The sequence below is a fragment of the Bombina bombina genome, chromosome 9 (genome assembly GCF_027579735.1).
Source record: "Bombina bombina isolate aBomBom1 chromosome 9, aBomBom1.pri, whole genome shotgun sequence".
NCBI classification, from domain to species: Eukaryota; Metazoa; Chordata; class Amphibia; order Anura; family Bombinatoridae; genus Bombina; species Bombina bombina.
In genome coordinates this window covers 126,009,481-126,081,569 of record NC_069507.1, presented here as the reverse complement: position 1 = coordinate 126,081,569, position 72,089 = coordinate 126,009,481, and the positions used below count along the sequence as shown (strand labels likewise).

Genomic DNA, 72,089 nt, shown 5'->3' with positions numbered 1-72,089 from the left:
TAAGGGATTTATAGACTGATTCTTGTTGTCTGCAATGTTTAGACATTAATTTAATTATCTCCCCCCTGATGTAACATTTGTATGTTTCCCAATTATTGGTGTGGCTAGTGTCTTGTGGGACGTTTATGTCGAAGAACAGAGAAGTTTTCTCTATCATCGACTGGAGCATTATGGGGTCAGTGAAGACGATATTGTTTAATTTCCAAGTGTTCCTTACGCCAGTTTTCTGGGGCCAGGCAAACGAGCTTATCACCATAGCGTGATCTGACCAGGGTGTTTGGGAGATCTTGGCGTCTATCAACAGCCGCAAGGCTGTCTGATCTCCTAGTATATAATCCAGTCTAGTGTATATTTTTTGCGGGTGTGAGAAAAATGTATAATCTCTTGTTGAGCCGTGTGACAGACGCCAAACATCAAAGGTTGGTATGGTTTGTAGTGCCTGCCAATTTGCTTTGATCATCTTAGTTGGCATGTAAGATTTCCCTGAGGATACATCTACTGATGGGTCTATAGGAAAATTCAGATCCCCTGCTATTACTATGGGCCCTTTTGCTATATCTAGTACCATGTTCATCACTTTCCTGAAAAAGACCGGTCTGGGGCGATTCGGGGCATAAAGGTTAAGGGGTGTCAGGGGTCTGCCATAGCATGTACCTACAAGCAACAGGAATCTACCCTCTTCGTCTCGTCTACTTTGTAATAATTCAAAGGGGAGGCCTTTTTTGAATAGTATACAGACCCCATTTTTCTTAGTGGTATTGGAGCTGGTGTAGTATTTATCATAATGGCGTGATGGGAGTTTTGGTTCATGTCTTTTCCTAAAGTGGGTTTCCTGTAGGAATACAATGTCAAGGTCTTTTTTATAAAAGTCATATAATGCGATAGATCTCTTTTGCGCTGATAAGAACCCCTTTACGTTTTGTGTTGCTATTTTGAGATTATTAGGTGCTTGGGTTACCGGCATATTGGGCTACTGGCGTGTAGGAGGTGTAATTGATGGTTAGCTATCTAGAAGAAAGTTGCTAAATTAGTGACTCTGTATTGGATATTAGATTAGGGGGAAGATGGAGGGTTTTAGAAAGTTTGAAAGGGGAGATGGTCGAAGGAGTGAGAGTACAAAGGGATTATCTCTTATCAAGAGAGGGGTATAAAACAGTAATAGGCAAAAAGGTGAGAGGTGGGGGACACTTAGTGGTCTGATAAGGCTGTAAAGGAAATGTTTGCTTCATAACGAGATTGAATTATGAACAGTGTGGCATGAAGTCAAATATATGTAAGGTACACATCAGGTTATTAACTATGAATAGATGTGTACTAGTTTGTTATGGAAGTAATTTAAATCTGGTGTAATTACAGGCGGAAAAATCAAAACGTTTGAACTTGTTGTAAGACAATCAATACTTAGATAATGTTAATGAAACACATTGGTAAATAACCTTATGTATCAATATAATCATATTACAGTGGGGTAAACAAATAAACTTACCACCAGGTTCAATCCCAAACTTACCAGCGAAGTGGATACTTAAACAGATGATCTGGAATTAGGCTAAACATATTAACTTTTCAAACATTAAACATTATAATGGGTTAGTAACTAAACAAGGAACAACAATTTAACCAACTAATGCTAATTGTACTGCGAGACATGGGTCTTCTCCTAGTTCACAAAGGATGGATAAGTACTGTTCGTAACCTCTCTTTGGAGTTTCTGTTCCATCCTTTCTAGTTATATGTCTCTGACTACTTTTGTTTAAACCAAACTGATGGTGGCAGTCTATAAGGGTTATAAACTTAGGTGGATCCTTTAGGAAGATTGTCAGTCCTCAAAATTACCTGAAGAAAGAGAGTCTCAAAGTTCTACTAAGAAGACATCTACGAAAGTTAAGTATAGTTACCAAAATCTTCTCTTAGAGTCATCCGGTTTATGGGGTAAGTCAGTCAGAGTTTCCACTGGAGCAATGGATGGTCTATGTCTCCCCAGTATGAATGAAGAACTTTTCAAGTTTTGAAAGCTGGAGGTCTGTTAATAGAAGATTTCTTAGATGGTGGAGTTTTGGTTACCTCACTCCATGCTCTGTGTTTGGTGGTTGGGGAGCGTCTCTTTTCTAGTGTTTCATCTTGATCCTTGTCATTTGCTGTATGCGTTGGAAATGGGATATCCAGTTTGATACAGAAAGAGTTAACATCTGAAACTTGAGAGCAGTCGTGTTTTTTCCCATTTTTTACCACTTGGACTTGTACTGGGAAGCCCCATCTGTAAGGAATATTTAAGGATCTAAGGTGCTGTGTCAAAATGGTAAATTCCCTTCTTTTTTGCAGGGTCATTATAGATAAGTCGTCAAAAAACTTTATTGTAGCTCCTTGGTATTGGAAGTTTTGTTGTTTGCGTGCTTGTTGTAGGATGAGTTCTTTCTCCTGATATTTTGTAAAGCAAATGACAACATCCCTGGGGGGGCTGGTGTCAGGTGGTCTTGGTTTTAATGAACGGTGGGCTCTTTCCATTTGTATCGATGGTAAATCAGGGTATTCTTGCTCCAATAGAGATTTGAATAAGCCGTCCAAATAATTTCTTAGATGTGGGCCCAAGACCGCTTCAGGTATCCCTTTAATCCTTATATTACTTCGACGAGTCCTATTTTCAATTTCGTCTAGTTTAATTTCTAGTTCAGAAATCTGTTTTTGTTGGGAGCGCATTTTATTAGACATACTATGCAGTTCTGCTGACATGTCATCTCTGTCTCCTTCTAGAGTGTCTACTCTGTTTCCTAGATCTGTAATCTCTTTTTTAAGATCTGCACACTCTTCCTTTATACATGACTTCACCTGATTTATAAGGGTTTCCATTGCTTTATATGTAATTGGGCCTTCATTACCAGAGTCTCCCATTTTGTCAACGGTCTGGGACATAGTGCAACTGACTTCTTGCAATTTATCTGTAATTATATCTGGTGTTTCTTCAGTGTTTCTTTGTTTGTCAATAGGTTTGAAAAAGGTATTAACGTTATTGGTATTGGTTTTGTTGTTTTTGTCCTGTTTACCTAATCTTCTTGTTGCCATCTCAGAGTGGGCAAAGAGTAAAGTTGTATGATGTGTTGATATAGTGTTAGACCAAAAGCAGCAGTTTCCTTCTATATAACTGAGTTAGTTAATCCCTTAGAGTGTGGTAGTAGATTGAATTTAGTATAGTACATTGAAGAGATTATATAAATCGTTATTGTGCTGCATTGGCTGTTTTAGGTTGCTATTTCCTTAGGCCCACGTGGTGATATATATATGAAAGAAATTCTTATCTGGATTTGTGCAAAGCCGTTATTTTATGGCATGTTATAACAGTCTATGGCAATTATAAGTAATCTTGTCATGGATTGCACCCGGATGGTAGCCCATTAACAACAAACTCTTTTACACAGCTTTCCCTTATTAGATAGGTAGGCCGATCTTAATTACTCTGGATCCTCTTTGTATATAGCCTTCCCGGTATGTAAACTGCCCTGTATGCCATTGTGTTTTAGTGACGAAAGGCTGATGTTTACCTTATTGAGCCAGGTATTCTAACGTTGTCTGCTGTTGGCGGTAATGTTCTGTGTGGAGTGTCTCTTCAAAGCTGCAGGTGCTGGCGTGACACGGACTGCAGAGAACTTGGGCTTTCTCCGTGTAGGCCGCAGATCGCGCGGCTGTGCCGCTGAGGATTCAGGACATCGGAAGGTATCGATGTGCTGCGTGAGTGGCACTTAGTCTGCTGCCACCTTTATTTGGTCAAAAAGCAGGTCTAGGCTTGTGGAAAATGTGCCTTACTCCTCACCACTTAAAGGAGCTCACTTAGGTGCGGCCATCTTAGACGGCGTTCCGGCTCCGCCCCAAGTTTTTTTGTTTTTTTAAATTTACACTATTGTTACACCAGATATGAGTGGTGGCACTGAGCAAGTAGGCACAGTATATGCTGTGAGCCTGACACACAGGCTGGCAGTAACAGGCTGGCCTGGCAACTGAAATTAGATTACACTAGCAGACTGATGTAAAAGTTTTTTTTTTTTTTAAATTTACACTACTGTTACACCAGATATGACTGGTGGCACTGAGCAAGTAGGCACAGTATATGCTGTGAGCCTGACACACAGGCTGGCAGTGGCAGGCTGGCCTGGCAACTGAAATTAGATTACACTAGCAGACTCATGTAAAAGTTTTTTTTTTTAAATTTACACTAATGTTTTTTTTTTAGTATAAAATTTTTATGGAGATTGATCATTTTTGAACACCACGCAGGGTGTGCAACAAAAAAAAAGGAAAAAATAACAACAACATCTCATACAATTTTAGATGTAGACTTAGAATACAATATCTTTAGCACATTAAGGCGAACAATAAGCGTAAATAATAGTTCAGAGTAGCCTATGACAAAAAAAATAAAATCCGATTTAACAAAAATATATTAATCTCAGTATCTCTATAGTCCATTACCTGGGCTTTTTATTTCTTTTATATTCTAAAAGAGGCTACGTTATATTGTGTGAATATTCAAATGACTGGTCGAATGAGATCCCAGCCGACCAGAACAAAACCAAGATTGATTCAACACGAAACAAAACTGGGCCAGGCAGGGTAAAATACAACAAAAAATAAGATGAAAAGAAAGAAAAAGAAAAAAAAGGAAAGAGAGAAAAAAATAAATAATAATTTACACTAATGTTACACCAGATATGACTGTTGGTGGCACTGAGCAAGTAGGCACAGTATATGCTGTGAGCCTGACACACAGGCTGGCAGTGGCAGGCAGGCAACTGCCATTAGATTACACTAGCAGACTGATGTAAAAGTTTTTTTTTTTAATTTACACTACTGTTACACCAGCCAGATATGAGTGGTGGCACTGAGCAAGTAGGCACAGTATATGCTGTGAGCCTGACACACAGGCTGGCAGTGGCAGGCTGGCCTGGCAACTGAAATTAGATTACACTAGCAGACTGATGTAAAAGTTTTTTTTAAAATTTACACTACTGTTACACCAGATATGACTGGTGGTGGCACTGAGCAAGTAGGCACAGTATATGCTGTGAGCCTGACACACAGGCTGGCAGTGGCAGGCTGGCCTGGCAACTGAAATTAGATTACACTAGCAGACTGATGTAAAAGTTGTTGTTTTTTTAAATTTACACTAATGTTACACCAGATATGAGTGGTGGCACTGAGCAAGTAGGCACAGTATATGCTGTGAGCCTGACACACAGGCTGGCAGTGGCAGGCGGGCAACTGCTATTAGATTACACTAGCAAACTGATGTAAAAGTTTTTTTTTGTAAATTTACACTACTGTTACACCAGATATGAGTGGTGGCACTGAGCAAGTAGGCACAGTATATGCTGTGAGCCAGACACACAGGCTGGCAGTGGCAGGCAGGCAACTGCTATTAGATTACACTAGCAGACTGATGTAAAAGTTTATTTTTTTAAAATTTACACTACTGTTACACCAGCCAGATATGAGTGGTGGCACTGAGCAAGTAGGCACAGTATATGCTGTGAGCCTGACACACAGGCTGGCAGTGGCAGGCTGGCCTGGCAACTGAAATTAGATTACACTAGCAGACTGATGTAAAAGTTTTTTTTTTAAATTTACACTACTGTTACACCAGATATGACTGGTGGTGGCACTGAGCAAGTAGGCACAGTATATGCTGTGAGCCTGACACACAGGCTGGCAGTGGCAGGCTGGCCTGGCAACTGAAATTAGATTACACTAGCAGACTGATGTAAAAGGTTTTTTTCAAAATTTACACTACTGTTACACCAGATATGACTGGTGGTGGCACTGAGCAAGTAGGCACAGTATATGCTGTGAGCCTGACACACAGGCTGGCAGTGGCAGGCTAGCCTGGCAACTGAAATTAGATTACACTAGCAGACTGATGTAAAAGTTTTTTTTTTTTTTTTAAATTTACACTATTGTTACACCAGATATGAGTGGTGGCACTGAGCAAGTAGGCACAGTATATGCTGTGAGCCTGACACACAGGCTGGCAGTGGCAGGCGGGCAACTGCTATTAGATTACACTATCAAACTGATGTAAAAGTTTTTTTTTGTAAATTTACACTACTGTTACACCAGATATGAGTGGTGGCACTGAGCAAGTAGGAACAGTATATGCTGTGAGCCTGACACACAGGCTGGCAGTGGCAAATTTACACTAATGTTACACCAGATATGAGTGGTGGCACTGAGCAAGTAGGCACAGTATATGCTGTGAGCCTGACACACAGGCTGGCAGTGGCAGGCGGGCAACTGCTATTAGATTACACTATCAAACTGATGTAAAAGTTTTTTTTTGTAAATTTACACTACTGTTACACCAGATATGAGTGGTGGCACTGAGCAAGTAGGCACAGTATATGCTGTGAGCCTGACACACAGGCTGGCAGTGGCAAATTTACACTAATGTTACACCAGATATGAGTGGTGGCACTGAGCAAGTAGGCACAGTATATGCTGTGAGCCTGACACACAGGCTGGCAGTGGCAGGCTGGCCTGGCAACTGAAATTAGATTACACTAGCAGACTGATGTAAAAGGTTTTTTTCAAAATTTACACTACTGTTACACCAGATATGACTGGTGGTGGCACTGAGCAAGTAGGCACAGTATATGCTGTGAGCCTGACACACAGGCTGGCAGTGGCAGGCTAGCCTGGCAACTGAAATTAGATTACACTAGCAGACTGATGTAAAAGTTTTTTTTTTTTTTTTAAATTTACACTATTGTTACACCAGATATGAGTGGTGGCACTGAGCAAGTAGGCACAGTATATGCTGTGAGCCTGACACACAGGCTGGCAGTGGCAGGCGGGCAACTGCTATTAGATTACACTATCAAACTGATGTAAAAGTTTTTTTTTGTAAATTTACACTACTGTTACACCAGATATGAGTGGTGGCACTGAGCAAGTAGGAACAGTATATGCTGTGAGCCTGACACACAGGCTGGCAGTGGCAAATTTACACTAATGTTACACCAGATATGAGTGGTGGCACTGAGCAAGTAGGCACAGTATATGCTGTGAGCCTGACACACAGGCTGGCAGTGGCAGGCGGGCAACTGCTATTAGATTACACTATCAAACTGATGTAAAATTTTTTTTTTGTAAATTTACACTACTGTTACACCAGATATGAGTGGTGGCACTGAGCAAGTAGGCACAGTATATGCTGTGAGCCTGACACACAGGCTGGCTGTGGCAGGCTGGCCTGGCAACTGAAATTAGATTACACTAGCAGACTGATGTAAAAGTTTTTTTTTTTTCAAATTTACACTATTGTTACACCAGATATGACTGGTGGTGGCACTGAGCAAGTAGGCACAGTATATGCTGTGAGCCTGACACACAGGCTGGCAGTGGCAGGCTGGCCTGGCAACTGAAATTAGATTACACTAGCAGACTGATGTAAAAGGTTTTTTTCAAAATTTACACTACTGTTCCACCAGATATGACTGGTGGTGGCACTGAGCAAGTAGGCACAGTATATGCTGTGAGCCTGACACACAGGCTGGCAGTGGCAGGCTAGCCTGGCAACTGAAATTAGATTACACTAGCAGACTGATGTAAAAGTGTTTTTTTTTTTAAATTTACACTATTGTTACACCAGATATGAGTGGTGGCACTGAGCAAGTAGGCACAGTATATGCTGTGAGCCTGACACACAGGCTGGCAATGGCAGGCGGGCAACTGCTATTAGATTACACTATCAAACTGATGTAAAAGTTTTTTTTTGTAAATTTACACTACTGTTACACCAGATATGAGTGGTGGCACTGAGCAAGTAGGCACAGTATATGCTGTGAGCCTGACACACAGGCTGGCAGTGGCAAATTTACACTAATGTTACACCAGATATGAGTGGTGGCACTGAGCAAGTAGGCACAGTATATGCTGTGAGCCTGACACACAGGCTGGCAGTGGCAGGCGGGCAACTGCTATTAGATTACACTATCAAACTGATGTAAAAGTTTTTTTTTGTAAATTTACACTACTGTTACACCAGATATGAGTGGTGGCACTGAGCAAGTAGGCACAGTATATGCTGTGAGCCTGACACACAGGCTGGCTGTGGCAGGCTGGCCTGGCAACTGAAATTAGATTACACTAGCAGACTGATGTAAAAGTTGTTTTTTTTTTTAAATTTACACTATTGTTACACCAGATATGACTGGTGGTGGCACTGAGCAAGTAGGCACAGTATATGCTGTGAGCCTGACACACAGGCTGGCAGTGGCAGGCTGGCCTGGCAACTGAAATTAGATTACACTAGCAGACTGATGTAAAAAATTTTTTTTTTAAATTTACACTACTGTTACACCAGATATGACTGGTGGCACTGAGCAAGTAGGCACAGTATATGCGGTGAGCCTGACACACAGGCTGGCAGTGGCAGGCTGGCCTGGCAACTGAAATTAGATTACACTAGCAAACTGATGTAAAAGTTTTTTTTTAAATTTACCCTAATGTTACACCAGATATGACTGGTGGTGGCACTGAGCAAGTAGGCACAGCATATGCTGTGAGCCTGACACACAGGCTGGCAGTGGCAGGCAGGCAACTGCTATTAGATTACACTAGCAGACTGATGTAAAAGTTTTTTTTTTATATATATTTACACTACTGTTACACCAGCCAGATATGAGTGGTGGCACTGAGCAAATAGGCACAGTATATGCCGTGAGCCTGACACACAGGCTGGCAGTGGCAGGCTGGCTTGGCAACTGAAATTAGATTACACTAGCAGACTGATGTAAAAGTTTTTTTTTAAAATTTACACTAATGTTACACCAGATATGACTGGTGGTGGCATTGAGAAAGAAGGCACAGTATATGCTGTGAGCCTGACACACAGGCTGGCAGTGGCAGGCGGGCAACTGCTATTAAATTACACTATCAAACTGATGTAAAAGTTTTTTTTTGTACATTTACACTACTGTTACACCAGATATGACTGGTGGCACTGAGCAAATAGGCAGAGTATATGCTGTGAGCCTGACACACAGGCTGGCAGTGGCAGGCTGGCCTGGCAACTGAAATTAGATTACACTAGCAGACTGATAAAAAAATTACACTAATGTTACACCAGATATGACTGGTGGTGGCACTGAGCAAGTAGGCACAGTATATGCTGTGAGCCTGACACACAGGCTGGTAGTGGCAGGCTGGCCTGGCAACTGAAATTAGATTACACTAGCAGACTGATGTAAAAGTTTTTTTTAAAAAAATTGACACTAATGTTACACCAGATATGAGTGGTGGCACTGAGCAAGTTGGCACAGTATATGCTGTGAGCCTGACACACAGGCTGGCAGTGGCAGGCTGGCCTGGCAACTGAAATTAGATTACACTAGCAGACTAATGTAAAAGTTTTTTTTTTAAATTTACACTAATGTTATACCAGATATACGTGGTGGCACTGAGCAAGTAGGCACAGTATATGCTGTGAGCCTGACACACAGGCTGGCAGTGGCAGGCAGGCAACTGCTATTAGATTACACTAGCAGACTGATGTAAAAGGTTTTTTTTTATATATATTTACACTACTGTTACACCAGCCAGATATGAGTGGTGGCACTGAGCAAATAGGCACAGTATATGCTGTGAGCCTGACACACAGGCTGGCAGTGGCAGGCTGGCTTGGCAACTGAAATTAGATTACACTAGCAGACTGATGTAAAAGTTTTTTTTTTAAATTTACACTAATGTTACACCAGATATGACTGGTGGTGGCATTGAGAAAGAAGGCACAGTATATGCTGTGAGCCTGACACACAGGCTGGCAGTGGCAGGCAGGCAACTGCTATTAGATTACACTAGCAGACTGATGTAAAAGTTTTTTTTTTTTATATATATTTACACTACTGTTACACCAGCCAGATATGAGTGGTGGCACTGAGCAAATAGGCACAGTATATGCTGTGAGCCTGACACACAGGCTGGCAGTGGCAGGCTGGCTTGGCAACTGAAATTAGATTACACTAGCAGACTGATGTAAAAGGTTTTTTTTTAAATTTACACTAATGTTACACCAGATATGACTGGTGGTGGCATTGAGAAAGAAGGCACAGTATATGCTGTGAGCCTGACACACAGGCTGGCAGTGGCAGGCAGGCAACTGCTATTAGATTACAAAGAAAAACAAAACAAAAAAAAATTACTGATGTAGCCCTAAAAAAGGGCTTTTTGGGGTGCTGTCCTTACAGCAGAAATCAGATGAGTCCTTCAGGACTGTAGTGGACACTGAATACACTAGACTAGCTATCGATTTCCCTATTAAATTAGCAGCAGCTACACTGTCCCTCCTCTCACTAGCAATGCAGCTTCCGAATGAATCTAAAATGGCTGCTGTCAATGAGGTGTAAGGGTCTGGGAGGGAGGGTCTGCTGCTGATTGGCTGGAATGTGCCTGGCAACTGAAATTAGATTACACTAGCAGACTGATGTAAAAGGTTTTTTTCAAAATTTACACTACTGTTACACCAGATATGACTGGTGGTGGCACTGAGCAAGTAGGCACAGTATATGCTGTGAGCCTGACACACAGGCTGGCAGTGGCAGGCTAGCCTGGCAACTCAAATTAGATTACACTAGCAGACTGATGTAAAAGTTTTTTGTTTTTTTTAAATTTACACTATTGTTACACCAGATATGAGTGGTGGCACTGAGCAAGTAGGCACAGTATATGCTGTGAGCCTGACACACAGGCTGGCAGTGGCAGGCTGGCCTGGCAACTGAAATTAGATTACACTAGCAGACTGATGTAAAAGTTTTTTTTTTTTAAATTTACACTAATGTTACACCAGATATGAGTGGTGGCACTGAGCAAATAGGCACAGTATATGCTGTGAGCCTGACACACAGGCTGGCAGTGGCAGGCGGGCAACTGCTATTAAATTACACTATCAAACTGATGTAAAAGGTTTTTTTTGTACATTTACACTACTGTTACACCAGATATGAGTGATGGCACTGAGCAAGTAGGCACAGTATATTCTGTGAGCCTGACACACAGGCTGGCAGTGGCAGGCTGGCCTGGCAACTGAAATTAGATTACACTAGCAGACTGATGTAAAAGTTTTTTTTTTTAAATTTACACTACTGTTACACCAGATATGACTGGTGGCACTGAGCAAATAGGCAGAGTATATGCTGTGAGCCTGACACACAGGCTGGCAGTGGCAGGCTGGCCTGGCAACTGAAATTAGATTACACTAGCAGACTGATAAAAAAATGACACTAATGTTACACCAGATATGACTGGTGGTGGCACTGAGCAAGTAGGCACAGTATATGCTGTGAGCCTGACACACAGGCTGGTAGTGGCAGGCTGGCCTGGCAACTGAAATTAGATTACACTAGCAGACTGATGTAAAAGTTTTTTTTAAAAAAAATTGACACTAATGTTACACCAGATATGAGTGGTGGCACTGAGCAAGTTGGCACAGTATATGCTGTGAGCCTGACACACAGGCTGGCAGTGGCAGGCTGGCCTGGCAACTGAAATTAGATTACACTAGCAGACTAATGTAAAAGTTTTTTTTTAAATTTACACTAATGTTATACCAGATATACGTGGTGGCACTGAGCAAGTAGGCACAGTATATGCTGTGAGCCTGACACACAGGCTGGCAGTGGCAGGCAGGCAACTGCTATTAGATTACACTAGCAGACTGATGTAAAAGTTTTTTTTTTTTAAATTTACACTACTGTTACACCAGCCAGATATGAGTGGTGGCACTGAGCAAGTAGGCACAGTATATGCTGTGAGCCTGACACACAGGCTGGCAGTGGCAGGCTGGCCTGGCAACTGAAATTAGATTACACTAGCAGACTGATGTAAAAGTTTTTTTTTTTTAATTTACACTACTGTTACACCAGATATGACTGGTGGTGACACTGAGCAAGTAGGCACAGTATATGCTGTGAGCCTGACACACAGGCTGGCAGTGGCAGGCAGGCAACTGCTATTAGATTACACTAGCAGACTGATGTAAAAGTTTTTTTTTATATATATTTACACTACTGTTACACCAGCCAGATATGAGTGGTGGCACTGAGCAAATAGGCACAGTATATGCTGTGAGCCTGACACACAGGCTGGCAGTGGCAGGCTGGCTTGGCAACTGAAATTAGATTACACTAGCAGACTGATGTAAAAGTTTTTTTTTTAAATTTACACTAATGTTACACCAGATATGACTGGTGGTGGCATTGAGAAAGAAGGCACAGTATATGCTGTGAGCCTGACACACAGGCTGGCAGTGGCAGGCAGGCAACTGCTATTAGATTACACTAGCAGACTGATGTAAAAGTTTTTTTTTTTATATATATTTACACTACTGTTACACCAGCCAGATATGAGTGGTGGCACTGAGCAAATAGGCACAGTATATGCTGTGAGCCTGACACACAGGCTGGCAGTGGCAGGCTGGCTTGGCAACTGAAATTAGATTACACTAGCAGACTGATGTAAAAGGTTTTTTTTTAAATTTACACTAAGGTTACACCAGATATGACTGGTGGTGGCATTGAGAAAGAAGGCACAGTATATGCTGTGAGCCTGACACACAGGCTGGCAGTGGCAGGCAGGCAACTGCTATTAGATTACAAAGAAAAACAAAACAAAAAAAAATTACTGATGTAGCCCTAAAAAAGGGCTTTTTGGGGTGCTGTCCTTACAGCAGAGATCAGATGAGTCCTTCAGGACTGTAGTGGACACTGAATACACTAGACTAGCTATCGATTTCCCTATTAAATTAGCAGCAGCTACACTGTCCCTCCTCTCACTAGCAATGCAGCTTCCGAATGAATCTAAAATGGCTGCTGTCAATGAGGTGTAAGGGTCTGGGAGGGAGGGTCTGCTGCTGATTGGCTGGAATGTGCCTGGCAACTGAAATTAGATTACACTAGCAGACTGATGTAAAAGGTTTTTTTCAAAATTTACACTACTGTTACACCAGATATGACTGGTGGTGGCACTGAGCAAGTAGGCACAGTATATGCTGTGAGCCTGACACACAGGCTGGCAGTGGCAGGCTAGCCTGGCAACTGAAATTAGATTACACTAGCAGACTGATGTAAAAGTTTTTTGTTTTTTTTAAATTTACACTATTGTTACACCAGATATGAGTGGTGGCACTGAGCAAGTAGGCACAGTATATGCTGTGAGCCTGACACACAGGCTGGCAGTGGCAGGCTGGCCTGGCAACTGAAATTAGATTACACTAGCAGACTGATGTAAAAGTTGTTGTTTTTTAAATTTACACTAATGTTACACCAGATATGAGTGGTGGCACTGAGCAAATAGGCACAGTATATGCTGTGAGCCTGACACACAGGCTGGCAGTGGCAGGCGGGCAACTGCTATTAAATTACACTATCAAACTGATGTAAAAGTTTTTTTTTTTACATTTACACTACTGTTACACCAGATATGAGTGATGGCACTGAGCAAGTAGGCACAGTATATTCTGTGAGCCTGACACACAGGCTGGCAGTGGCAGGCTGGCCTGGCAACTGAAATTAGATTACACTAGCAGACTGATGTAAAAGTTTTTTTTTTTAAATTTACACTACTGTTACACCAGATATGACTGGTGGCACTGAGCAAATAGGCAGAGTATATGCTGTGAGCCTGACACACAGGCTGGCAGTGGCAGGCTGGCCTGGCAACTGAAATTAGATTACACTAGCAGACTGATAAAAAAATTACACTAATGTTACACCAGATATGACTGGTGGTGGCACTGAGCAAGTAGGCACAGTATATGCTGTGAGCCTGACACACAGGCTGGTAGTGGCAGGCTGGCCTGGCAACTGAAATTAGATTACACTAGCAGACTGATGTAAAAGTTTTTTTTAAAAAAATTGACACTAATGTTACACCAGATATGAGTGGTGGCACTGAGCAAGTTGGCACAGTATATGCTGTGAGCCTGACACACAGGCTGGCAGTGGCAGGCTGGCCTGGCAACTGAAATTAGATTACACTAGCAGACTAATGTAAAAGTTTTTTTTTTAAATTTACACTAATGTTATACCAGATATACGTGGTGGCACTGAGCAAGTAGGCACAGTATATGCTGTGAGCCTGACACACAGGCTGGCAGTGGCAGGCAGGCAACTGCTATTAGATTACACTAGCAGACTGATGTAAAAGTTTTTTTTTAATATATATTTACACTACTGTTACACCAGCCAGATATGAGTGGTGGCACTGAGCAAATAGGCACAGTATATGCTGTGAGCCTGACACACAGGCTGGCAGTGGCAGGCTGGCTTGGCAACTGAAATTAGATTACACTAGCAGACTGATGTAAAAGTTTTTTTTTTAAATTTACACTAATGTTACACCAGATATGACTGGTGGTGGCATTGAGAAAGAAGGCACAGTATATGCTGTGAGCCTGACACACAGGCTGGCAGTGGCAGGCAGGCAACTGCTATTAGATTACACTAGCAGACTGATGTAAAAGTTTTTTTTTTTATATATATTTACACTACTGTTACACCAGCCAGATATGAGTGGTGGCACTGAGCAAATAGGCACAGTATATGCTGTGAGCCTGACACACAGGCTGGCAGTGGCAGGCTGGCTTGGCAACTGAAATTAGATTACACTAGCAGACTGATGTAAAAGGTTTTTTTTTAAATTTACACTAATGTTACACCAGATATGACTGGTGGTGGCATTGAGAAAGAAGGCACAGTATATGCTGTGAGCCTGACACACAGGCTGGCAGTGGCAGGCAGGCAACTGCTATTAGATTACAAAGAAAAACAAAACAAAAAAAAATTACTGATGTAGCCCTAAAAAAGGGCTTTTTGGGGTGCTGTCCTTACAGCAGAGATCAGATGAGTCCTTCAGGACTGTAGTGGACACTGAATACACTAGACTAGCTATCGATTTCCCTATTAAATTAGCAGCAGCTACACTGTCCCTCCTCTCACTAGCAATGCAGCTTCCGAATGAATCTAAAATGGCTGCTGTCAATGAGGTGTAAGGGTCTGGGAGGGAGGGTCTGCTGCTGATTGGCTGGAATGTGCCTGGCAACTGAAATTAGATTACACTAGCAGACTGATGTAAAAGGTTTTTTTCAAAATTTACACTACTGTTACACCAGATATGACTGGTGGTGGCACTGAGCAAGTAGGCACAGTATATGCTGTGAGCCTGACACAAAGGCTGGCAGTGGCAGGCTAGCCTGGCAACTCAAATTAGATTACACTAGCAGACTGATGTAAAAGTTTTTTGTTTTTTTTAAATTTACACTATTGTTACACCAGATATGAGTGGTGGCACTGAGCAAGTAGGCACAGTATATGCTGTGAGCCTGACACACAGGCTGGCAGTGGCAGGCTGGCCTGGCAACTGAAATTAGATTACACTAGCAGACTGATGTAAAAGTTTTTTTTTTTTAAATTTACACTAATGTTACACCAGATATGAGTGGTGGCACTGAGCAAATAGGCACAGTATATGCTGTGAGCCTGACACACAGGCTGGCAGTGGCAGGCGGGCAACTGCTATTAAATTACACTATCAAACTGATGTAAAAGTTTTTTTTTGTACATTTACACTACTGTTACACCAGATATGAGTGATGGCACTGAGCAAGTAGGCACAGTATATTCTGTGAGCCTGACACACAGGCTGGCAGTGGCAGGCTGGCCTGGCAACTGAAATTAGATTACACTAGCAGACTGATGTAAAAGTTTTTTTTTTTAAATTTACACTACTGTTACACCAGATATGACTGGTGGCACTGAGCAAATAGGCAGAGTATATGCTGTGAACCTGACACACAGGCTGGCAGTGGCAGGCTGGCCTGGCAACTGAAATTAGATTACACTAGCAGACTGATAAAAAAATTACACTAATGTTACACCAGATATGACTGGTGGTGGCACTGAGCAAGTAGGCACAGTATATGCTGTGAGCCTGACACACAGGCTGGTAGTGGCAGGCTGGCCTGGCAACTGAAATTAGATTACACTAGCAGACTGATGTAAAAGTTTTTTTTTAAAAAATTGACACTAATGTTACACCAGATATGAGTGGTGGCACTGAGCAAGTTGGCACAGTATATGCTGTGAGCCTGACACACAGGCTGGCAGTGGCAGGCTGGCCTGGCAACTGAAATTAGATTACACTAGCAGACTAATGTAAAAGTTTTTTTTTTAAATTTACACTAATGTTATACCAGATATACGTGGTGGCACTGAGCAAGTAGGCACAGTATATGCTGTGAGCCTGACACACAGGCTGGCAGTGGCAGGCAGGCAACTGCTATTAGATTACACTAGCAGACTGATGTAAAAGTTTTTTTTTTTTAAATTTACACTACTGTTACACCAGCCAGATATGAGTGGTGGCACTGAGCAAGTAGGCACAGTATATGCTGTGAGCCTGACACACAGGCTGGCAGTGGCAGGCTGGCCTGGCAACTGAAATTAGATTACACTAGCAGACTGATGTAAAAGTTTTTTTTTTTTTAATTTACACTACTGTTACACCAGATATGACTGGTGGTGACACTGAGCAAGTAGGCACAGTATATGCTGTGAGCCTGACACACAGGCTGGCAGTGGCAGGCAGGCAACTGCTATTAGATTACACTAGCAGACTGATGTAAAAGTTTTTTTTTATATATATATATTTACACTACTGTTACACCAGCCAGATATGAGTGGTGGCACTGAGCAAATAGGCACAGTATATGCTGTGAGCCTGACACACAGGCTGGCAGTGGCAGGCTGGCTTGGCAACTGAAATTAGATTACACTAGCAGACTGATGTAAAAGTTTTTTTTTTAAATTTACACTAATGTTACACCAGATATGACTGGTGGTGGAATTGAGAAAGAAGGCACAGTATATGCTGTGAGCCTGACACACAGGCTGGCAGTGGCAGGCAGGCAACTGCTATTAGATTACAAAGAAAAACAAAACAAAAAAAAATTACTGATGTAGCCCTAAAAAAGGGCTTTTTGGGGTGCTGTCCTTACAGCAGAGATCAGATGAGTCCTTCAGGACTGTAGTGGACACTGAATACACTAGACTAGCTATCGATTTCCCTATTAAATTAGCAGCAGCTACACTGTCCCTCCTCTCACTAGCAATGCAGCTTCCGAATGAATCTAAAATGGCTGCTGTCAATGAGGTGTAAGGGTCTGGGAGGGAGGGTCTGCTGCTGATTGGCTGGAATGTGCCTGGCAACTGAAATTAGATTACACTAGCAGACTGATGTAAAAGGTTTTTTTCAAAATTTACACTACTGTTACACCAGATATGACTGGTGGTGGCACTGAGCAAGTAGGCACAGTATATGCTGTGAGCCTGACACACAGGCTGGCAGTGGCAGGCTAGCCTGGCAACTGAAATTAGATTACACTAGCAGACTGATGTAAAAGTTTTTTGTTTTTTTTAAATTTACACTATTGTTACACCAGATATGAGTGGTGGCACTGAGCAAGTAGGCACAGTATATGCTGTGAGCCTGACACACAGGCTGGCAGTGGCAGGCTGGCCTGGCAACTGAAATTAGATTACACTAGCAGACTGATGTAAAAGTTGTTGTTTTTTAAATTTACACTAATGTTACACCAGATATGAGTGGTGGCACTGAGCAAATAGGCACAGTATATGCTGTGAGCCTGACACACAGGCTGGCAGTGGCAGGCGGGCAACTGCTATTAAATTACACTATCAAACTGATGTAAAAGTTTTTTTTTTTACATTTACACTACTGTTACACCAGATATGAGTGATGGCACTGAGCAAGTAGGCACAGTATATTCTGTGAGCCTGACACACAGGCTGGCAGTGGCAGGCTGGCCTGGCAACTGAAATTAGATTACACTAGCAGACTGATGTAAAAGTTTTTTTTTTTAAATTTACACTACTGTTACACCAGATATGACTGGTGGCACTGAGCAAATAGGCAGAGTATATGCTGTGAGCCTGACACACAGGCTGGCAGTGGCAGGCTGGCCTGGCAACTGAAATTAGATTACACTAGCAGACTGATAAAAAAATTACACTAATGTTACACCAGATATGACTGGTGGTGGCACTGAGCAAGTAGGCACAGTATATGCTGTGAGCCTGACACACAGGCTGGTAGTGGCAGGCTGGCCTGGCAACTGAAATTAGATTACACTAGCAGACTGATGTAAAAGTTTTTTTAAAAAAAATTGACACTAATGTTACACCAGATATGAGTGGTGGCACTGAGCAAGTTGGCACAGTATATGCTGTGAGCCTGACACACAGGCTGGCAGTGGCAGGCTGGCCTGGCAACTGAAATTAGATTACACTAGCAGACTAATGTAAAAGTTTTTTTTTTAAATTTACACTAATGTTATACCAGATATACGTGGTGGCACTGAGCAAGTAGGCACAGTATATGCTGTGAGCCTGACACACAGGCTGGCAGTGGCAGGCAGGCAACTGCTATTAGATTACACTAGCAGACTGATGTAAAAGTTTTTTTTTTATATATATTTACACTACTGTTACACCAGCCAGATATGAGTGGTGGCACTGAGCAAATAGGCACAGTATATGCTGTGAGCCTGACACACAGGCTGGCAGTGGCAGGCTGGCTTGGCAACTGAAATTAGATTACACTAGCAGACTGATGTAAAAAAAAAATTTTTAAATTTACACTAATGTTACACCAGATATGACTGGTGGTGGCATTGAGAAAGAAGGCACAGTATATGCTGTGAGCCTGACACACAGGCTGGCAGTGGCAGGCAGGCAACTGCTATTAGATTACACTAGCAGACTGATGTAAAAGTTTTTTTTTTTATATATATTTACACTACTGTTACACCAGCCAGATATGAGTGGTGGCACTGAGCAAATAGGCACAGTATATGCTGTGAGCCTGACACACAGGCTGGCAGTGGCAGGCTGGCTTGGCAACTGAAATTAGATTACACTAGCAGACTGATGTAAAAGGTTTTTTTTTAAATTTACACTAATGTTACACCAGATATGACTGGTGGTGGCATTGAGAAAGAAGGCACAGTATATGCTGTGAGCCTGACACACAGGCTGGCAGTGGCAGGCAGGCAACTGCTATTAGATTACAAAGAAAAACAAAACAAAAAAAAATTACTGATGTAGCCCTAAAAAAGGGCTTTTTGGGGTGCTGTCCTTACAGCAGAGATCAGATGAGTCCTTCAGGACTGTAGTGGACACTGAATACACTAGACTAGCTATCGATTTCCCTATTAAATTAGCAGCAGCTACACTGTCCCTCCTCTCACTAGCAATGCAGCTTCCGAATGAATCTAAAATGGCTGCTGTCAATGAGGTGTAAGGGTCTGGGAGGGAGGGTCTGCTGCTGATTGGCTGGAATGTGCCTGGCAACTGAAATTAGATTACACTAGCAGACTGATGTAAAAGGTTTTTTTCAAAATTTACACTACTGTTACACCAGATATGACTGGTGGTGGCACTGAGCAAGTAGGCACAGTATATGCTGTGAGCCTGACACACAGGCTGGCAGTGGCAGGCTAGCCTGGCAACTGAAATTAGATTACACTAGCAGACTGATGTAAAAGTTTTTTGTTTTTTTTAAATTTACACTATTGTTACACCAGATATGAGTGGTGGCACTGAGCAAGTAGGCACAGTATATGCTGTGAGCCTGACACACAGGCTGGCAGTGGCAGGCTGGCCTGGCAACTGAAATTAGATTACACTAGCAGACTGATGTAAAAGTTTTTTTTTTTTAAATTTACACTAATGTTACACCAGATATGAGTGGTGGCACTGAGCAAATAGGCACAGTATATGCTGTGAGCCTGACACACAGGCTGGCAGTGGCAGGCGGGCAACTGCTATTAAATTACACTATCAAACTGATGTAAAAGGTTTTTTTTGTACATTTACACTACTGTTACACCAGATATGAGTGATGGCACTGAGCAAGTAGGCACAGTATATTCTGTGAGCCTGACACACAGGCTGGCAGTGGCAGGCTGGCCTGGCAACTGAAATTAGATTACACTAGCAGACTGATGTAAAAGTTTTTTTTTTTAAATTTACACTACTGTTACACCAGATATGACTGGTGGCACTGAGCAAATAGGCAGAGTATATGCTGTGAGCCTGACACACAGGCTGGCAGTGGCAGGCTGGCCTGGCAACTGAAATTAGATTACACTAGCAGACTGATAAAAAAATTACACTAATGTTACACCAGATATGACTGGTGGTGGCACTGAGCAAGTAGGCACAGTATATGCTGTGAGCCTGACACACAGGCTGGTAGTGGCAGGCTGGCCTGGCAACTGAAATTAGATTACACTAGCAGACTGATGTAAAAGTTTTTTTTTAAAAAATTGACACTAATGTTACACCAGATATGAGTGGTGGCACTGAGCAAGTTGGCACAGTATATGCTGTGAGCCTGACACACAGGCTGGCAGTGGCAGGCTGGCCTGGCAACTGAAATTAGATTACACTAGCAGACTAATGTAAAAGTTTTTTTTTTAAATTTACACTAATGTTATACCAGATATACGTGGTGGCACTGAGCAAGTAGGCACAGTATATGCTGTGAGCCTGACACACAGGCTGGCAGTGGCAGGCAGGCAACTGCTATTAGATTACACTAGCAGACTGATGTAAAAGTTTTTTTCTTTAAAATTTACACTACTGTTACACCAGCCAGATATGAGTGGTGGCACTGAGCAAGTAGGCACAGTATATGCTGTGAGCCTGACACACAGGCTGGCAGTGGCAGGCTGGCCTGGCAACTGAAATTAGATTACACTAGCAGACTGATGTAAAAGTTTTTTTTTTTTTAATTTACACTACTGTTACACCAGATATGACTGGTGGTGACACTGAGCAAGTAGGCACAGTATATGCTGTGAGCCTGACACACAGGCTGGCAGTGGCAGGCTGGCCTGGCAACTGAAATTAGATTACACTAGCAGACTGATGTAAAAAAATTTTTTTTAAATTTACACTACTGTTACACCAGATATGACTGGTGGCACTGAGCAAGTAGGCACAGTATATGCTGTGAGCCTGAAACACAGGCTGACAGTGGCAGGCTGGCCTGGCAAATGAAATTAGATTACACTAGCAGACTGATGTAAAAGTTTTTTTTTTATATTTACCCTAATGTTACACCAGATATGACTGGTGGTGGCACTGAGCAAGTAGGCACAGCATATGCTGTGAGCCTGACACACAGGCTGGCAGTGGCAGGCAGGCAACTGCTATTAGATTACACTAGCAGACTGATGTAAAAGTTGTTTTTTTTATATTTACACTACTGTTACACCAGCCAGATATGAGTGGTGGCACTGAGCAAATAGGCACAGTATATGCTGTGAGCCTGACACATATGCTGGCAGTGGCAGGCTGGCCTGGCAACTGAAATTAGATTACACTAGCAGACTGATGTAAAAGTTTTTTTTTTAAATTTACACTAATGTTACACCAGATATGACTGGTGGTGGCATTGAGAAAGTAAGCACAGTATTTGCTGTGAGCCTGACACACAGGCTGGCAGTGGCAGGCAGGCAACTGCTATTAGATTACAAAGAAAAAAAAACCAAAAAAAAAATGACTGATGTAGCCCTAAAAAGGGCTTTTTGGGGTGCTGTCCTTACAGCAGAGATCAGATGAGTCCTTCAGGACTGTAGTGGACACTGAATACACTAGACTAGCTATCGATTTCCCTATTAAATTAGCAGCCGCTACACTGTCCCTCCTCTCACTAGCAATGCAGCTTCCGAATGAATCTAAAATGGCTGCTGTCCATGAGGTGTAAGGGTCTGGGAGGGATGGTCTGCTGCTGATTGGCTGGAATGTGCCTGCTGACTGTGAGATACAGGGTCAAAGTTTAGGCAATGATGACGAATAGAGGGCGGATCGAACATCGCATATGTTCGCCCGCCGCTGTGAACGCGAACAAGCTATGTTCGCCGGGAACTGTTCGCGACATCACTACTGTACACAAGTATAAAGAGTACTGTACACAAGTATAAAGAGTACTATCTGTACACAAGTATAAAGAGTACTGTACACAAGTATAAAGAGTACTATCTGTATACAAGTATAAAGAGTACTGTCTACAAGTATAAAGAGTACTATCTGTATACAAGTATAGAGAGTACTATCTGCATACAGGTATAATGAGTACTGTACACAAGTATAAAGAGTAGTGTACACAAGTATAAAGAGTACTGTACACAAGTATAAAGAGTACTATATGTACACAAGTATAAAGAGTACTGTACACAAGTATAAAGAGTACTATCTGTACACAAGTATAAAGAGTACTATCTGTATACAAGTATAAAGAGTACTGTACACAAGTATAAAGAGTACTGTACACAAGTATAAAGAGTACTGTACACAAGTATAAAGAGTACTATCTGTACAAAAGTATAAAGAGTACTGTACACAAGTATAAAGAGTACTATATGTACACACAAGTATAAAGAGTACTGTACACAAGTATAAAGAGTACTGTACACAAGTATAAAGAGTACTGTACACAAGTATAAAGAGTACTGTACACAAGTATAAAGAGTACTATATGTACACACAAGTATAAGAGTACTGTACACAAGTATAAAGAGTACTATATGTACACACAAGTATAAAGAGTACTGTACACAAGTATAAAGAGTACTATATGTACACACAAGTATAAAGAGTACTGTACACAAGTATAAAGAGTACTGTACACAAGTATAAAGAGTACTATATGTACACACAAGTATAAAGAGTACTGTACACAAGTATAAAGAGTACTATATGTACACACAAGTATATAGAGTACTGTACACAAGTATAAAGAGTACTGTATACAAGTATAAAGAGTACTGTACACAAGTATAAAGAGTACTGTACACAGGTATAAAGAGTACTATCTGTATACAAGTATAAAGAGTACTGTACACAAGTATAAAGAGTACTGTACACAAGTATAAAGAGTACTGTACACAAGTATAAAGAGTACTGTACACAAGTATAAAGAGTACTATATGTACACACAAGTATAAAGAGTACTGTACACAAGTATAAAGAGTACTGTACACAAGTATAAAGAGTACTATATGTACACACAAGTATATAGAGTACTGTACACAAGTATAAAGAGTACTGTATACAAGTATAAAGAGTACTGTACACAAGTATAAAGAGTACTGTACACAAGTATAAAGAGTACTATCTGTATACAAGTATAAAGAGTACTGTACACAAGTATAAAGAGTACTGTACACAAGTATAAAGAGTACTATATGTACACACAAGTATAAGAGTACTGTACACAAGTATAAAGAGTACTGTACACAAGTATAAAGAGTACTGTACACAAGTATAAAGAGTACTGTACACAAGTATAAAGAGTAGAACAGAAACTGCACAGAGCTGCATTATGCACCTCTTTTCTAGAATAAACAGGATTTGTCCATTTTTAACCTCTCCTCATCTTAAATTTGCAACAGTTTCTAGTACTTAAATATAATTTATTAGTTAGTCCACAAACTATACTGAAAGTGAGGTCTTATCAGGGGTTTATGTAAGGACAGTTGTTTTTTTTTACCTTTGCATATATTCCCTTTTTATACATCATCAGATAGTATTTGCCTAAGAGGCTGCTAACTGTGATGACCACTTTTTAGCTTGTTGTCTGCAATTTAAAGGGACAGTCTACTCCAAAAATGTTATTATTTAAAAAGATAGATAATCCCTTTATTACCCATTCCCTAATTTTGCACAGCCAGTTATATTAATATACTCTTTACCTCTGTGATAACCTTGTATTTAAGCCTCTTCTGACCGCCCAACTATCACATGGCTATGTACAGGGAGTGCAGAATTATTAGGCAAGTTGTATTTTTGAGGATTAATTTTATTATTGAACAACAACCATGTTCTCAATGAACCCAAAACACTCATTAATATCAAAGCTGAATATTTTTGGAAGTAGTTTTTAGTTTGTTTTTAGTTTTAGCTATTTTAGGGGGATATCTGTGTGTGCAGGTGACTATTACTGTGCATAATTATTAGGCAACTTAACAAAAAACAAATATATACCCATTTCAATTATTTATTTTTACCAGTGAAACCAATATAACATCTCAATATTCACAAATATACATTTCTGACATTCAAAAACAAAACAAAAACAAATCAGTGACCAATATAGCCACCTTTCTTTGCAAGGACACTCAAAAGCCTGCCATCCATGGATTCTGTCAGTGTTTTGATCTGTTCACCATCAACATTGCGTGCAGCAGCAACCACAGCCTCCCAGACACTGTTCAGAGAGGTGTACTGTTTTCCCTCCTTGTAAATCTCACATTTGATGATGGACCACAGGTTCTCAATGGGGTTCAGATCAGGTGAACAAGGAGGCCATGTCATTAGATTTTCTTCTTTTATACCCTTTCTTGCCAGCCACGCTGTGGAGTACTTGGACGCGTGTGATGGAGCATTGTCCTGCATGAAAATCATGTTTTTCTTGAAGGATGCAGACTTCTTCCTGTACCACTGCTTGAAGAAGGTGTCTTCCAGAAACTGGCAGTAGGACTGGGAGTTGAGCTTGACTCCATCCTCAACCCGAAAAGGCCCCACAAGCTCATCTTTGATGATACCAGCCCAAACCAGTACTCCACCTTGCTGGCGTCTGAGTCGGACTGGAGCTCTCTGCCCTTTACCAATCCAGCCACGGGCCCATCCATCTGGCCCATCAAGACTCACTCTCATTTCATCAGTCCATAAAACCTTAGAAAAATCAGTCTTGAGATATTTCTTGGCCCAGTCTTGATGTTTCAGCTTGTGTGTCTTGTTCAGTAGTGGTCGTCTTTCAGCCTTTCTTACCTTGGCCATGTCTCTGAGTATTGCACACCTTGTGTTTTTGGGCACTCCAGTGATGTTGCAGCTCTGAAATATGGCCAAACTGGTGGCAAGTAGCATCTTGGCAGCTGCACGCTTGACTTTTCTCAGTTCATGGGCAGTTATTTTGCGCCTTGGTTTTTCCACACGCTTCTTGCGACCCTGTTGACTATTTTGAATGAAACGCTTGATTGTTCGATGATCACGCTTCAGAAGCTTTGCAATTTTAAGAGTGCTGCATCCCTCTGCAAGATATCTCACTATTTTTGACTTTTCTGAGCCTGTCAAGTCCTTCTTTTGACCCATTTTGCCAAAGGAAAGGAAGTTGCCTAATAATTATGCACACCTGATATAGGGTGTTGATGTCATTAGACCACACCCCTTCTCATTACAGAGATGCACATCACCTAATATGCTTAATTGGTAGTAGGCTTTCGAGCCTATACAGCTTGGAGTAAGACAACATGCATAAAGAGGATGATGTGGTATTTATTATGTATTGATTTGCTTTTTAGGCAATTAGTGGTGTGTCAGGCACAACTACACAGGAGAGAGCACAATGTTATCTATATGGCTCACATGAATTAGCAGTCTCTTGTTGTGAAAAACTAATAAAAAAGCATCTGATAAGAGGCTTTGGCCTCTAGTTATGAAGCTCCGTATTTTGCTGCATTCGCCGGCCCAATGCGCTCGCCTAAGCTCGCCTAACATCGCCGCCGCGGACCTGAATACGTTCACCAAAGTTATCAAGAAAGCTGTCAAGAAGCCGCGCACCAAATACGGAGCGATGAGCAGCGGACTGTTGTTAACTGACAGTCATCGATCTCGCTGCTCATCGGCTTCTTCGCAGCTTTCTTGCTAGCCTGTCACTAAGCACCCACACTATGCTATACAGTATTTCCCCCTAAACCGCCGCTCCCGGAGCCCCCCGCACCTAAATAAACTTATTACCCCCTAAACCGCCGCGCCCAGACCCCGCCGCAACTATAATTAATATATTAACCCCTAAACCGCCGCTCCCGAACCCCGCCACCACTATAATAAACTTATTACCCCCTAAACTGCCGCTCCCGGACCACGCTGCAACTATAATAAATATATTACCCCCTAAACCGCCACTCCCGGACCCCGCCACAACTTTAATAAATATATTAACCCCTAAACCGCCGCTCCCGGACCCCGCCGCCACCTACATTAAATTTATTAACCCTTATCCTTACCCCCCTACACCGCCACCACCTACAGTACATTGATTAACCCCTAATCTACCCCCCCTACACCGCCGCCACTATATTAAATGAATTAACCCCTAAACCTAAGTCTAACCCTAACACCCCCCTAACAAATATTATTTAAATTAATCTAAATAAATATTGCTATCATTAAATAAATTAATCCTATTTAAAACTAAATACTTACCAATAAAATAAACCCTAAGATAGCTACAATATAATTAATAATTAAATTGTAGCTATTTTAGGGTTTATTTCTATTTTACAGGCAACTTTGTATTTATTTTAACTACGTACAATAGCTATTAAATAGTTAATAACTATTTAATAGCTACCTATTTAAAATAATTACAAAATTACCTGTAAAATAAATCCTAACCTAAGTTATAAATACACCTAACACTACACTATCAATAAATTAATTAAATAAATTAACTACAATGATCTAAAATAAAATACAATTAAATAAACTAAACTATATTACAAAAAAAACAAACACTAAATTACAAAAAATAAAAAAATATTACAAGAAGTTTAATCTAATTACACCTAATCTAAGCCACCTAATAAAATAAAAAATCCCCCCAAAATAATAAAATTCCCTACCCTAAACTAAATTACAAAAGTAACCAGCTCTTTTACCAGCCCTTAAAAGGGCTTTTTGCGGGGCATTGCCCCAAAGTAATCAGCTCTTTTACCTGTAAAAAAAAAAGCAATACAATACCCTCCCCAACATTACAACCCACCACCCACACACCCCTACTCTAAAACCCAACTGATCCCCCCTTAAATAAACCTTACACTACCCCATTGAAGATCACCCTATCTTGAGCCGTCTTCACCCAACCGGGCCGAACTCTTCATCCGATGCGGGCACAAGTGGTCCTCCAGCCGGGCAGAAGTCTTCATCCGATCGGCGCAGAAGAGGTCCTCCATCCAGCAGAAATCTTCATCCAAGCGGCATCTTCTATCTTCATCCTTCTGGCGATGAGCGGCTCCATCTTGAAGACCTCCGGCGCAGAACATCCATCTCTGCCGACGACTACCGACGAATGACTGGTCCTTTAAATTACATCATCCAAGATGGCGTCCCTCGAATTCCGATTGGCTGATAGGATTCTATCAGCCAATCGGAATTAAGGTAGGAAAAATCCGATTGGCTGATGTAATGAGCCAATCGGATTGAAGTTCAATCCAATTGGCTGATTGGATCAGCCAATAGAATGCAACGTCAATTCTATTGGCTGATCCAATCAGCCAATCGGATTGAACTTCAATCCGATTGGTTGATTACATAAGCCGATTGGATTTTTCCTACCTTAATTCCGATTGGCTGATAGAATCCTATCAGCCAATTGGAATTCGAGGGACGCCATCTTGGATGACATCATTTAAAGGACCAGTCATTCGTCGGGTAGTCGTTGGCAGAGATGGATGTTCCGCGCCGGAAGGATGAAGATAGAAGATGCCGCTTGGATGAAGATTTCTGCCGGATGGAGGACCTCTTCTGTGCCGATCGGATGAAGACTTCTGCCCGGCTGGAGGACCACTTGTGCCCGCATCGGATAAAGAGTTCGGCCCGGTTGGGTGAAGAGAGACGGCTCAAGGTAGGGTGATCTTCAATGGGGTAGTGTTAGGTTTATTTAAGGAGAGATTGGGTGGGTTTTAGAGTAGGGGTGTGTGGGTGGTGGGTTGTAATGTTGGGGGGTATTGTATTGCTTTTTTTTTTTACAGGTAAAAGAGCTGATTACTTTGGGGCAATGCCACGCAAAAAGCCCTGTTAAGGGCTGGTAAAAGAGCTGGTTACTTTTGTAATTTAGTTTAGGGTAGGGAATTTTATTATTTTGGGGGGATTTTTTATTTTATTAGGGGGCTTAGATTAGGTGTAATTAGATTAAACTTCTTGTAATTTTTTTTATTTTTTTAAATTTAGTGTTTGTTTTTATAATATAGTTTAGTTTATTTAATTGTATTTTATTTTAGATCATTGTAGTTAATTTATTTAATTAATTTATTGATAGTGTAGTGTTAGGTGTATTTGTAACTTAGGTTAGGATTTATTTTACAGGTAATTTTGTAATTATTTTAACTAGGTAGCTATTAAATAGTTATTGTACCTGTAAAATATATGTATTGTTGCCTGTAAAATAGAAATAAACCCTAAAATAGCTACAATGTAATTATTAATTATATTGTAGCTATCTTAGGGTTTATTTTATCGGTAAGTATTTAGTTTTATATAGGATTAATTTATTTAATGATAGGAATATTTATTTAGATTAATTTAAATAATATTTAAGTTAGGGGGGTGTTAGGGTTAGGGTTAGACTTAGGTTTAGGGGTTAATTAATTTAATATAGTGGCGGCGGTGTAGGGGGGTAGATTAGGGGTTAATCAATGTACTGTAGGTGGCGGCGGTGTAGGGGGGGCAGGATATGGGGTTAATAAATGTAATGTAGGTGGCGGCGGGCTCCGGGAGCGGTGGTTTAGGGGTTAATATATTTATTATAGTGGCGGCGGGGTCCGGGAGCGGCGGTTTAGGGGTTAATATATTTATTATAGTTGCGGTGGGGTCCGGAATCGGCGGTTTAGGGGTTAAACAATTAATTTATTTGCGGCGGGGTCCGGGATCAGCAGGATAGGGGTTAATAACTTTATGTAGGTGGCGGCGGTATAGGGGGCGGCAGATTAGGGGTTAATTGGTATAATGTAGGTGGCGCAGGGTCCGGGAGCGGCGGTTTAGGGGTTCATATAATTTTTATAGTGGCAGCGGGGTCCGGGAGCGGCGGTTTAGGGGTTAATAAGTATAAAGTAGGCGGCGGGGGTGTAGGGGGGACAGATTGGGTGTTTAGACTCGGGGTACATGTTAGGGTGTTAGGTGCAGACACTTCCCAAAGAAATCAATGGGATATCGGGCAGCAGCAAACATAAGCTCTCGCTGCTGTCAGACTCCTATTGATTCCTATGGGATCCGCCTCCTCCAGGGCGGCGGATTGAAAACCAGGTACGCTGGCCCGAAATAGTGGCGAGCGTACCTGGTTGTTCTTTGATAACTAGCAAAAGTAGTCAGATTGTGCTGAACTTGCGTTCGGAACATCTGGAGTGATGTAACCATCGATCTGTGTCGGACTGAGTCCGGCGGATCGTAGTTACGTCACTAGATTCTACCTTTGCCAGGCTGTAGGGCTTGATAACTACAGCGAATCAGCCTCGCCACAAATACGCTGCGGAATTTCAGCGTATTTGCGGTTGACGGCTTGATAACTAGAGGCCTTTATGTAGACTGTAGTGGCTTAGAAACAGGCAGAAATTTAGAGGTTTAAATGTTATAAAGTATATTAATATAATGTCAGCACACCGTTTGTGTAAGCCTCTATAATTCTATAATACTGCTTAAATAAAGAGCACTTCAGGACTCTTATCGGATCTTTATAGTGACTGCTTTATAGCATTCACACATGCTACGTAAAGCGTATTTCAACCGCCAGACTTACTCAGCCTTCTGTAGCTGCAACCTGCAACCAGACTCTTCCGTGAACTTCCTGGCACAAAATGGGAAACCGATCCTCTGTCCACTGGTCTCTTAGGGGCATACAAGGGTAAAAGGCATTTTGTCTTACCGGACCGCTACACTGTGAACCGCAACACTGTGGGCTAGTGGATCAATGCTCCCCTCTGCCAATTCAATAGCCCGGGAATCTAATCCAGCCTCGATCCTGTCCTGTGTTGTCACTGATGGTGCCCGGCTAAAATAACAAGTTCCTTCTTGCTTGTTCAAATTGAAAGCAACAAAATGGAATATCCGGGCTCCAAAGTAAAAATAGTGAGTACAAGCTGGTCTGACACATTTCGGCTTTCTAGTGCACCATTATCATAGACCTTAATTTACAAACACTCACCTGGGGCTTTAGAACGCCAAGCCATATTGGCTTCACGCCCACATTAACCCTAATCACTCCAAACCAAATGTGCACACATCATAAAAACTCCTAAGAAATGTATTAATATACAAATGCAATTAGTACAATTATAATACAGCCCAATTCACAGTTGATCCTATATCAGTTAATATCTGTTTTAACATCCACTATAGGGTCATCTGTGATTTGGGCTGTATTATGATTATTCTTTATTTATAAAGCGCCAGCAGATTCCACAGCGCTGTCCATGGGTAACAAAGATAAAAGTACAGTACAATATGAGACACCAGACAAAATTTAACAAACAAATACAGGGGGAATTGGGGGCACTGTTCCCATTGGAACTTACAATCTAGATGGGTAGGAGGGTGAGAAACAGGAGGTGGGGACAGCAAAGGTGGGAATGGTATTAGTGAGGAGTTAGATGAGGGCAGCTATTAGGTAAGTGGAATTCATTAGTTACTGATTTGGTGATAAGCTTCCCTGAATAAGAAAGTCTCTAGGGAACATTTAAAGGAGGAGAGGTTGGGGGAAAGTCTGACAGCTCGAGGAAGTGCGTTCCAGAGGGTCTGTGCCACATGAGATTGTACTAAATGCATTTGTATATTAATACATTTCTTAGAAGTGTTTATGATGCTCTTTATGCTGTTAAGTAATTTGAGAAAATGAACTGTTGTAATTTAAATTGTATATATATATATATATATATATATGTTACAAAGTAACGGGTAGCTATGAAATGTATGCACTAATAACTGAATATCATTTTATTCATTGATGTGTGCACATTTGGTTTGGAGTGATTAGGGTTAATGTGGGGTTCAAAAACCCCAGGTGAGTGTTTGTAAATTAAGATCTATGATTACAGCGCACTAGCAAGACGAAACACGTCAGACCAGCTTGTACTCACTATTTGAACTTTGGATACAATAAAGTAACTTTTTGTTTTACTTTATAGCCCGGATATTCCTTTTTGTATATTAATATAACAATGTTGGTTGTGCAAAGCTGGGGAATGGGTATTAAAGGTGTAATCTATCATTTTAAACAATAACAATTTCAGTATAGACTGTCCCTTTAAGTAAAAGGTATCATTCTTAGTTTTGCTTAAAAAAATGTTAAATCTCATTTGCAATTAAATTAACAGCACAATCTCCCACTTTATGCAAATCTTGTAGAGACATCCAATTCTCTTGCAAGTCAATAAGGACTTAGATTTTGTGTGCTGTGCAGTGAAATCCAACAGACGTGACCTTTTTTAAGCCTTATTATGTTGACTCCCCCATCACGAACCACCACCCCCAGTTAGATCTTGGTGCCTGTCTGCTTTCCTATCCAATGAGCAACCATAGCACATGAATATTGCCATCAATGTGGGTCACGTTCATCATATAACATGAATGGTAAGCAATCTGCTGTGCTGACACTGTTCTGAATCAGTATCAGTTCCCTTCCAGGTGACATTGTGTTCCACCAGTGTTCTGTCAGAGACTGCACCTTTTACCACCTAGAAGAAAACACCCACATTTGCAATCAGCTGCCCAATCAGCCTTGTTATTTTTTTTATTTATTTTTTGCCATCTGCTTGGTAATACCTCATGGGTGGAGTCCTTTATCTAGATGACTGTGCATTTTTGTGTTTTTCATATAATGTGGAAACTTTATCAACACTGCCTTTCTTTTGGCTGGTACCACTGCTTGTGCTGATGATGATAGTTAATATTTTGGGAGTACTCTATATTTTTTGGGAATATTACTTATCCATATTGATTGGTCTTAAACTATTGTAGTAGCAGTAAAGAGAGCAATAATTCAAACTGTTTGGATCCATGTGACTGTAATCTGAAAACAATCTACCCCTTCACATTAATATCAAACCTAATAAAAGCAAGTATAATGATCAATCTCATACTGGACTTTTTAGGGATAAATACAAGCCTGACGTATGTTCCACCATCTGGCTTTATAAACCATCAACACACCATTCAAATTGCATTAATAATTACACACCTTCATATTAAAAGGACACTGAACCCAATTTTTTTCTTTCGTGATTCAGGTAGAGCATGACATTTTAAGCAACTTCCTAATTTACTTTTATTATCAAATTTTCTTCATTCTCTCAATATCTTTATTTGAAATGCAAGAATGTAAGTTAAGATGCCGGCCCATTTTTGGTGAACAACCTGGGTTGTTCTTGCTGATTGGTGGATAAATTCATCCACCAATAAAAAAGTGCTGTCCAGAGTTCTGAATAAAAAAAATACAGATTGTTAAACTTAAAGTTTCAACACACACACTTAAAGGGATATTATTTTATATACTCAGAGCAATTGCACACCATATTGCAAAATATCTGCATACACTGAGCAATTGCACACCTCATTACACAATACCTTGATATGAATATAATTTTTTTTATTATTATTAAACCATCAACACACCAAACAAATTGCATCAATAGTACACACTTTCATATAAACCAACCATATGATCATAGTTAATCACATGACAAAACAATCATGTGATTGATTGACTAGCATTATATAATTGGTCTATTTCGTATTGGTTAAAGGGACACTGAACCCAAATTTTTTATTTTCTGATTCAGATAGAGCATGCAATTTTAAGCAACTTTCTAATTTACTCCTATTATCAATTTTTCTTCGTTCTCTTGCTATATTTATTTGAAAAAGAATGCATCTAAGCTTTTTTATGTGTTGTTATCTAATATATAACATAGTATATAAAACATAATTGCTGTAAAAGCATTTACTGAAAACCCATTCATTTTATTATTAATTAAATTACAATTATAATACTATTTAATATTATTTTTTTAAAGCAGAGTCAGAACTGAATATAGCTGTGAATGTTTTTATACCCTCTAGTTTTTTATTGCTTGATTCATATAATGTCCAAACTCTGCCTATAATTAATTAAAATCTCCTTCCAAAGATTATATTTGAGCTAGATTCTCAGTTTTATTTTTTCCTATATACTGCAAAAATGAAGGTCTTAAAATACATTAGCTAGATACCATCCTATAAAGAATATTATTATAAAGAACCAGGTAATATTAATTGCAATATATAAAAATATGTGAAGAATATATGCATGACTTCAAAGCATATAGTTATGGATGATGTATGAGCCACAAATTACACTGCAATGCAAAATAGTTCTTTATATACACTTTGCATGTACATATGTGTCTGTGTGTCTGTGCTCGTCTACACACAGAGTTATGCTCACATGTCCCAACAATAATCCCTTTAAACTCTTTACCAAGGCTAAGAACAAGTTGTTGTTATTAGATTACTCTTAATCCTGTGCTGTCTCTAAATCACTGAGCAACCATCTCTCAACGACTCAGACTGTTCAAAATCATCCCATGTCTCACAACACCAGAGCAGAGAAAACCACCACTCTAGAGAGAGACGGGGTCAAACGAAGCCCTGGGGCAAAAAACAAAGGTGGAGTAGACTTAGGGGGCAAGAAAGGAACAACAGATGTTCATGAAGGTAGCCTTAAAGTAGGGCATGATGGGACAGGACATGGCAGAAAGAGCCCTCAAGGAGGGCATGAGGAGGGACATAATTCAAGTGGAAGGGGACATCACAGGGGCAAAAGGGTGAGCGATACCCAGAGCATTACAACAAAGACCTACTCACCCTTTTTGAATTCACTCTTCAGCAAGGTGAGTGAAAATAAGTAACACAATGACAGTTTTTGTGACATTGGCTGAAAATGTGGATGACAAAGGTGACAATGTAGAAGAAACAAATGTGTGTGACGCTGAAAGAGTGTCATTAGCACAGGCAGTTTCTGTGACACTGTCTGTTTCTAACACAATGTGACACTGATTGAAAATGTATATGACAACAAATAACAACATATGCAACAAAGTTAATTATGGGGTGATAGCAAATTACATAAAGTCTTGTGTGGCACTAGCACACACACATTCAGACACAGTATGTGTAAATTTGGAATTCAATATATATGACATTGTGGGACCATGCCAGTGGCCCTGATACTGTATGTGACATAGATTATGTGTTTGATGCTGACTGACAATATGTATGACATGAACTGCATGATTCAAACCAATGAATACCAATGTATTGACCATGTTTGTGGTCTATAAAATGTGTGTCACTGTGATACTGATTGTATATGGGACAACTGGTGACAGTGTGGGTGAAAATAAAACAGTATATAGCACACATTGATTGGATTGAGATCTTAAAAACAAATTACCTTTGTAAGGCTATGAGCAAGACATTGTATAATTTATGAAATGCTTTATTTATTTATTTATTGTAGAATTATTGCAGACAACACGCAGATATGAGAGCCAGTATCATTACACAACCAGCTTTAGAACAATTTTACTTTATTAACCTATTATGTTATTTTTAAAACAGGAAAGAGATTTGGCCCCTGAGGAAATGGATGGTAAGTAAAATATCTACATGTCTATAGACAAATCTTAGCCATTTTTAGCTATAGTGACTTAATGATTGCAATCTCAGTTGTTCATTTGGGAACCATTCCTTCTGTATCTCATGCATTTATATATCTTTACTCTTTTGCTTGTTTGCTTGTTTCATCTTCCTGTCTCTCTCTGTAATTATATACCTCAGACTAGGTCCTATGTTTGTTATAATTGCTAGTAACATAGTCTTACATAACAGCAATCCTGTTGCTATAAATCACAGCTTGAGGGTTATCAATCTCCTGTAAGCAGTTAGTTAGCCAATCACTACAAGGGAACTACTCTCAAATGCCAACACCAGCTATTTCTTTCAGTGAGAGCTCTCAAACATTAACAGCACCTCACACCTGTTGCTTTTAAGTGCAGTTGCAATGTGCACACAGACCTTTTTCATTACACCTTGCTTTGATCTGGTGCACTTACACCTGGTGAGAGGCAGCCTAACATTTGATGAGAAAGGATAAAGAAAAATAAATTCTCTACCATACCGGGGTAAAAGTTGGTTCTTGTCAATAGCCCCCACCCTTTAATTGTAACTTAGCTCTTTACTGCAATTAACCATACCAATGATGTCCCCGCCAGCCTGTCCAAAATCCCACTACATGATTTCCCCTAACTGAAATACTTTCCAAAGCCCAACTGACCCTCCCAACATGGAGGCCATGGGGGTAGATAGATTACATAGCACCTCCCCTTAACACCCAGGAATTCTGCCAATATCTAAGGATCCCCTGAGAGCTAACCCCAGTAAAACAATCTCACCTGAATCACCTTCAGCCTCTTTCAGGAAGCAGGAACAGCATTTCCCTCTGTTGCCTTACCCTGGAAAAGGGACCCTGTTGCTACTGGCTGAAAAACGCTGAGGATAGTTAATGCTGAGAATGAGATTACTGTATGTAATTTGCATTTTTCTGCTCTTATGAGGCTGCTGTCATTGCTGAAAAGGTCATTATGGTAGGTGTTACTATTGTTTTTCAGGGAGTTGAGTGCAGTGCAGAAGTCTAGAGGGACCATTTTTGATCTTGGACAGGGTTTCATTCTAGCAAGTAACTTTGTTTTTCCTTTTAGTGTCTCCCACTGTTTTCTATTCAGCCTGTGTCTGTCTCTTGGTTTCTGCCTACTTTGCTTTATGTCAGGTAAACTTATCTTACTTGGCTGTCTCTGAATTTCAAGTTTTGTGTTTATTTTTTTTTAGAGCTCCATGCAGCCTTTGTAGAGTTTGATGCAGATCAGGACGGGTACATTGGATACAAGGAGCTTGGAGAGTGCATGAGGACAATGGGGTATATGCCAACAGAGATGGAGCTGATTGAAATCTCCCAACACATAAAAATGAGAAGTAAGTGCTTCAGGCAATTATTTAATATTTTGTGAAGAAATTAAAAACAGTGTCTGATTGGCTTTTACTTTCTTTCACTATGAATTTATAAACTCTATAGTGAGAAAAAATCTCCAGTTCACGTGTAGGACCCGATTGTCTAACGTTCTCAGCTCATTAGAGATTCTCTAAGACCGTTTAGTCACAGTTTTCTGGAACGGCACATTTTCTCCAAAGAGCTAAGGGGCATACTTCACATTTCTATAAATTACAGTAGAATGCTCAATAAAAGTAGTAGGGTAAACATCATAATCAAAATAAACATTACAATGTGCATTAAAATGATGCAGTAAAATTCTTATTTAAAGTATGCAGAAAAATGTGTATTCAGGGTAAACAGTAAAATTGGAGTTCATTTACAGAGTGTCATTTAAAAATAGGAAGTTAAAGGAATATAAATCACAAAAAAATTCTTTCATGATTTAGGTAGAACATACAATTTTAAACAACTTTCCAGTTTACTTCTATTATCAAATTTGCTTCATTCTCTTGGTATCATTTGTTAAAGAAGCAGCAATGCACTACTGTTTTCTAACTGAACAGATGGGTGAGCCAATGACAATCAGTATATTCTGTATATACAGCCACCAATCAGCACCTAGGACCTTGGTTATTTGCTGCTTCTGAGCTTACCTAGATACACCTTTCAGCAAAGGATAACAAGAGAAGGAAGCAAATTAAATAATAGGAGTAAATTAGAAAGTTGTTTTACATTGCAGGCTCTTTCTGAATCATTTTAAAATTTGGGTTTCATGTAGCTTTAAAATCATGACAAAAAGTACAAAATTTAAAGTTTTCTATTGTAAAATGAGTCTTGCTGCTTTGACTAGTGGGCTAGTTTCTTGGGTGTGTTTGAAGTTATCTCAGAGTGTTATTTAAAGTGAAAGTCAACCATACCGTTCTTAGCTGCTACAGTAGCCCACGGCCAAAAAAGGTTTTTTGCTAAGAGGTGACGTTTTCACCTTTTAGCCAATAGCTGTGCAGTAAATCCAGTTTGGCGCCCATGGGAGCCGGATTTAGTGCACAGCTATTGGCTAAGAGGTGAAAATGTCACCTGTTAGCAAAATATTTTTTAGCCGTGGGCTGCTGTAGCAGCTAAGAACGGCGATCGGTTGAAACAAATAAAGGAGTTTTCTACATGAAGTATCTTATACTTCATAAATGAAAGTGCCCTTTATTTGTTTCAATAGTCAACCCTAGCGTTTCAAAATGCTAGGGTTGACTTTCACTTTAAGCAAGTTATGCCTGCAAGTCTCAGTGTTTTATCTTGCCAAATATAAAACCAGCAAGTCTATCTCAAAATATGCAATGCATGTATTGAACTGATAACAAAAATACATTATACAAATTAGAGGTAAACACAAGTAAAAGTGCCATGGAAACACTTCAATTTGATTTGTATTTGCTTAAGAATGTTATCTGTACCAGGTGCTTCCTATCACATTCACTCTACCTTGGGAGATTCAAGAGATATTAATTACACTCTGTGACAGGTCTGCCTATGCAAGGGTTGGCATGACGATTTCACTCATGCTGGAGAAAGTTAAAGGTTTATATTCAGTAAATTAATTTTATATAATGAAGAATGAATTGGTTGTCTGGAAAATATTACTCATTTTTGTTGTTTGGTGATTAGTAAAGTTATATTTTGCAGCTGTTTGTTAAAGGGACAGTAACAACCTTGTGATTACAAGATATTTCTGTTGTTTTGCCATAGAATAACATATCAGCCAAGTATTAACTTTTTAAAAACAAATAAACATCCTTTTAACTGCAATTATTTTTCAATAGCTAAACTTTACCCACCATTTGCATTATTTGGAGGAGCCAATTTGGGCTTTATTCCACAGACATGGCTAGCCACGATCATAAAGTTAGTAAAAAATGGATTGTTTGCAGTTATTATCTGATAAAGGCAAAAAAGGATAGATATGTAGCAGAGTTGGCCTTAAAAAATTTGGTATGGGGCATTTCAGGTTCTGAGAATTAGAAATTGCCAAATTTTCAAAGCATGAAAAGGGAACACAATTATTATACAAAATATTATGCAAATATTAACATATGTGTATATATATATATATATATATATATATATATATATATATATAAAAAGTATCTCTATGTTAAAGACCTTTGCCTGCCTTTTTTTTTTCGAACACCTGAGACCTCACATATTTAAACCCTTATCATTTTTTTGAGAAATATTTTTTTTAAATAATTTTTATTAGATGATGTTATTAGGAGTGCAACTGTACTTAGTAATGTATTTTTGATGTGTTTGTGAGACTTTGTTGTTTTGCAAAAGTTAACCAGAGCTCTGAGGTTGCGCTAACCCAATACGCAATAACTTTAATTGCGCTCAAACGATTGTGTTTACTTTCAACTTGTAATAGAGCGAAAAACCTGTCGTGGGCAAACAACCATGATTAAACCCTTATCACTTGCACGTAACTGTTAGCAATCCACTCGTAATCTAGCCCATAATGTGCAATACAAAATACCAACTATTGTGGGTGGTTATCTCATTGCAAGCCAAAGTCCAAGTACAGGAATCAATAGGGGACATAAAGAAAGAGAAGGCAGAAGCCTAGGTCGACAAGTGTCCAAAAGTTGTTGTTGTTATGTTTCAGCTAGTTGTAGTCATTTTTGCATAACATTTGTTACTATAATGACCATTAATGTTTACACATTTGAGCTATTAGTTTTTCATTTACTACCTGAAGCATACTGCCAGGCAGCTGTAACTATTACGTTTTATTACAGTCTTCTTAGTTGCCCTAAATGATTTCCTTGCTCTGCACTGTATAATATAACGGTGGTGTCTTGCTATGTCGTAGATGTGATTTGCCATTTCAGGTTATTGACATTAATGGTTTTCTTGACCTTTCCCTCACTATCTTTTATTGTCTCACAGTGGGAGGCAGAGTGGATTTTGAGGACTTTGTGGAACTTATTGGTCCAAAGATGTTGGCAGAAACTGAAAATATGGTAGGAGTGAGAGAGCTCAAGATTGCATTCAGAGAGGTAAAAGTACTTTTTTACACTTTTTGTTCGCCTCACAGCATGTTAAGAGGATTGTGTTATGGGATCATAGTGATAAAACAGTCCAATGGATTTAAAATAATACAATTCTGTATAGGAAACTTTATCCCACAAATTTATTTTTTACTGAGCTACAAGTTGACCTCTCTCATATCCCCTCTGTCATCAATAGGAACATACAATTATGTGGTCTAATGTCATGGAGGCACTAAAAGAGAATATAGTCATGTACTCCTGGAGTGAATATCTTTAAGGTACCTTCTCTTAAATATGGACCTTCTCTTCCTGGGCCTGATATTCAAAACCTCGCCTGCAGGAGAGAAATCACACAAAATCTTTGGGATTTTTTTTAGACCTTGCATTGTAATGTAGGAGTCTCTGTTTCACACAAAAAACACTACACAGCAACAAGAACATTTCTCAAGATAAAATGTGTGTTTTTATAAGGGCCTTGCCGTAGCGACGAGACATAGCAGTGAGTTTTGAATATCAGGCTTCAGTTACGTTGATGCATATGTAGCGAGGTAGTAGAAACTGCAGCTCCTCCGCATTTGAACAGTTATTTTGCACTGATAAAGAAATAATTGTGACCCCTGAGAATATTTTCTACTGTTAAGTTAACGCCAGATATTGTTGAAGGGTCAAATTTATGGTTCAAAAAGAGCATGCATTTTTAAAAATACTTTCCCACTTGCATCCGTTATTAAATTTACCTTTTTCTCTTTGTATATTTTGTTAAAAACATCATTTATGTAAGAACTTACCTGATAAATTCATTTCTTTCATAGTGGCAAGAGTGCATGAGCTAATGACGTATGGGATATACATTCCTACCATGAGGGGGCAAAGTTTCTTAAACCTCAAAATGCCTATAAATACCTCCCACCTCACTCATACCTTAGTTTAACGTGTAGCCAAGAAGCCAGGTGTTAAAGAAGGAGTAAAAAGCATACAAAAAGAGGAACTGGAAAAAATAATCTGCTTTATACAAAAAAATTATAACCACCAAAAATAGGGTGGGTCTCATGGACTCTTACCACTATGAAATAAATGAAGTTATCAGGTAAGTTCTTACATAAATTATGTTTTCTTTCATGTAAGTTGCAAGAGTCCATGAGCTAGTGATGTATGGGATATACGTAATACCCAAGATGTGGAAATCTACGAGTCACTAGAGAGGGAGGGATAAAATAACAACAGCTAAATCCGCTGAGAAATGAAATCCAAAATATAAATAAGTTTTCGTAAAAAAATTTTTAAAAAAAAACTCAAATCAAAGGCACTAGAATCAAACTGAGATAAGGACCTGAAGAACCTTTCTACCAAAGGCTGCTTCCAAAAACAGAACAAAATGGTAACATTTCTTCAAATAAGCTTTGTGAAACAAAACGTTTCAATCAAAATGCCAGAGAAATAGCAGAAGCTTTCTGACCTTTCCTGGAGCCAGAAGAAATAACAAATAGACTAGAAGTCTTTCTGAAATCTTAAATAGCATCAACATAATATTTCAAAGCTCTTACCACATCCAAAGAATGAGAAAACCTTACAAGAGTATTCTTAGAATTAGGACACAAAGAAGGAACAACAAATTCCTTATTGAATTTGTTAGAATTCACAACTTTAGGCAAAAATGTAAATGAAGTCTGCAAAACAGCTTTATCTTGATGGAAACTCAGATAAAGAAACTCACAAAAGAGCAGACAATTCAGAAACTCTTCTAGCAGAAGAGATAGCCAAAAGAAATAACACTTGAAGGTAATTCATAATCAGAGAATGCATAGGCTCAAAAGGAGGAGTCTGAAAAAAACTTCAAAACTAAGTTGAATCTCCAAGGAGGAGAAATAGATTAAATAACAGGTTTGATACAAATCAAAACCTGAACAAAACAGTGAATATCAGGAAATTTAGCAATCTTTCTATGAAATAAGACAGAAAGAGTAGAAATGTATCCTTCAAAGTATTTGCAGATAATCCCTTCTCCAAAACATCCGGAAGAAACTGTAAAATCCTAGGAACTCTGAAAGAATGACAAGAATAATTATGAGTGGAACACCATGAAATATAGGTTTTCCAAACCCGATAATTTTTTTCCCTTGAAACAGACTTACGATCCTGTACCATAGTGCTAATAGTAAGGATACATTTTGAAACCTCTATGACTAAGTACTAAACGTTCAATTTCCATGCCTTCAAATGTAGAGATTTGAGATCTTGATATAAAAAACAGCCCTAGAGACAGAAGGTCTGGCCTTAAAGGAAGTGGCCAAGACTGGCAACTGGACATCTGGACAAGATCCACATATCAAAACCTGTGAGACCATGCTGGTGCTATCAGAAACACATGAGATTGCACCATTATGATCTTGAAGATTACCTTTGAAAGAAGAACCAGAGGTGGAAAAATATAAGCAGGTTGTTAAAAACCAAGGAACTGCTAAGGCATCCACCATCTCCGCCTGAGGATCCCTAAACCTGGAAAGGTATCTGGAAAGCTTCTTGTTTAGATGAGAGGCCATCAGATCTATTTCTGGAAGACACCACATCTGTACAAGATGAAAAAAACACACAACTGGATGGAGAGACCACTCCCCCGGATATAAAGTCTGATGGCTGAGAAAATCCACTGCCAAATTGTCTACACCTGGGATATGAATCGCAGAAATTAGACAAGAGTTGTATTCCACCTAAGAAAATATCCGAGATACTGCCTTCATAAGTGAAGGACTGTGAGTCCCTCCTTGATGATTGATATATGCCACTGTTATGATATTGTCTGTTTGAAAACAAATGTAAAAGTTATCTCTTCAATAGAGGTCACACCTGAAGAGCCCTGAAAATAGCACGTTCTATATATTCTAAAATATTAATTGGTAACCTTGAGGTTTCCAAACCCCTTGTGCCTTTAGAGACTCTCAGACAGCTCCCCAACCTGAAAAAACTTGCATCTGTTGAGAATACAGTCCAGGTAGGATGAACAAATGAGGCCCCCTGAACAATAAGGTGATAGTCCAACCACCAAATCAGAGAGTATAGAGTGCTGGGATTTAAGTATATCAGTTTTGATATCTGAAAATAATCCCTGCACCTTTGGTGCAACATGCAAAGCTATAGAGGCCTCAAACAAAAACAAGCAAAGAAGATCGCACCCGATGCTGCAGTCATGATACCTAAAACTTCCATGCACATAGCCACTGAAGGGACTAATAGAGACTGAAGGTTTAGACAAACTAAAATTAACTTCATTTGTCTCTAGTCTGTCAGAGAAAGAATCATAGACACTAAATCGTATCTGGAAACCTAAAAAGGTGACCCTTGTCTAAGGAATCAAGAAACTATTTTGTAAATTGATCCTCCAACCATGTCATTGAAGAAACCACACTAGTTGTTTCGAGTGAGATTCTGCTAAATGAAAAGATTTGAGCTAGTACCAAGATATTGTCCAAATAAGGAAACACCACAATACCCTGCTCTCTGATTACAGATAGAAGGGCACCGAGAACCTTTGAAAAGAATCTCTGAGCTGTCGCTAGGCCAAATGGAAGAGCGACAAATTGGTAATGCTTATCTAGAAAAGAGAATCTCAGAAAACTATAGCGGCCTGAATGAATCGAAATGTTAAGATAAACGTCCTGTAAGTCTATTGTGGATATGAAGTGACCTTGCTGAACAAAAGGCAGAATATTCCTCATAGTCACCATCTTGAATGTTGGGACTCTTACAAAACGATTTAAAAATGTCAGATCCAGAATTGTTCTGAACGAATCTTCTTTCTTTTGGATAATGAATAGATTTGAATAGAAACCCAAACTCCATTCCTGCAGAGGAACTGGAACAATCACCCCTGAAAACTCTAGATCTGAAATACTTTTTGAAAAACCTGAGCTTTTACAGGGTTTGTTGTAACATGGGAAAGAATCTTCCCATGGGACATGGGAGGTTTTATTCTGAATCCTATTCGATACCCCTGAGAAAACAATATTCTAAATCCACGGATTTTGAACAGAAACTGTCCAAATGTGTTGAAATAAATTCAATCTGCCCCCCCCCCCCCCACAAGTTGAACTGGTTTAAGGGCCGCACCTTCATGCAGTCTTAGGGGCTGAATTTGGTTTTATTTATAAGGCTTGGATTTATTCAAATTCGGAGTAGATCTCTAATTAGAGCCAGAGGCCTTAGGGAAAAAAACAATTGGGAGCATAAAATTACCCTTTCCCCCAGTAATAGTGGAGACAATAAAATCTAATAGAAAACCTAAAAAAATACTATCCTAAAATGATAAGATAGTAATCTAAATTTAGACACCATATCAGAGATTTAAGTCATAAAACTCTTCTAGTAAGAATGGCTAAAAATAAAGATTTTATATAAATTAAAATTACAAAAAATATAGCATCACAAATGAAATGATTAGCATGTTGAAGTAAAAGAACAATGCTTAGTCAATTCAAGATCTGATAACTAAACTGTCCAACCAAAAGGTTGAAACAGCAGCAACATCAGCCATAGAAATGGCAGGTTTAAGAATATAGCCAATATGTAAATATGCTTCTCTAAGATAGGATACAAACTTCCTATCTAAGGGATCCTTAAAAGAAGAAATATCTTCCATAAGATAGAAGTACGTTAGGCAAGAGTAGAAGTAGCCTCACCTTAGGGACTTTTACCCAAAAACTTTAGCCACAGGTAAAGTATATAGCTTTTTAAACCTAGCCATAATACACGTGTGATGCGCAGCAGCATTTAGCGGCCTTCTAAATACCAAAAAGCAACGCCAAAGCCATATATGTCTGCTATTTCTGAACAAAGGGGATCCCAGAGAAGCATTTACAACCATTTGTGCCATAATTACACAAGCTGTTTGTAAATGATTTCAGTGAGAAACCTAAAATTTGGAAAAATTTTACATTTTTTTCTTTATTTTATCGCATTTGGCGGTGAAATGGTGGTATGAAATATACCAAAATGGGCCTAGATCAATACTTTGGGTTGTCTACTACACTACACTAAAGCTAAAATTACCCCAAAAAGCTACCTACATGCTCCCTAATTAACCCCTTCACTGCTGGGCATAATACATGTGTGGTGCGCAATGGCATTTAGCGGCCTTCTAATTACTAAAAAGCAACTCCAAAGCCATATATGTCTGCTATTTCTGAACAGAGGGGATCCCAGAGAAAAATTTACAACCATTTATGCCATAATTGCACAAGCTGTTTGTAAATAATTTCAGTAAGAAACCTAAAGTTTGTAAAAAAAAATATGAAAAAGTGAACGATTTGTTTTATTTGATCACATTTGGTGGTGAAATGGTGGCATGAAATATACCGAAATTGGCCTAGATCAATACTTTGGGATGTCTTCTAAAAAAAAATATATACATGTTAAGGGATATTCAGGTATTCCTGAAAGATATCAGTGTTCCAATGTAACTAGCGCTAATTTAAAAAAAAAAAGTGGTTTGGAAATAGCAAAGTGCTACTTGTATTTATGGCCCTATAACTTGCAAAAAAAGGAAAGAACATGTAAACATTGGGTATTTCTAAACTCTGGACAAAATTTAGAAACTATTTAGCATGGGTGTTTTTTGGTGGTTGTAGATGTGTAACAGATTTTGGGGTCAAAGTTAGAAAAAGTGTGTTTTTTTCCATTTTTTCCTCATATTTTATCATTTTTTATAGTAAATTATAAGATATAATGAAAATAATGGTATCTTTAGAAAGTCCATTTAATGGCGAGAAAAACGATATATAATATGTGTGGGTACAGTAAATGAGTAAGAGGAAAATTACAGCTAAACACAAACACCTCAAAAATGTAAAAATAGCCTTGGTCCCAAACGGACAGAAAATGCAAAAGTGCTGTGGTGATTAAGGGGTTAAGGAAGAGTAATGTTGACCTCCATGTGCCTTAAATAGATGAACCTGACCCTAAACATGTGTTTAAGGGATATCCCAAAATAAGTGCATAACTCTTTATCTGATTCTTAGGATTTGCTCTGATTCAATGTTTTACCCTCACAATCCAGGTGACCAACATTAAGAGTAAAGGTTCAGATTCCGCTTTTAGTAAAGCTCAAGCTACAGATCTGCTTAAGGCTGTTCTTTTAGCTTTAGATCTGAAGAGTTTAAAGACCATAGGTCAACTGATATTGTTTAAGGTCTAGGCTAAAAGATGTTTCTATCTCTTTGGAGCTCTCAGATCTCAGTTCTGAGGAATAGACTGAGCCTGGTTAAAGATTTCTACCACAATCGAGGTTAAACCCCTTTTTTCTCTCTACTTTTTAGAAGTAGGTAAAATGTCTCAAAGTGGATGCAGTTATGTGGCTTTACAAGTCCACCACTGTTCCTGCAGAAGATGCTTTCTCTTTTAAGAGTCCTCTTTTAAATCCAGTTAGCTTTGAATTACTAAGGACAATCATTAAAAATCTGGAAAGTTTAAACATCAAGGGGTTAATTGAAAGGACACAGTAATGACTTACTATTTATAGGGAAGATTGGGGAGCATTAGACATCTTAAGAAAAGCTCAGATTACATGAACCAAAACCAGTTGACTGTTGTGGGATAATCTGTGGTGAAGTAATGCTGGAAGTTCCTTAAAAGGCACACAGTTTCGAATAGCTAACATACAGAACTGCTATGTGGAGCAGCCATTTAAAGGCTTCACTTAAGACATTAATTGGTATGTTTAGGTTTATAGCCAGTTGTATCTGAGTGAAATACATAAATACTGAATAGTGCAACCCCATGGAAATAATTGTTTCCTAATTCCAGATAAAAGGAAAGAAGTTGATGTTTTCTATATCAGAAATGTGACTCACAAGAACACTTTTTCTATATTGCTGAGACTAAAGAACTGTTGAGAAAGTTAGGATTAATTTGATTTTCAGTAATTTTTTTAGATACTGATGTGTCTAATCTTAAAAAGAATTGCAGTTTATGGGTTGATTTTTAATAAATTTGTCTTTTGAAAAGTTAGACAGAATTTGATATATATTCATTTTTACCCACGGGTTTCAACTATCTGTAGCATAGCATAGCATTTGTATTTGTTTTGTGTTTTGTACTGAGCTTTTGCACATTGATTATTTACGCCTGTAGCAAAGCATCGGATTCAGAGTATTTGGAATATTATGGCATTTAATGTTTTGCTTTTTCTTAAGGAGAGGTTTGCAACAGAGGAAGTTAAAGATACTGTATATATACATACACACGTCACATACTTGAAAACTCATACTTGAAAACGAGAGAAATCTCAATGTATGTATCCTTCCTGGTAAAATATTTTATAAATATATATATATATACACACACACACACACATATAGCTATAGATATAGATATATATATACAAACACACACATATAGCTATATATATATATATATATATATACACACACACACACACACACATATATAGCTATAGAGAGATAGAGAGAGATAGAGAGAGAGAGAGAGAGAGAGATAGAGAGAGAGAGATAGAGAGAGATAGAGAGAGAGAGAAAGAGAGAGAAATATAGCATTAAGAACGAGTGGAAAAAAGTGAAGAGATATAAGAGAGGAGTGTAAAGAGAAGATATGGCATGAGAGAGAAGGGAGGAGGTAAAACTAGAGATTGAAGAGCGGAGGGAGTGGAGAAAGATAGATGAGAGATGATAATTATAATTTTTTTTATATGACCTCACATTAATGTCAGCACTCTGTTTTCTCTCAGTTCAACAACTTCCTTTTTCTTTCTAGCTGTTGTCTTCCCCAGAACCCTTGTTGATGTTGCTAACTGCTATGCACTTATTTTTTGTTAATTTATTACTGTATGTATCATTATTTCATTTATGGTATAAAACAAAAACTATATTAAAAAATGACTGCACAATAAGGTGTTTCACATTGGCTAAACATATGCAAAGAGGGGGGTTAATGGGTGGGATCAAAAGTGGCGGGTAACATTCTGGTCTGGCTAGTAGCTTAGGGCTTGACATTTTGAGCAATGTGCAGAGGCGTAACTAGAAACCACAGGGCCCAGGTGCAAGAATCTAAGAAGGGCCCCCTCCCCCACACACACAAAAAAGTGAATTTGATACATATCTTTTTTTTTTTTACATTTAACACAGAAAAAAAATGTGAATCGGATTACGTCTACAAAAGGAGGTACCCTGCGCTCACAGTCTGTGAGATGGGCTGACCCCCTATTACTGTATATAGTGACAATGTTTAACCCACCAGTACTGTATATAGTGAGTCAGTGACACAGTCTGTAATCTGCTGGTGAGATGGCTGGCCTGACCTTACCCGCCCCAGTACTTTATAAAGTGACCACAGTAGTCTGTGACATGGTCCAGCCCCCCCTTACTGTATATAGTGGTACTGTATAGACTGACACTGTTTACTGTGAGCCCTTTTTTGTTTTTTGCAAAACAGTTAACCTGAACTCTGAGGTCAAGCCAACCTTGCACGTTAACTTTAATTGCGCTCAAGCAATCGTGTTTACTTTCAACTTATAATACGAGTGGCAACCCGATGCGTGCAAACACCCGCAATAAATCCCTTTTTGCTTGCGTGTAAATGTTAACGTGCCACTCGTAATCTGGTCCTAAATAGGAGAAAAATATAGGGTAAACTGTACCATTACCTTTGCTTTGTAGTATATGCATAAGAGGTTAATTTTTTTAAACAGCAAAAGATATGTGTATACATATGTATAAGGGGTTAATTTTACAAATAGCAACAGATATGTGTGAATATTCATTAGGGTTAATTTTTTAGACAGCAAAAAATATTTGTGTATATATCCCAAAGGAGTACATTTTATAAACAGCAACATATGTGTATTAGTGTATGTATGAATACAAACATAATTTATGTAAGAACTTACCTGATAAATTCATTTCTTTCATAGTGGCAAGAGTCCATGAGCTAGTGATGTATGGGATATACATTCCGACCAGGAGGGGGCAAAGTTTCCCAAACCTCAAAATGCCTATAAATACACCCCCCACCTCACTCATACTTCAGTTTAACGTATAGCCAAGTGAGGTGTAAAAAAAAAAAAATGAAGTAAAAAGCATACAAAAAGAGGAACTGGAAAAAATAATGTGCTTTATACAAAAAAATCATAACCACAAAAAATAGGGTGGGTTTCATGGATTTTTGCCACTATGAAAGAAATGAATTTATCAAGTAAGTTCTTACATAAATTATGTTTTCTTTCATGTAAGTGGCAAGAGTCCATGAGCTAGTGATGTATGGGATATAATACCCAAGATGTGGAAGTCCACGAGTCACTAGAGAGCGAGGGATAAAATAAAAACAGCTAATTCCGCTGAGAAATTAAATCCAAACAAATAATTGTTTTCTTAAAAAATTCAGAAAAACGCAAATCATTAGACTCAAACTGAGACAACTGCCTAAAGAACATTTCTACCAAAGGCTGCTTCCGAAGAAGCAAACACATCAAAATTTAGTATGCAAAGAAGACCAAGTTGCTGCTTTGCAAATTTGATCAACTGAAAGGACCAGTCAACACATTAGATTTGCATAATCAACAAATGCAAGATATCAAGACAATGTAATAGCACTTAGTCTAAACTTCAAATGAGTAGTAGTTTTTTTTATAACAAATTTCAAAGTTATGTATATTTCCACTCCCCTTGTACCATGTGATAGCAATCAGCCAATCACAAATGCATATACGTATAGTCTGTGAATTCTTGCACATGCTCAATAGGATCTGGTGACTCAAAAATTGTAAATATAAAATACTGTGCACTTTTTTTTAATGGAAGTAAATTGGAAAGTTGTTTAAAATTACATGCTGTATCTGATTTATGAAAATTTGATTTAACCTGAGTGTCCCTTGAAGCTTCATTCTTAAGGGCCCTAGAAGTTGCAACTGATCTGAGGTAATTCTCTGAGGCGGAGACTGCTCCGCCTCCAAATAAGCTTTGTGAATCAAAAGTCTTAACCAAGAAGCCAGAGAAATAGCAGAAGCTTTCTGACCTTTCCTAGAGCCAGAAAAAAATAACAAATAGACTAGAAGTCTTTTTGAAATCTTTAGTAGCCTCAAAATAATATTTCAAAGCTCTTACCACATCCAAAGAATGTAAAGACCTTTCAAGAATATTCTTAGGATTAGGACACAAAGAAGGAACAACAATTTCCCTATTGATGTTGCTAGAATTAACAACTTTAGGCAAAAATTCAAATGAAGTCTGCAAAACAGCTTCATCTTGATGGAAAATCAGATAAGGAGACTCACAAGAGAGAGCAGACAATTCAGAAACTCTTCTAGCAAAAGAGATAGTCAAAAGAAATAATACTTTCCAAGAAAGCAATTTAATATCCAGAGAATGCATAGGGGCACATTTATCAAGCTCCAGATGGAGCTTGAGGGCCCGTGCTTCAGGCGAGCCTGCAGGCTTGCCAGAAACAGCTAAAGACCGCTGATCCATAACCTGTCCACCTGCTCTGAGCAGGCGGACAGACATCGCTGCAATTCAACCCAATCAAGTGCAATCAGGTTGATTGACACCCCCCTGCTGGTGGCTGATTGGCCGCGAATCTGCAGGGGGCGGCGTTGCACCAGCAGCTCACAAGAGCTGCTGGTGCAATGCTGAATACGGAGAGCGTATTGCTCTCCGCATTTAGCTAGGTCTGGCGGACCTGATCCACACTGTCGGATCAGGTCCGCCAGACCTTTAATAAATATCCCCCACAGGCTCAAAAGGAGGAGCCTGTAAAGTTTTCAAAACCAAATTGAGACTCCAAGGAGGAGAAATTGATTTAATTACAGGTTTGATATGAATCAAAGCCTGAACAAAACAGTGAATGTCAGGAAGTTTAGCAATCTTTCTATGAAATAAAACAGAAAGAGCAGAAATTTGTCCTTTCAAAGTATTTGCAGACAACCCCTTATCCAAACCATCCTGAAGAAACTGAGTTGAACACCATGAAATATAGATTTTCCAAACCCGATAATTTTTTTTCCTTGAAACAGACTTACGAGTCTGTATCATAGTTCTAATCACTGAGTCAGAGAAACCTCTATGAGACTAAGCACTATGCATTCAATTTCCATGCCATCAAATTTAGAGATTTGAGATCCTGATGGAAAACGGCCCCTGAGACAGAAGGTCTGGCCTTAAAGGGAGTGGCCAAGGCTGGCAACTGGACATCCTGACAAGGTCCGCATATCAAAACCTGAGAGGCCAAGCTGGTGCTATAAGAAACACATAAGATCGTTCCATTATGATCTTGGAGATCACCCTTGGAAGAAGAACCAGAGGCGGAAAAATGTAAGCAGGGTGGTAAAACCAAGGAACTGCTAGAGCATCCACCATCTCCGCCTGAGGATCCTTGGACCTGGAAAGGTATCTTGGAAGCTTCTTGTTCAGACGCGAGGCCATCAGATCTATTTCTGGAGGACCCCACATCTGTACCAATTGAAAAAACACATCTGAATGGAGAGACCACTCTCCTGGATAAAAAGTCTGACGACTGAGATAATCTGCTTCCCAATTGTCTACTCCTGGAATATGAATTGCAGAAATTTGACAAGAGTTGGATTTCACCCAAGAAAGTATCAGAGATACTTCTTTCATTGCTGAAGGACTGTGAGTCCCCCCTTGATGATTGCCATATGCCACTGTAGTGGCATTGTCTGTCTGAAATTGAATAAAAGTTCTCTTCAATAGAGGCCAAGCCTGAAGAGCTCTGAAAATAGCACAGAGTTCTAAAATATTGATTGGTAACCTCGCCTCCTGAGGTTCCCAAACCCCTTGTGCTGTCAGAGACCCCCAGACAGCTCCCCAACCCAAAAGACTTGCATCTGTTGTGATCACAATCCAGGAAGGATGAACAAAGGAGGCCCCTTGAACAATAAGGTTATGGTTTACCACCAAGTCAGAGAGTGTTGAATGTTGGGATATAAGTATATCAATTATGATATCTGAGTATAATCCCTGCACAATTGGTGCAACATGCAAAGTTGTAGAGGAAAGGGGATCGCGTCCGATGCTGCAGTCATGAGACCTAAAACTTCCATGCACATAGCCACTGTCCAACCAAAAAGTTGAAGCAGCAGCAACATCAGCCATAGAAATAGCAAGTCTAAGAATATAGCCAGTATGTAAATATGCCTTCCTAAGATAAGATTCAATCTTCCTATCTAAAAGATCCTTAAAAGAAGTACTATCTTCCATAGGAATAGTAGTACGTTTGGCAAGAGTAGAAATACCGCCATCAACCTTAGGGACTTTCTCCCAAAGCTAAGGATAAAAAGAAGTACCAGGTTTAGACCATTCCTTAGAAATCATTAGAGATAGCATCTGGAATAGGAAAAACTTCAGAGGTAACCTCAGAAGTCTTAAACACAGAATTCAAATGTTTGCTATTCTTGTTATCAGGAGGACTAGATTCCTCAACACCCAAAGTAAACAGTACTTCCTTTAACAAAGAATGAATATATTCAATCTTAAAAAGAAAGGTTGATTTATCAATTTCAGTGTCTGAAGTAGGATCCTCTGAGCCAGAGAAATCCTCATCAGCAGAAAAACATAATTTATGTAAGAACTTACCTGATAAATTCATTTCTTTCATATTAGCAAGAGTCCATGAGCTAGTGACGTATGGGATATACATTCCTACCAGGAGGGGCAAAGTTTCCCAAACCTCAAAATGCCTATAAATACACCCCTCACCACACCCACAATTCAGTTTAACGAATAGCCAAGAAGTGGGGTGATAAAAAAGTGCGAAAGCATATAAAATAAGGAATTGGAATAATTGTGCTTTATACAAAATCATAACCACCACAAAAAAAGGGCGGGCCTCATGGACTCTTGCTAATATGAAAGAAATGAATTTATCAGGTAAGTTCTTACATAAATTATGTTTTCTTTCATGTAATTAGCAAGAGTCCATGAGCTAGTGACGTATGGGATAATGATTACCCAAGATGTGGATCTTTCCACACAAGAGTCACTAGAGAGGGAGGGATAAAATAAAGACAGCCAATTCCTGCTGAAAATAATCCACTCCCAAAATAAAGTTTAATGAAAAACATAAGCAGAAGATTCAAACTGAAACCGCTGCCTGAAGTACGTTTCTACCAAAAACTGCTTCAGAAGAAGAAAATACATCAAAATGGTAGAATTTAGTAAAAGTATGCAAAGAGGACCAAGTTGCTGCTTTGCAAATCTGATCAACCGAAGCTTCATTCCTAAACGCCCAGGAAGTAGAAACTGACCTAGTAGAATGAGCTGTAATCCTCTGAGGCGGAGTTTTACCCGACTCAACATAGGCAAGATGAATTAAAGATTTCAACCAAGATGCCAAAGAAATGGCAGAAGCTTTCTGGCCTTTTCTAGCACCGGAAAAAATAACAAATAGACTAGAAGTCTTTCGGAAAGACTTAGTAGCTTCAACATAATATTTCAAAGCTCTAACAACATCCAAAGAATGCAACGATTTCTCCTTAGAATTCTTAGGATTAGGACATAATGAAGGAACCACAATTTCTCTACTAATGTTGTTGGAATTCACAACTTTAGGTAAAAATTCAAAAGAAGTTCGCAACACCGCTTTATCCTGATGAAAAATCAGAAAAGGAGACTCACAAGAAAGAGCAGATAATTCAGAAACTCTTCTGGCAGAAGAGATGGCCAAAAGGAACAAAACTTTCCAAGAAAGTAATTTAATGTCCAATGAATGCATAGGTTCAAACGGAGGAGCTTGAAGAGCTCCCAGAACCAAATTCAAACTCCAAGGAGGAGAAATTGACTTAATGACAGGTTTTATACGAACAATGAATATCAGGAAGAATAGCAATCTTTCTGTGAAAAAGAACAGAAAGAGCAGAGATTTGACCTTTCAAGGAACTTGCGGACAAACCCTTATCTAAACCATCCTGAAGAAACTGTAAAATTCTCGGTATTCTAAAAGAATGCCAAGAAAAATGATGAGAAAGACACCAAGTGTCAGGAACCTAGCTCCTTCTAGGACCCAGCGGAATCCTTCAAGCAACAAACTTGCAGCTTGCCTTTAAAAACCACGCCAAATCAATTCTCTTTGCTTAGTAATTTGGAGTACAAGGCTACCCTATTTACCTGAGCCTAACTACTTTGAATAACTTGTTTTCTGAACTTTTTTCCTCAGAGGAACTTTTTGATACTTTGTTCAACTTTAACTGGAATTCATCCAAACAACTGCAGTGTTCATTAACTTAGGAGCTGACATGCAATCAATTGAATGAACTGCCTGAACCAAACTGCAAGTATTATTCTATGTGTTCTAATGCTTTGTTACTTGGAGAACTTTTACTGTGTAGTTGTATTTAAAGGAGAGTTACCACAGAACTTGTCACTGAAAATCTGGCTTTAACCCTTATTGAAACATCCTGACTGCAGATTAATAAACAACACAGCTTCCACAGTGAAACTGGAACTTCCACAGAACAGGCTGTGCATTCATTACAGCTCTGCCACACTACAAGTGCAACACAAGACAAGGTACAAGTAATCTCTGCAAATAAAATAGCAATACTGCATGAGCATATGTATAACTGTTAACAGAACCTGGTTACTAGTTAAATATTTATGTGTTACACTGCATAAGACTCTGAGAGTTAATAGAACCATTGCTACACCTGCAACTTAAGAACTAAAGCTAACTTAATATTGAGAGCAATTTCTACAAATCCTATTCAAGTTTGCTTAACCCTAACTGCATAATCTGGGGTGTGGCAAAATAAACCACTAAACTATCACTATTAGGTGAGAATATCACTAAGCCATAGTGATATTCCTTTACAATAGTGAAACAAAACAATTATTAATAAATTAAGATCTGTGAATTGTGTTCCATCGTTAATTTTATATTTGTAGCCTGACATATTACTAAGCCTTAAAAATGGAGCCACCAGATCTACCACAGATAGTTTACAACCTCTCCCAAAAGGTTGATCAGCTTGCTCAGGCGGTTCATGATTTACAAATTGAAAATCAGTCTTTAAGGGGAATTATAAGAGACTCACTTACTACTCATACTGCACCACCTCAGCAAACACCTGAACCTTCAGTTTCACTACCAGAGCTCTTTTCTGGAAACAGGAAGCAGTATAGGCAGTTTAAGAATTCATGTCATTTACTTTATAATCTACGACCTCGCAGTTATCCCACAGAGAGGATCAAGGTATTCAGTACTATTTCATTCCTGAGGGGTGAGCCAAGAATCTGGGCTGACAATCTGTGCGAACATAATGACCCAGTGCTAGGATCCCTTTCTGATTTTTTCACATGTATGGATGATCTTTTTCACGACACTGATGTACAAATGTCCGCTGAAGCCTCCATGAGGAACCTTAAGCAAGCCAAGAGACCCGTGGAGGAGTACATCACGGAATTCAAATTATACGCAGCTGATTCGGAATGGAGTCAGATTGCACTTCGAAACCAGTTCCGTTTAGGCCTCTCGGAGAGCTTGAAAGATGAAATCGCCAGGATAGAACTCCCAAAAACCCTAGAAGGAATGATGAATGCTGCAAAACAATTGGATCGCAGACTGCGAGAAAGGAAGGCAGAAAGGTTTTCTGCAGATGTCCGACCAAAACCTTCTATCTATTCCCCACCTCAACCAACCCAACATAGTAAACAAACAGCTGTTCCCATGGAGATCGGAATAGCCCGTGGTCCTTTAACAACAGAAGAAAGATACCGCAGGAAGAGTAATAATCTGTGCATGTATTGCGCCAATCCTACACATTCAGTCCAGGAGTGTCCCATTTTACAGAAAAACAAGAAATGTAAGTTCAAAGTTACAAGTTCTTTATTAAACACCACTAAAACTAAAACTTATTGCATGTTAACTCTCTCCATACAGTGGGACCAAGATCAGCTGACTACTGAAGCCATCATAGACTCGGGAGCTTATGGATGCTTTATTGATTATAATGTTGTAAAGCAAAATAAAATACCCCTTATAAAAAAGCATACTCCATTTTCTTTTCATATGATTGACGGTTCAGAACCTAAAACTGGCCCTATCACACACCATACCACACCGTTAACAGTTACTACAGCAGGACACACAGAACACCTCTCATTTGATGTTGTCTCGTCACCACATTTCCCAGTGGTTTTGGGTATTAGTTGGCTCAAATTACATAATCCAGTTATCCACTGGTCACTATCTTCCATAAAATTTGATTCAGTCTATTGTAAAACAACATGTTTCCACAAACATGTTCTACTCCAGACCGGAATAGCTACAGAAAAACCTGAGTTGCAAATTCCTTCACCTTATGCAGATTTCAAGGATGTATTCAGTAAAGTAGAAGCTGAGAACTTGCCTCCTCATCGTGCATACGATTGTCCAATACAACTTCAACCTGGTTCTTCCATCCCTTATGGACACTTGTACCCTCTCTGCAAGCCAGAATTGGATCATTTAAAGGAGTATCTCGAAGAAAATTTACGGAAAGGATTTATCAGAGCATCAACATCACCAGCAGGTGCCGGAATTTTTTTTGTGCGGAATAAGGATTCATCATTACGTCCCATAATCGATTACAGAGAACTCAACAAACGCACAATAAAAAATCGTTACCCACTCCCATTAATCCCAGAACTAATCGAAAGGTTATCTGAGGCAACTATATACACGAAACTCGATTTAAGGGGAGCCTATAACTTAGTGAGGATAAAAGAAGGACACGAATGGTTGACCGCATTCAGGACAAGGTATGGCCTTTATGAGTACCTTGTCATGCCGTTTGGACTGTGCAACGCACCCGCCACTTTTCAACACTTCATAAACGATGTGTTCAGAGATCTCTTAGACATCTGTCTTGTGATATACCTAGACGATATTTTGATTTATTCTAAAAATGAAACAGAACACAAAACACACGTGCGATGGGTACTGTCTAGGCTCCGAGAGCATAAACTGTATGCTAAGTTGGAGAAATGCATATTCCATACCAAGCATGTGTCATTCCTTGGATATGATATCTCACCAACAGGTATCACTATGCAAAAACAAAAAGTAGACGCTGTCAAAAATTGGTTAATACCCAAGTCCAGAAAGGAACTCCAAAAATTCCTAGGTTTTGCAAACTACTATAGGAAATTCATTAGAAACTTTTCCAAGATAGCAAAACCACTGACGAAATTAACCAGCATTAACTCATCTTATAACTGGGATCCAGACGCTAATTCAGCTTTTGAATATTTAAAGGATAGTTTTACATCAGCACCCATTCTAAGATTTCCGAACCCCGAACACCACTATGTGTTGGAAGTTGATTCCTCTGATTTTGCCTTAGGCTCAGTTCTCTCTCAACAGGAAACACCAAACGATCCCATCCATCCAGTTTCTTACTTCTCACAGATGATGTCAACAGCTGAAAGAAATTATTCCATAGGAGATAAAGAACTCCTCGCAATAAAAAGATCACTGGAACACTGGAGGCATCTTCTCGAAGGTACCAAGTTTCCTATTACCATTTTCACTGATCACAGGAACCTACTTTATTTAGAAAACAACAAAACTCTTTCAGCAAGACAGGTCCGTTGGAGTTTATTCTTCTCGCGCTTCAACTTCAATATTGTATATAGACCTGCCTCCAGGAATGGTAAAGCAGATGCTCTGTCTCGCCTACCTGAGAAACCTAAAACAACAACCCAAAATACCACTATCTTACCTACCGAATGTTTTGTAGGTCTAACCACCGATGTGATAACCGAAATCAAACGTCATTGTCTCAAGGAGCCGGAGCTACCTCACTCTTCTGTACATAAGATTGATGACCTGTACTACCATGAAGGGAAATTATACATTCCCAAAGCATTGCGAATAAATTTGCTCAAGTTATACCATGACTCTCCATTAGCCGGACACCCAGGAATTTACCGAACCTTGGAACAGCTTTCACGGGATTGTTGGTGGCCAAAAATGAAAGAATCCATCCGAGACTATATCTTAACTTGTGCCATTTGTGCCACTTCGAAATCCGAGAGAAGAGCTCCGTATGGATTATTAACTCCATTACCAGTACCGAAGAGACCCTGGTACCATCTATCGATGGATTTCATAGTGGATTTACCTGAATCAAATAAACAGACAACAATCCTAGTGGTCATAGATATATTTACTAAGATGGCCCATTTTGTGCCGTATCACAAAGTACCCACATCCTCTGAGACAGCACATTTATTCATAGATAACATACTCAAGCTACATGGGTTACCAAAGATAATAACCACCGATAGAGGAACACAATTCACCTCACATTTCTGGACAAAACTTTGTGACTTAACACAGATCGATCATCGTTTCTCGACATCATTTCACCCTCAGACCAATGGTCAATCAGAGAGACTGAATCAATGGCTGGAACAATATCTTCGGTGCTATTGTTCCTACCATCAAGAACATTGGATGAACTTCCTCTCCATGGCTGAATTTGCCTATAACAATGCTGTAAACTCATCTACAAAATCTACACCATTTTATGCAAATTATGCCTACCATCCAACAATATCTTTCATTGCAACAGACACCTTAAATTCACCCTTAATCGATGATCTACATGATTCCTTACAAGACAATTTCCGCTTTATTGAGGAGAACATAAAAAATGCTCAGCTCACTCAAAAGCATTATTACGACCTCAAGAGAAGACCACCACCTACATACGCCATAGGTGATCTCGTTTGGCTATCCACCAAAAACATGAAATTACAGATACCGAGTAAGAAACTCTCGGGTCTGTTCATAGGACCATTCCCTATAGTTAGAATTGTCAATGAAAACGCAATGACTCTTAAATTACCTGATAGTATTAAGGTCCACCCCACATTTCATGTGTCACTATTGAAACCATACAGAGCCACTCGTCACTCTCAACTCATTCTTCCACCACCTCCTCAGGCACTGGATCCAGACGAATATGAAGTGCATTCCCTGCTGGATTCCAGGTTCCATAGAGATGAATTACAATATCTGGTACGCTGGAAAAATTATTCAGCTGATGACGACACATGGGAACCTGCAACCAATCTTAGAGCTCAACGGCTGGTCACTCTCTTCCATCGCAGAAATCCAAATCGTCCCAGACCGGCAACTGTGGGACCGTTGCCCTGAGTGGGGGGTCATGTCAGGAACCTAGCTCCTTCTAGGACCCAGCGGAATCCTTCAAGCAACAAACTTGCAGCTTGCCTTTAAAAACCACGCCAAATCAATTCTCTTTGCTTAGTAATTTGGAGTACAAGGCTACCCTATTTACCTGAGCCTAACTACTTTGAATAACTTGTTTTCTGAACTTTTTTCCTCAGAGGAACTTTTTGATACTTTGTTCAACTTTAACTGGAATTCATCCAAACAACTGCAGTGTTCATTAACTTAGGAGCTGACATGCAATCAATTGAATGAACTGCCTGAACCAAACTGCAAGTATTATTCTATGTGTTCTAATGCTTTGTTACTTGGAGAACTTTTACTGTGTAGTTGTATTTAAAGGAGAGTTACCACAGAACTTGTCACTGAAAATCTGGCTTTAACCCTTATTGAAACATCCTGACTGCAGATTAATAAACAACACAGCTTCCACAGTGAAACTGGAACTTCCACAGAACAGGCTGTGCATTCATTACAGCTCTGCCACACTACAAGTGCAACACAAGACAAGGTACAAGTAATCTCTGCAAATAAAATAGCAATACTGCATGAGCATATGTATAACTGTTAACAGAACCTGGTTACTAGTTAAATATTTATGTGTTACACTGCATAAGACTCTGAGAGTTAATAGAACCATTGCTACACCTGCAACTTAAGAACTAAAGCTAACTTAATATTGAGAGCAATTTCTACAAATCCTATTCAAGTTTGCTTAACCCTAACTGCATAATCTGGGGTGTGGCAAAATAAACCACTAAACTATCACTATTAGGTGAGAATATCACTAAGCCATAGTGATATTCCTTTACAATAGTGAAACAAAACAATTATTAATAAATTAAGATCTGTGAATTGTGTTCCATCGTTAATTTTATATTTGTAGCCTGACACCAAGAAATATAAGTCTTCCAGACTCTATAATATATCTCTCTAGATACAGATTTACGAGCCTGTAACATAGTATTAATCACAGAGTCAGAGAAACCTCTTTGACCAAGAATCAAGCGTTCAATCTCCATACCTTTAAATTTAAGGATTTCAGATCCTGATGGAAAAAAGGACCTTGTGACAGAAGGTCTGGTCTTAACGGAAGAGTTCACGGTTGGCAAGAGGCCATCCGGACAAGATCCGCATACCAAAACCTGTGAGGCCATGCCGGAGCTACCAGCAGAACAAACGAGCATTCCTTCAGAATCTTGGAGATTACTCTTGGAAGAAGAACTAGAGGCGGAAAGATATAAGCAGGATGATACTTCCAAGGAAGTGATAATGCATCCACTGCCTCCGCCTGAGGATCCCGGGATCTGGACAGATACCTGGGAAGTTTCTTGTTTAGATGAGAGGCCATCAGATCTATTTCTGGAAGTTCCCACATTTGAACAATCTGAAGAAATACCTCTGGGTGAAGAGACCATTCGCCCGGATGCAACGTTTGGCGACTGAGATAATCCGCTTCCCAATTGTCTATACCTGGGATATGAACCGCAGAGATTAGACAGGAGCTGGATTCCGCCCAAACCAAAATTCGAGATACTTCTTTCATAGCCAGAGGACTGTGAGTCCCTCCTTGATGATTGATGTATGCCACAGTTGTGACATTGTCTGTCTGAAAACAAATGAACGATTCTCTCTTCAGAAGAGGCCAAAACTGAAGAGCTCTGAAAATTGCACGGAGTTCCAAAATATTGATCGGTAATCTCACCTCCTGAGATTCCCAAACTCCTTGTGCCGTCAGAGATCCCCACACAGCTCCCCAACCTGTGAGACTTGCATCTGTTGAAATTACAGTCCAGGTCGGAAGCACAAAAGAAGCCCCCTGAATTAAACGATGGTGATCTGTCCACCACGTTAGAGAGTGTCGAACAATCGGTTTTAAAGATATTAATTGAGATATCTTTGTGTAATCCTTGCACCATTGATTCAGCATACAGAGTTGAAGAGGTCGCATGTGAAAACGAGCAAAGGGGATCGCGTCCGATGCAGCAGTCATAAGACCTAGAATTTCCATGCATAAGGCTACCGAAGGGAATGATTGTGACTGAAGGTTTCGACAAGCTGAAATCAATTTTAGACGTCTCTTGTCTGTTAAAGACAGAGTCATGGACACTGAATCTATCTGGAAACCCAGAAAAGTTACCCTTGTCTGAGGAATCAATGAACTTTTTGGTAAATTGATCCTCCAACCATGATCTTGAAGAAACAACACAAGTCGATTCGTATGAGATTCTGCTAAATGTAAAGACTGAGCAAGTACCAAGATATCGTCCAAATAAGGAAATACCACAATACCCTGTTCTCTGATTACAGACAGAAGGGCACCGAGAACCTTTGTAAAAATTCTTGGAGCTGTAGCTAGGCCAAACGGCAGAGCCACAAACTGGTAATGCTTGTCCAGAAAAGAGAATCTCAGGAACTGATAATGATCTGGATGAATCGGAATATGCAGATATGCATCCTGTAAATCTATTGTGGACATATAATGCCCTTGCTGAACAAAAGGCAAGATAGTCCTTACAGTTACCATCTTGAACGTTGGTATCCTTACATAACGATTCAATATTTTTAGATCCAGAACTGGTCTGAAGGAATTCTCCTTCTTTGGTACAATGAAGAGATTTGAATAAAACCCCATCCCCTGTTCCGGAACTGGAACTGGCATAATTACTCCAGCCAACTCTAGATCTGAAACACAATTCAGAAATGCTTGAGCTTTCACTGGATTTACTGGGACACGGGAAAGAAAAAATCTCTTTGCAGGAGGTCTCATCTTGAAACCAATTTTTAACAGAATTGATCCAAATTTCTTTGAAAAAACGTAACCTGCCCCCTACCAGCTGAGCTGGAATGAGGGCCGCACCTTCATGTGGACTTAGAAGCAGGCTTTGCCTTTCTAGCAGGCTTGGATTTATTCCAGACTGGAGATGGTTTCCAAACTGAAACTGCTCCTGAGGACGAAGGATTAGGCTTTTGTTCTTTGTTGAAACGAAAGGAACGAAAACGATTATTAGCCCTGTTTTTACCCTTAGATTTTTTATCCTGTGGTAAAAAAGTTCCTTTCCCACCAGTAACAGTTGAGATAATAGAATCCAACTGAGAACCAAATAATTTGTTACCCTGGAAAGAAATGTAAAGTAGAGTTGATTTAGAAGCCATATCAGCATTCCAAGTCTTAAGCCATAAAGCTCTTCTAGCTAAAATAGCTAGAGACATAAACCTGACATCAACTCTGATAATATCAAAAATGGCATCACAGATAAAATTATTAGCATGCTGAAGAAGAATAATAATATCATGAGAATCATGATCTGTTACTTGTTGCGCTAAAGTTTCCAACCAAAAAGTTGAAGCTGCAGCAACATCAGCCAATGATATAGCAGGTCTAAGAAGATTACCTGAACACAGATAAGCTTTTCTTAGAAAGGATTCAATTTTCCTATCTAAAGGATCCTTAAACGAAGTACCATCTGACGTAGGAATAGTAGTACGTTTAGCAAGGGTAGAAATAGCCCCATCAACTTTAGGGATTTTGTCCCAAAATTCTAATCTGTCAGACGGCACAGGATATAATTGCTTAAAACGTTTAGAAGGAGTAAATGAATTACCCAATTTATCCCATTCTTTGGAAATTACTGCAGAAATAGCATTAGGAACAGGAAAAACTTCTGGAATAACCACAGGAGATTTAAATACCTTATCTAAACGTTTAGAATTAGTATCAAGAGGACCAGAATCCTCTATTTCTAAAGCAATTAGTACTTCTTTAAGTAAAGAACGAATACATTCCATTTTAAATAAATATGAAGATTTATCAGCATCAATCTCTGAGACAGAATCCTCTGAACCAGAAGAGTCATCAGAATCAGAATGATGATGTTCATTTAAAAATTCATCTGTAGGGAGAGAAGTTTTAAAAGATTTTTTACGTTTACTAGAAGGAGAAATAACAGACATAGCCTTCTTTATGGATTCAGAAACAAAATCTCTTATGTTATCAGGAACATTCTGCACCTTAGATGTTGAAGGAACTGCAACAGGCAATGGTACTTTACTAAAGGAAATATTATCTGCATTAACAAGTTTGTCATGACAATTAATACAAACAACAGCCGGAGGAATAGCTACCAAAAGTTTACAGCAGATACACTTAGCTTTGGTAGATCCAGCACTAGACAGAGATTTTCCTGTAGTATCTTCTGACTCAGATGCAACGTGAGACATCTTGCAATATGTAAGAGAAAAAACAACATATAAAGCAAAATTGATCAAATTCCTTAAATGACAGTTTCAGGAATGGGAAAAAATGCCAAAGAACAAGCTTCTAGCAACCAGAAGCAATGAAAAAATGAGACTGAAATAATGTGGAGACAAAAGCGACGCCCATATTTTTTAGCGCCAAATCAGACGCCCACATTATTTGGCGCCTAAATGCTTTTGGCGCCAAAAATGACGCCACATCCGGAACGCCAACATTTTTGGCGCAAAATAACGTCAAAAAATGACGCAACTTCCGGCGACACGTATGACGCCGGAAACGGAAAAGAATTAGAAAAATGATTAATTGAAGTGCATTATCCCAAATATGAAACTGACTGTCTGAAAAATAAGGAATGTTGAACATTCTGAGTCAAGGCAAATAAATGTTTGAATACATATATTTAGAACTTTATAAACAAAGTGCCCAACCATAGCTTAGAGTGTCACAGAAAATAAGATTTACTTACCCCAGGACACTCATCTACATGTTTGTAGAAAGCCAAACCAGTACTGAAACGAGAATCAGCAGAGGTAATGGTATATATAAGAGTATATCGTCGATCTGAAAAGGGAGGTAAGAGATGAATCTCTACGACCGATAACAGAGAACCTATGAAATAGACCCCGTAGAAGGAGATCACTGCATTCAAATAGGCAATACTCTCCTCACATCCCTCTGACATTCACTGCACGCTGAGAGGAAAACCGGGCTCCAACTTGCTGCGGAGCGCATATCAACGTAGAATCTAGCACAAACTTACTTCACCACCTCCATCGGAGGCAAAGTTTGTAAAACTGAATTGTGGGTGTGGTGAGGGGTGTATTTATAGGCATTTTGAGGTTTGGGAAACTTTGCCCCTCCTGGTAGGAATGTATATCCCATACGTCACTAGCTCATGGACTCTTGCTAATTACATGAAAGAAATACTTCAGTATGCTGTTGATCAATACAAACATCATCAGATTTATGAGAAGTTAGGAGAGACCTTTTACGTTTATTTGAAGGCGGAATTGTAGTCATAGGGGTCCATTTATTAATGTGTGGACGTACATGATTTGATATAGCGGATCGTGTCCACTGCACATCGATAAATGCTGACAGTATACGCTGTCACTGTCGGCATTTATCATTGCACCAGCAGTTCTTGTGAACTGTTATGAACTGTTGGTGCAATACCAATACCCCTGCAGATTTGCGGCCATCATATTCGATCAGGCGGATTGCTGTCCATTACCTCAGAGGTGGCAGACGAGTGAAGGAGCAGCGGTCTTAGGACCGCTGTTTCTTAACTTCCTCTTCAGCCGGAACTGAAGCGAAGTGGGTCGGAGGCAGCATCCGCTGCTTCTTAAATAGACCCCAGAGCCTTCTCTATGGCTGCAGCAATATAATCTTTTATATCTACAGGAATATCATGTACATTAGACTGTGAAGGTTTAACAGCAGATGTATTTGCACTTATAGAAACATTATCAGCATGAAATTTCTCATAACAAGTGCCACATATTTGAGCTGAAGAAAGAAGATCAGCTAATTTACAACATACAAACTTAACTTTGGTAGATTTGTTTTCAGGCAACTTCAGAGCCAAGATCAGTTTAAAACATCTTGCAAAATGAAACAAAAAATAAAAAAAATAACATTTAAACAAAATATCCAATTTCTTCAAAATAGCAGTTTCAGGAATGGGAAAAAATGCTTATGAAAAAATACTTATATGCAAAACTGAAGCAAACATCATAGCCCTCTGTTACAAATGAAAGCAGAGAGCAAAAGAGGGAGAGGCTTAATATAGCAATTTTTTTTTGACGCCAAGAATGAAGCCAACAAAGATGACGCAAATGCAGAGAAAAAAACTTTTGCCGCCAAAGTTAATAGGAAATGACTCGATTCGTGTCATAACAGGCATGTGCCAAAAATATTTGCGCCAAGAATGACGCAATAAATAGAAGCATTTTGCATCATCGCGAGCTTAATTTGCCAGCGAAAATTTTGAAAAAACAGACCGAAGTTACAACTAGCTGGAACCCCAGGTAAGAAAAAAATTACTAAATTTATCCCAAAACATAATTTTCCATGCTAAAACTGTTAGACTGCAAAGGGAAATAAACATAGACCTGAATCATGGCAAATATATGCAATATATATTAAAACTTTAAAATATAAAGTGCCAAACATAGCTGAGAGTGTCTTAAAAAGAAATATACTTACCTGAAGGCACCCATCCACATATAGCAGACAGCCAAACCAGTACAGAAACATATCAGCAGAAGGAATGGTAGAGGAGTATAATGTCGATCTGTAAAGGGAGGTGGAAGATGAATCCCCACAACCGAATTTACAGAGAGCCTTAGAATAGATTTCCCATAAGTGAAAACATGGCATCATCAGGCAATACTCCCTTCACATCCTCAGACAAATACTTTGAGAGGAATTGGCCTTCAAAATGCTTAGAAGCGAATTTCACAGAAGAAATCAAGCACGACTTGGGAGGTGTATTTATAGGCATTTTGAGGTTTGGGAAACTTTTCCCCCTCCTGGTAGGAATGTATATCCCATACGTCACTAGCTCATGGACTCTTGCCAGTTACATGAAAGAAATATGTGTGTGTATAAATATGTACCCATAATATCATCAAATATGCAGATTAGTGCACATTCATAGGCAGGCCTGTCCCTAAGCAGTGGACGAGAGAGAGAGGTCTACAAAATAGGAATTCTTGTATATAAAACTATATATAGGGGCCAATTTATCATGGTCTGAATGGGACCAAATAAAACAGGAGTTAAGAAGCAGCGGTCTTCAGACCTCTGCTCCTTAACTCGTCTGCCTGCTCTGAGGCTACAGACATCAATCCACCCGATCGAATACGATCAGGTTGATTGACACCCCTGCTAGCGGCCGATTGGCACCAAATCTGCAGGGGGCGGCATTGCACAAGCAGTTCACCAGAATTGCTTGTGCAATGTTAAATGCCGACAGCGTATGCTGTCGGCATTAAGCAATGTCTGACGGACATGATACGCTACAGCGTATCATGTCCGCCAGACATTGATAAATTGGCACCATAGTGGCAATTACTATGCATGCTACTATATACAATGAATACCTTGCTATTTGTGTATATCTTTAATGTATGTATTGTATTTCATACGCTTTTGTATTGCATATATCTGCAAAATGCTAGTAGCCTCCACTCTGTGTTCCTGTCATGCACACTAGAAGCTCAGCTCTACCTTAATTTTCTCTGTATAGTGCATAAAGTCCAATTATTGGTGCTACACATATTTTTCAGAGTAACATAGTAACATAGTAGATGAGGTTGAAAAAAGACCGAAGTCCATCGAGTTCAACCTATACAAATCTAAAATATATACAAAAAGCTCCAGTTAAGATTAAATAATCCCACTAAAAGGTGACCCATTTAATACTAGCAATCATATCCATGAATTTTGTTTATAGACAGAAATGTATCCAAATTATTTTTAAATGTATCTAGGGTATTGGCATTCACTACCTCCTTTGGTAATGAGTTCCAAAATGTTATTGCTCTTACAGTGAAAAAACGTTTCCGTTGCAGGAGATTAAATCTCCTTTTCTCCAACCTTAAATTGTGACCTCTGGTCACAAACAATTTTCTTGGAATAAACAGTGCTTCTGCCATCTCTGTATATGGGCCTTGAATATATTTATATAAAGTAATCATGTCACCTCTTAAGTGCCCTTTTTCTAAAGAAAACAGACCCAGTTTGGCTAGCCTCTCCTCATAGGTTAAATTCTTCAATCCCCTTATTAGCTTTGTGGCCCTTCTCTGAACTTTTTCTAGTTCTGCAATATCTTGTTTTGCGATCGGCCCCCAGAACTGCACTCCATACTCAAGGTGAGGTCTTACCAGGGCTTTATATAGTGACAGAATTATGCTTTCCTCCCTTGAGTCAATGCCTCTTTTAATACATGCTAGTATCTTATTAGCCTTTGAAGCTGCTGCCCTGCATTGTGCACCCATCTTTAGCTTGTTATCTAATACTACTCCCAAATCCCTTTCCTCCTGTGTTTGGCTAAGTCTTGTCCCATTTAAATAAGACGTTGCCTGCTTATTTTTACTTCCAAAATGTAGAACCTTGCATTTTCCCGTATTACAGAAAATTCTTTAGATACTTATTGTAGGGAGATATGGACATAAATCGTAAAATATCTCACTACAATAAGTATCTTAGGAATTTTCTGTCATACTCTGAAAAATATGTGCAAATAGGATGCATATTTTAAAGGGACACTGAACCCAACTTTTCAGTAAGCAACTTTCTAATTTACTCCTATTATCAAATTCTTTTCATCCTCTTGGTATCTTTATTTGAAATGCAAGAATGTAAGTTTAGATGCCGGCCCATTTTTGGTGAACACACTGTATTGTTCTTGCTGATTGGTGGGTAAATTCACCAATCAGCAAGTGCTTTCCATAGTCCCGAACCAAAAAAAGCTTAGATGCCTTCTTTTTCAAATAAAGAAAGAAAGAGAACGAAGAAAAATTGATAATAGGAGTAAATTAGAAAGTTGTTTAAAATTGCATGCTCTAGATTCTCTAGGGAGACTGGTTCCGGAGGAGGAGCTCAGGTGTATGGTCGTCTGAAGCACCTGTTCAGCATTGCCTCCACATCAAGCTGCTGGCGAAATTCTTTGCGCCTAAAACCCTTAGACCCTGGGGGCTTGTTTAGTTAATCCACCGCTTCTGGAACCACAACAGTGCCGTAACATTGCACTGAGCTGCAGTTAGCAGCAACTTGAGAACATTATTTGCAAATTTAACATTGCAGTAAGAGACTTTTTTGGAAAATATCATCCAACTCGTGTCAACCTGATTTTACACCTGAATAAGAGCTGAGGGCGGCTTAGTCTAATGCTGTGAGATTTACCTGGCTGATATCTCCCTTGTGGCCAAATTAACGGCAAACTGCTGAACCTGGGGTAGAGAACTGCCCGCTATCTTTACACACCCGGCTTGTGAATCCTGCAATTGATTGGCTCTCCCTGCTTGCTTCGATACCTGGCTGAACTGAAGCTTTCTGCCTGACTGAGAGGACCCAGGCTGACTCGTGCTGCATCGGCCAGCAGGAAAGGAAGAGGTAGAGAAGCTCTGGTAACGGCTGTTCCTGGTCCGAGTGCTCCCTCCCACCGGTGCTGCGTGAGGGGCACGGATCGTCATTCTTACCTCTCCTGCTTCTGGGTTGACTACTCCTTTGTTCTCAAGTGCCGGCTTGGATTAGAGGTGGCTGGGTGACATTCCTTGATACGGGTGAAGTCCGGCCAGGCGATCCCCCTCCCACCGGTGCTGCGTGAGGGGGGCCGCACTGAGGAAAGGCCCTTCGTTCGTTCACCACAGGCAAGCCAGGAGACAGCAACGGGTAACGTTGGAAAAATTGACTTCGGTCATCTCCCTTTTTTTCTCTCCCTATTTTTGGCACGGATCCATTTTCATACATAGGGGTTGGAGACTGTCGGGGGAGTGCTGGGAGAGGAAAGGTAGATGAACGTTGCTTGACAAGGCACTCCGGAATAAATTGAGACAAATTTAAATAAGAGGACATAACTGTATATTGTTTATAATATTAGTCCTCTTCAATATTTCTGCCTGGGCCTGGCTCAATACATCTATATCTGTTAAAATATCTGACTATCGGCAGATGGACACTAACCCCCACAAACATATAGTATCTTATCATCAATCCAGGGGTTGTTTCTTTCTTTTTTTGTGTTTGTTTGTTTTTGGCACTGTGAAAATTATTTTTGCTATAAGATGCTATAATATTGTTTTTACTACTTTAAGTGGCAATAGGTATTTAGCAATATTATTGACCAGCCCAATTTGGTTAAATAATTTAATTTTTTTTTTTTTTATATATATATATGCTTGGTTGAAAAATAAAGGTCTATATATCCATAAATATAAGCTGAAATAACAAGGGCGGCAGTTTAAAAGAACTCATTTTGAAACCCAGTGAGACCTGGTAATCTGTGCTGTATTTGTATAGAGGGAGAGGAGGGGTGGGGTAGAGAAGAAAAGAAGAAGGAAAGACCCTTTTTTCTGATCCAGAAGTTAAACAGTAAAGGAAGGGAGCAGAAGGAAAAGATTAAATCATTACAGATTACCATCCTTTCTGTAGAAAAACTGCTTTATTTTGTCTTTTTAGCACAGGACACAGTTTAACATAAACTCCCTATAAATAGACATTTGTAAGGCTATAAGCCTAAGACCAGTAATTGCTTCTATTTCATTCTAAATATTGGTACTTGATATGAGCTGATGAAACACAACCCTTAGAAGTCTTTAAGAACTAATCTTTTTCATATATACCTTACTGTATTGCTACTGTAGCTTAAAAAGTGAATGATATCTTAGCTGGTATAGAGTCTACTATATTTAGATAAATGGAATTGTACCTATAAATCTCTGTAGTATATTGCAACAAGTCACAGTAAAAAATAAATTACTGAAGTACAATCCTTAGAGATATGATTCAAATAGATTAATAGAACTGAAGTGTTGCTCAGCAAAGGAAACAGAAAAGGTAATTCAAAAACTATATTTACACCTACAATATAATATACAGAAGGGGGAAAAAAAAAAAGAAAAGAAGGAAGGAAGAAAAAAAAAAAAAAAAAGACCTGTCGAAATAAGGTATAGACAGGCTAGTGCGTATATATCTATTTGTCTGCAAGATATATAGTTCTCATTTGATGAAATAGTATTAGATCCTTGCTGAATATAATTTTTTCCCAGAAGATTGGGTGATTCCTAAAAGGGACACATTATTAATACCGCTGGTAAAATTAACGTGACGCCTCCTCTTATTTATAATATCCCCTGGCCCTCGCATCCATGTTTGGACTTATGCACATATTAAACTAGCACTGATTTAATTCTCACTCCACTACCTCCCCTTCCCCCCCCCCCCTTTTTTTTTTTTTTTTTTTTTCTCCTCCCTTCCCTCACTTGAACATCACTGTGCACACACCGATCCTCACTTGTCCACTCGAGATCGCTTTGTCCTCTCAAAACTTAACTTTAGAATCACTATAAACCCCCACACTAACATTCACGTAGCACAACCTTGGTATATTTAATCCTTATCTTTTTTTTTTGCTCTGTGCTCTCTTCTGGCACATGGACAAATTCCTTCATACTTCACCCAGGAACCCCTCTCCAAACATGGCAGCGAGACAGAGGGATAGGAAATTGAAGGCTAACCAAGAGGTTGCCACGGATGTACAACCATCTCTGTTAAACATATCAGCGGCACAAGAAGCAACCAATATCCACAGTCTGGTTGCTAGTATATCCGATGCGCTCTCTCCTAAATTTGAGGCTCTTAGAGCTGAAATCAAGCAAGATTTTCACTCCTTGACACAGGAGGTTCGTCAATTTTCTAATAGGCTCCAAGAAGCCGAACAAAGAGTTTCGGACTTGGAAGACCTAACAATAGCACATAGTTCTAATCTTGAAGCTGTAAATACTAATTTACAAAAAATTCAAAATAGATTAGAGGACTTAGAAAATCGCTCTAGAAGAAACAATATAAGAATTGTAGGTCTTCCGGAAGAACAGCAGTATGACAATCTTGTTAATTTTGTATCAGAAACTTTGCCTGCAATTTTAAAAATGCCATCCACCTTTTATCCCATCCCAGTGGAGAGAGCGCATAGATTAGGCCCACCTCGTGTAGGTAATAAAGGTAGAACTAGGCCCAGACCTGTCATAGCTAGACTATTAAATTTTCAAGATAAACTTACTTTATTCCAGTATTATCGTAAACAACAGCCTGTTAAGGCTGGAGATGCTACAATTCTTATGTTTCAGGATTTCTCTGCGGACACCGCAGCAAAGAGAAGGGAGCTTGCCCCTGTCTGCTCTAGGTTAATACAAAAAGGATATCAGGCAACCATAATATACCCTTATAAGTTAAAGGTCAAAGTGAGAGAAGTTACTCATTTCTTTGAAGAAGCCCATTTGGCTGAAAGTTTCTATAATACATTGGACTCCTCGGTTCAATGATACCATGGCTGAATACTTCAACTTGGTATAACATGCAGTTTTTTTTTGAGGAAGACCATGTCTCTTTTGGATGCGAGTCTCAAGATCCAACCTCCCCCCCCCTGTGTGGAAAGGGCCTATTATTATACAATATTTTTTTTTTTTTTTTTTTTTTTTTTTCTTTCTCTGTCCCTTTCTCCTCCTCTACCCCTAACTCATAAATGGCCATACAGAATGAGGAATGTAAAATAGTGTCATGGAATGTAGGTGGTATATCTACCCCTATAAAAAGGAAGGCGATCCTCACTCAGCTTAGAAAGATTCAGACTGATATAGGTTTCATTCAAGAAACCCATTTATCTGCTGAAGAATCTTTAAAACTTAAAACAGCATGGGTAAAGGAAGTATATTTTGCACCTAGTGTCAAGAGAAAGAAGGGGGTAGCAATATTAATAGGGAAAAAAATTAATACGGAAGTGATACATTTTGAGGCCGATCCAGGAGGGAGGTATGTTCTATTGAAAATAAAGATCGCTCAAGGGATGTATACACTGTGCAACACATATGGCCCCAATGTTTTTGATCCAAAATATTGGAACACTTTGCAGACTAAACTTCTATCTTACACGGAAGGCTGCCTAATCATGGGTGGAGATTACAATATGGCACCACAGAGCCCAATGGATAGGTTAAGACATGACGTCAAACAATTGAAACAAAAAAAAAGACAATCTAGAATGTAAGATGTTCAAAAAAATTATACAGAACTTAGCATTGCGAGATATTTGGAGACATCAGAATCCTTCTATCCAGAATTTCACTTGTCTTTCTAAGGCGCATAAGACGCTTTCTAGGATCGACATATTTTTAATTGATGAGCGTATGTTAACAAGAGAGGTAAAATCAGACATAATGCCAATTCTTCTCTCAGACCACGCGCCGATCGTTCTCGAGTTCCAGCTTTCACATCTGCATTCTACTTCATCACGCTTTTTCTTTCCTTATTACCTGATGTCTGAGATAAAATTCAAGAATTGGCTTATAACTAAGTATAAGGAATATGTACATTTTAATAAAGATTATTTAAGCTCCCCTGGAATATTTTGGGACACTGCGAAAGCAGTAATGAGAGGGGAGATAATTTCATACAGCACTGCCTTACATAAGAAAATTAGGTCTAGAGAAAGAGAGTCATGTCAATGTCTGACTAATACCTACAACCAATATCTTCTGGATAAAACTCCTCTAAATTGGGCAAAATATGTCAAAGCAAAAAACGAAAGGGATACCTTTGTATTATTCCAAGAAACACAAAGAGAGTTAAAAATGCAGGCTAAGCTACACAGATATGGTAATAAATCAGGCAAGATGTTGGCTAAACTAATTAGAAATGAGAAAAAACAACCAATCATAGATAAACTGCACAATAAAGGGATACAGCTTGTAAAAACTGATGATATTCTGGAGGCATTCCAAGAATACTATCAAGAACTATATTCATTCAAAACAAGTGATACACAGAAATCCGCTGATTTTTGGAGGGATATCACATATCCTACAGTTACATCAGAAATGGCTAACAGTCTTAATGCTCCTATTTCCATAGAAGAAATAGAGAAAATAATATCTGAGCTTTCCCTAAATAAGGCAGCA

At 39.3% G+C, this 72,089-nt stretch overlaps 1 protein-coding gene across 1 annotated transcript; it reads left to right on the top strand.

Annotated features, from left to right (window-relative positions):
- The first annotated feature begins 33,457 nt into the window (after positions 1-33,457).
- On the top strand, positions 33,458-45,147 carry LOC128640446 (calcium-binding protein 4-like). Its single transcript, XM_053692925.1, has 5 exons — positions 33,458-33,763; positions 34,494-34,524; positions 35,760-35,903; positions 38,857-38,966; positions 45,010-45,147. Exons 1-5 carry the CDS (start codon positions 33,458-33,460, stop codon positions 45,145-45,147), a joined length of 729 nt encoding a protein of 242 aa, XP_053548900.1.
- Positions 45,148-72,089: the final 26,942 nt, after the last annotated feature.

Excerpts from the sequence above, each read along its gene's own strand:
- LOC128640446 (XM_053692925.1), top strand. The coding sequence starts at position 33,458 with ATGTCTCACAACACCAGAGCAGAGAAAACCACCACTCTAGAGAGAGAC. Across the intron at positions 33,764-34,493 it reads TGAATTCACTCTTCAGCAAG|GAAAGAGATTTGGCCCCTGA; the intron begins GTGAGTGAAAAT and ends TTTTTAAAACAG. Across the intron at positions 38,967-45,009 it reads TCAAGATTGCATTCAGAGAG|GTGACCAACATTAAGAGTAA; the intron begins GTAAAAGTACTT and ends CTCACAATCCAG.